The sequence below is a fragment of the Terrapene carolina genome, unplaced genomic scaffold, assembly GCF_002925995.2.
Source record: "Terrapene carolina triunguis isolate 2854851 unplaced genomic scaffold, T_m_triunguis-2.0 Scaffold103, whole genome shotgun sequence".
Taxonomy (NCBI): domain Eukaryota; kingdom Metazoa; phylum Chordata; order Testudines; family Emydidae; genus Terrapene; species Terrapene triunguis.
Window position 1 is genome coordinate 2,991,807 of NW_020664454.1, and position 72,089 is coordinate 3,063,895.

General features: G+C 42.4%; 2 protein-coding genes across 5 annotated transcripts in view; both read left to right on the top strand.

Annotated features, from left to right (window-relative positions):
• The first annotated feature begins 4,434 nt into the window (after nt 1-4,434).
• Nucleotides 4,435-33,106, top strand: LOC113406552 (nucleoporin NDC1-like). 4 transcript variants are annotated; one of them, XM_026651852.2, is made up of 18 exons: nt 4,435-4,497; nt 5,866-5,986; nt 12,020-12,121; nt 12,835-13,009; nt 14,314-14,452; nt 15,928-16,036; nt 16,743-16,794; nt 17,216-17,348; nt 20,607-20,699; nt 22,816-22,897; nt 23,945-24,103; nt 25,847-26,113; nt 26,268-26,386; nt 26,699-26,749; nt 28,367-28,430; nt 30,385-30,485; nt 31,441-31,601; nt 32,736-33,106. In XM_026651852.2, exons 1-18 carry the CDS (start codon nt 4,450-4,452, stop codon nt 32,797-32,799), a joined length of 2,040 nt encoding a protein of 679 aa, XP_026507637.1. In that variant the 5' UTR covers nt 4,435-4,449; the 3' UTR covers nt 32,800-33,106. The 4 variants fall into 4 exon arrangements, with proteins under 4 accessions (XP_026507637.1, XP_026507638.1, XP_026507640.1 ...); XM_026651853.2 differs by having other exon boundaries at nt 25,850-26,113; XM_026651855.2 differs by lacking the exon at nt 4,435-4,497 and adding an exon at nt 4,927-5,243.
• Nucleotides 33,107-48,208: 15,102 nt separating this feature from the next.
• The window catches only part of LOC113406540 (zinc finger protein GLIS1-like), a 270,442-nt gene continuing 246,561 nt past the window's right edge, over nt 48,209-72,089 (top strand). Inside the window, 2 exon segments of the mRNA XM_026651816.1 lie at nt 48,209-48,300; nt 48,302-48,741. Coding sequence (XP_026507601.1) covers nt 48,209-48,300; nt 48,302-48,741 — 532 coding nt within the window.

Here is a 72,089-nt window from a genome sequence, read left to right on the forward strand (position 1 = left end):
AGAGACATCATACGGAATGCCTTGTATGCCTCTGTGAGATTGTGGTAATATTGTCCCTATTTTACAGATGCAGAGATGAGCCAGAATTGTCAAGTGTGTCCTATCTTCAGGTTCCTAATTTAAAACACCTAAGCTCTATTTTTTTTCCTGAATACTTATTTTTATAGCAGTTCATATGTTCAAAACAGTTCTTGACTTCAGTTGCAATTATGAGCATTCAGCACTTAAGTAAATCTGGAACCAGGTAACTCAGGTTAGGGACTCAGATTTTTGAAGGCTTACAGCTTGGCCAAATTTGGGGACTTTCACAGGGACTGCAAAAAGCATATTTCTGGCACCAGCAGGACCACCCTGCCAAATTTCATGTACCTGCTCCAAGGCATTAAAGTGTTTAAACTTAAAGGGGAGGGGGTCCACATACTCAGCATGAGAAACTTGAGTCTAAACAGTTTGGCAAAGTTATAACTAGAGCTAGCTCAGATTTGTTCAGCAAATAGTGAATGTGCCGAAAACTGTAGTTTCTAGGCAATCAAATTTATTTGTGAATTCAGCAATTATTTTTGGCTGAATTTAAAAAAAAAAGAGGTGGAGGATGGAGAAACTTTTGAAAAGTTGAGTAGAAGTGACATTTCTTTCCAAAATGTCAATTCAAGTTAATCTGAATGAAATTTTCCGTTGTTGCTGAGGGAAAAAAAATGAAAACGCAGCTTCAGATTGAAACTTTTTTTTCAGTTCAGCTACCACCCTGAAAAATCCATTATTCACTCAACTCTGTTATAAGCAACTGCCAGCACACATAAATGGATATCAGCAGGCACCCTTGACTATAGGTGATGCTACCAGCTCCACTTATAACAAACTCCAGAGGTTATTTAAAATTAGGGCTGTCGATTAATCGCAGATAACTCACATGATTAACTCAAAAAAATTAATTGCAATTAAAAAAATTAATTGCACTTAAACAATACTAGAATACCATTTATTTAAATATTTTTGGATGTTTTTCTACACTTTCAAATATTGATTTGTTTCAACACAGAATACAAAGTGTACAGTGCTCACTTTATATTATTATTTATTACAAATATTCACTGTAAAAATGATAAAAAATATTATTTTTTCAATTCACCTCATACAGGTGCTGTAGTGCAGTCTCTTTATTGTGAAAGTGTAATTTACAAATGTAGATTTTTTTTTTTACATAACTGAACTCAGAAACAAAACAATGTAAAACTTTAGAGCCTGCAAGTCCACTTAGTCCCACTCGTTCAACCACTCGCTAAGACAAACAAGTTTGTTTACATTTACAGGTGATACTGCTGCCTGCTTCTTATTTACAATGTCACCTGAAAGTGAGAATAGGCATTCGCATGGCACTTTTGTAGCTGGCGTTGCAAGGTATTTACCTGCCAGATCTGCTAAACATTTGTATGCCCCGTCATGCTTCGGCCACCATTCCAGAGGACATGCGTCCATGCTGATGATGCTCATTTTAAAAAAAATGTGTTAATTAAATTTGTGGCTGAACTCCTTGAGGGAGAATTGTATATCTCCTATTCTGTTTTACCCACATTTTGCCATATATTTCATGTTATGGCAGTCTCGGATGATGACCCAGCACATGTTCATTTTAAGAACGCTTTCATAGCAGATTTGACAAAACGCAAAGAAAGTACCAATGTGAGATTTCTAAAAATAGTTAAAGCACTCCACTCAAGGTTTAAGAATCTGAAGTGCTGTGCAAAATCTGAGAGGGACGAGGTGTGGAACGTGCTTTCAGAAGTCTTAAAAGAGTAACACTCCGATGCGGAAATTACAGAACCCGAACCACCAAAAAATAAAATCAACCTTCTGCTGGTGGCATCTGACTCAGATGATGAAAATGAATATGCGTCGGTCCGCTCTGCTTTGGATCGTTATCGAGCAGAACCTGTCAGCATGGACGCATGTCCTCTGGAATGGTGGTTGACGCATGAAGGGACACATGAATCTTTAGTGCATCTGGCATGTAAATATCTTGCAACGCTGGCTACAACAGTGCCATGCAAATGCCTGTTCTCGCTTTCAGGTGACATTGTAAACAGGAAGTGGGCAGCATTATCTCTTGCAAATTGTAACCAAACTTGTTTGTTTGAGTGATTGGCTGAAGTAGGACTGAGTGGACATGTAGGCTCTAAAGTTTTACATTATTTTATTTTTGAATAATTCTACATTTGTAAGTTCAACTTTCATGATAAAGGGATTGCACTACAGTATTTGTATTAGGTGAATTGAAAAATACTATTTTTTTACAGTGCATATATTTGTAATCAAAAATAAATATAAAGTGAGCACTGTACACTTTGTATTCTGTGTTGTAATTGAAATCAATATATTTGAAAATGTAGAAAACATCCAAAAATATTTAAACAAATAGTATTCTATTATTAACAGTGTGATTAGTCAGGATTAGTTTTTTTAAGTGCTGGACAGCCTTATTTAAAATCTAATAATCCTGTATGTATGGTAGGTTTATTATGTTTTGTCAGCAACGGTGTGGGTTAATTGACTAAGGACCCATTAAGGAGATAAGAACCTCTATGTTCTAACATCACCTCCTGTCAATGTGGCCTTTGACAAAGGAAGATTTCTTATTCCTATATATACACATTACAAGAATGTCTGTGTCTTTGTTTTATTTTCCTCATTTATAAAATGAGGCAAGTGGTCCGAGGAAGGATTAATATTAAAGTTGGCAAAGTGTTAAGTATTGTTCTAGATAAATTGCACCACTCCTTGTATAATTCGCATACTGCAGTCTAAACACTTCCTCTTCTAATCAGTAAACGGATACCCTCACAACTTTAACTTAAATGCTGTTGGATTTAAATTTGCAGTATTTTACATGTAAGCTACTGCTAGAATGATAGTAGCTTTCCTCATGTACATGTGCACTGGAATTAGCCATTAAGTACAGAGGAAAAAATGGACTTTCATAAAATCATTCAAAAGTAATAGGTGCAGAATTGTTCAGATTTTTCTTTAAATTTAAAAAAAATGCCTTGCCCATAATCTGTGGTTAGATGTACGATGGGCCATATGGGGCCTTGGCTTTAAGTGTTCCTTTCTCTTTATACTGTTGTTTGGTGCACACTTGAACAGAAAAAGGCTCTGCTTAGGTATTAGACCACAAAAATGCAAGTTGATGTGTGTTAGAAAAAGCAATAGGTATGTAATGTACATTAAATGTTAATATAAGGCACCAGTGCACAACAGAAAAATCTTGTTAGAAGAAGCCCCCCTACTCTATCTTGGTAGAAACAACATACTGATTGCAAGTGTTGTGGTGTCCTCCATTTCCTTTATTAGTTTTGATTTTTAACAAGGTAAAGGGAAAAAAATAAAATGTTTCCAGGTAATGCTCTGCTTCTTCTAAGAAAAGTGTGCGCATAGGGAATTGGGTCCTAAAGTCTGGGCTCTGCTACCATTCCTTAGAATAACTCTGCTGATTTCACTGAAGTTGCTTTAGGTTTATGATAGGCTGAGAGTAAAATCTGTCCCAAACGCCTTGTTCTGGATGTTTGACAAATACATCATGTATGCAACAAGATGTTCATATTATCATGTTTAATGTCCATCTGAAACACGTAAGCGTCAAACCCACCTTGCCTAACAAGAGAGAGGTATTACCTTGGGGCTTAAATAACAGTTAACTACAATTGGCATGTTGACGCCATTGTCCTACTGCTTGTGACAATTATGGGATGCGATCTCATTAGGGGAGTTCATAAGTCAGTTTCTGTGCTCTGTGAAGGTGAGATTTCACTTTTACTGAAGTGTTAGTGTTGTATAGGTGCGGTTTTTTTAAACAGCCGGCCCCCGTGGTTCCTCTTTCAGCTTCCTTCTGTCTTCACAAGTTTTTTTTTTAAAAAACCACAGAAGTGCAATGCCTTCCAGCAGATCTGGTGGTTTAGGGTCAGCCCATTACTCTCTTCATAACGTAGCCTCTTGTGTCCCCGTGAGCTGTGGAAAAGAGCATAGGACACCTGTAAGTGCCTCGCCATACGAGCAGTACGTAGTAACGGCCAGGGGCAGGACTGAGTAATGAGAGAGAGAGAGAGGGGTGTGTGTGTACACACACTGGGTACACAGCGGGACCGGAGTCGGTTTGCTGACCCGCGGTAGCAGGGGGACACTCGGGATCACCTGGGCGCGAGGCACGCCGGGAGACCCGGGACGTGCAGTGCCCGTACTGCGCAGGAGCGGTAGTTGCCCGATTCAGACGCTGTAGTTTCAGCTCCCTTGCCGCCGTCACTTCCGGTTGTGGGGTCCCTGCGGGGGCTGGCCATAGGAGCGCCTGATGGGTGGCTCCAACAGGCAGCGCGATGAACAGCCCCGGTGGAGGAAGCGGGGGCCTGAACGCTGGCGGCTTTGAATGGCGGCGGGAGCGGGACTCACGCTGCAGGGACTATGAGGGCAGGCGGCGGCGGCGGGGAGCAGCAGGCGCTGCTCAGGCAGGTGAGGGCCGCGCCCGGTGCCGTTCTCAGGCCCCTCCCTGTGGCAGTGTGGGGGTCCTAGGCCCCGCTGTCGGGCAGCCGCCGCAGGCCTTGCCCCCGGTGGGGGAGGGGAGAAGGGGCCGTGGGTCCCCTAGGCCGAGCCACGGTCGCCCCGGGCTGTTCTGCGGGGTAGATGTTGGGGGAGCCGGGTGGACCGTGGCCTGGCCTGATCCCGCGCGTCAGGGCCCCTGCTCGGGCTGGTGCCCTGCCCTGGGGGTGTGGAGCCCGCCCTGCGCACCGCGAGGACCTCTGGCAATCGGCGTGTCTAGCCGAAAGCAGCGCAGTGCCCGCAGCCTGTCTGGGCCGGTCGGGGATGCCAGTGCCCTGCTGGGTAATGCGGGCCCCGCAGCCGGCAGAGGGTGCGCAGTGAGTGACAGCCCTTGCGGGGATCCGGACCGTGACTTAACCCCTGAGAGCTAGTGCGCCAAAGGGCGTTAAATGCCTCTATCCTGTTGCGTTTCAATGGCTAATAGACGCCAAACTCTGGTTCTTGGAAATCCCAGCCTGAAAATTAACTTCAGGACATAATCGGGACAATCAAAAGAGATCCTGCTTCGTGAACAATGAATCTTGGGGTCCTCATTCTTTTTTGCCACTTGCCACAAATGCGGACTCTCACGTGGGCAGCAAGTCACAAGCCGTGTTACCAGTTCTTGCCATTTTACTACAAACCTTGCTGGAGTCGACTGATTATGTGAGACTCTCGTGGTATGTTATGCCACGAGTTGCACAGCTGCAGCACTGCAGTTATGCCACTGTAATGTAGGCATTTGTGATAGAAATCGAAGGGATTTTTCTGTTCCTTTACTGTGTCCACCCCCACGAGTGGTGGTAGCTAAATCGATGGAAGAATTAATCTGCGGACCTATCTGCATCTACAGAGGGGGTTAGTTTGATGTAATTATATCGCATGGGCGCAAATGTTTTCACAGCCCTTAGTGACATAGCTAGGTTGACCGAAGTTTTAGGTATAGACCAATGCTCGGTTTTCCTTTTAAAAAAACCAAACCTGTATGTTTCTAACTCTCATGGTTGCAGGGAAAAGCTTGAAAACCGGATGCAATTGCCACTTAAAAGTTAAGAAACCAGAAGTCAACTAAAAAGAACCCCAAATTTATTATCTCTCAAATCTCATGAATTCTAAGTTAATCTCATGGTTTATTGGGACCAGATGCATGCTTTTTGAATGCTTGGTGTGGACAATATTGCACAAGTATCTGACCTTTCTGATTTATTGGGTTATATGGTAGTTTGGCTGGTATTTGGTTTACAGAGGCAGTATTTAAGGTTTGTGCTGTACTGCTACTCATGTTTTCCTTTGTCTTTTTAGGTTTTGGGTTGGAGAGTGGCTGCTAGTATTGCCTGGTCAGTACTACTGCTACCTCTGTGTACGGCAGTCTTCATCAGTATTAGCAGCATTGACTTGTTTCATCCTATACAATGGATTTCAAGTAAGTGTTCTTCCCTACACGTGAAATGTTTAACTTTCTGTGCAATTGTTAAAGCAGTCTATTTCTGCTTGTTACTTATGCTCGGATTAAATAAAAAATAACTATATTGGCAACTGCATTGTGCTGAAAACTGAGTTTTGTGGGGCTTGTGTAGCCTGGGAATCATTTTATTTCAAGACTGAATCAAGTCCTTAATTTTTAAATTCACCACTCTTACTGAACTCTGTTTTCTAACTATTTTGCCCTGTGGAATCCTTTGTAAGTGAAAGTTCATCTCATAAATCGCCCTCCACTGTCTGGTTTTCAAAGTGTTTAATTCTTTGAGTCATATGGAGGTGCTCCATAGACCACTGGTGAACCAGAGTTTTGAGAACCAGAGCTCTAGGGATACTGGTTTACCTGCATTTGAGACCTTTCTAAATTTGTGGAAACTGATATATAAATATGCTTTCCAATATATAACTTGGTGTTTAAATGATAACGGCTGATACTTATCTTTATCAAAGATTCAGGTTTTTTTTAAAGTATCTGAGGAAGATAAATATATGCTACATATTAAATAGATTGCAAAAGGAAAACATACGTTTACAGGAGTGGTGTTGACTGTCTCCAAAAATAGACACCAACTGGAAAGCCTGGTAGTTGTGACATTCAGCCTTTCAGGGAGGTGTCATCTTGTCTTACTCTTCTGAAAAAGGAATAAACAAACAAAAAGTAAAATAAAAAAAAATATATGGAGATATACCTATCTCATAGAACTGGAAGGGACCCTGAAATTAATTACCAAATAACTAATATCGTAAGCCTCTCTATATGACCAAGTTTTGGCATACACCCTTCAGTTAGTATATTGCATGTGTTTGTGCATTCTTGACTCCTTGGGTCAGTGTTACATGTACCCACCAGGAGTGCTTGTGTTGATGCACAGTGCAGTGCTGTATGGGTAGGTATTCCAGTATACAACCTGCCACTGTTCAGTGCACTGTCTTTTGGGTAGTTTTGGCAATGCATGGTGAGGCAGAATGGAGTCTCACAAGAGTGACTGGGAGAAATGGGGTCAAATTCCCATAATACAGTGTTATCCGTCCCATAATATCTCTAGCCGATAATTTTAGCATCTGTTTTCAATTTCCTACGAACCTGCATGGGACTTGTCGCTGTCCGCCATCTCTGACAGAAGCATGGAGCCTGCACAGCTCTGCGCTGTTGTCATGACCATTGCAAGCACAGGATACATGATCCTCCAGTATTTGCAGCGTGGCAAGAAGAGCTGCGGGGAGCATGATGATTTCCATGTGGTCAGTTTGCCTTGAGACACAGCAAGAACCAATTCAAGGTGGTTGTTGGCGTTCACTGAGCAGCTGCGGATGCTGAAGTGCCACTTCTGGGCCCGAGAAATAAGCACTGACTGGTGGGATTGTATTGTAGTGCAGGTTTGGGAGATGAGCAGTGGCTGTAGAACTTTTGGATGCAAAAGGTCACATGCCTGGATCTGTGTGCTGAGCTCTCCCTCGTCATCCAATGCATGGACACCAAACTGAGAACTGCACCGATAGTGGAGAAGCAAGTAATGATCACACTGTCAATTTGCAGTGCTTTGGATTGCTACCAGTCAGTGGGAAGTAATTTTGGAGTAGAAAAATCCACAGTGGGGGGCCATTGTCATGCAAGTGTACAGGGCCATTAATCATCTGCTGTGGAGGACATAGTGGATGGCTTTGCAGCTATGGACTTCCTGAATTGTTGGAGCAATAGACTGCACACATCCCTATTTTGGCCCCAGAGCACCTCAGCTTTTAGTACATCAACAGAAAGGGATCACCAAGGACGCTTCTCTGACATCATTGTTGGCTGGTCAGAGAAGGTGCACAATGTTTGTATCTTTAAGAATGCAGGACAGTTCACAGAGCTATAAACGGGGACCTTCTTTCCTGTCCAGCAGATTACCATTGGCGATGTTGAAATGGCAGTAGACATAGGATCCAGCCTATCCCTTCCTCCCTGACTCATGAAGCCATACACTGGCCACCTTGACAGCACCAAGGAAAGATTCAGCTACAAGCTCAGCACATGCAGAATGAGAGTTGAATGTGCTTTTCGTAGATTGAAAGGGTGCTGGCGTTGTTTCCTCACCAGATTGGATTTCAGTATGAAAAGTATCCCAGTGGTTATAGCTGCCTGTTGTGTCCTGCATGATATTTGTGAAGCATAGGCTGGGGAGGGGTGGGGGAGGGGGAAGATTTCTGCAGGGGTGGAAGGTTGAGGTGGACTGGCTGAGTTTGAACAGCCAGACGCAAGGGCTATTAGATGAGCTCAGTGAGGAGTTATGTAGCATAAGGCGGCTTTGAAAGACCACTTCAGCAGCCAGCCATTGTAATGTGGTATGCTGTGCTCAACCTGTTGCTGCAGTTTTGGGCTCTGTTAGGATTTGTGCTTGCTGCACATATGTGCATATATCACTGACAGTGCAGTTGTTAATGTTGTAGTGCTTGCTGTACATTTTATGATGACAGGTGATTTATGATGATGACTGGCACTGAGCCTATGGGTTGTGAATATACAACAGCACTACTTTCACTGCCAGCAGGCATTACCCACCATATGTTGTAAACTAATAAAGATGAATAATTTTCAAAACAAGAGAGTTATTGTTACAAAAACAGCTACAAACAAAAAATCTGAAGCATTTAAAAGTAAATACATTTTAACTTAAAATAATTTAGAATCTCAATAAATAAACAAGAGCAGGGAACACTGTCAACTGTAGCTACACATACATCAACCATGGCTCTCCCAGGCCAGTGTATATGAAGCTGTGGTTGTCCATGCTTTCCCCCAGTGTGGAGTGGTAGGTGTAGGCATGCAGGCCTTGAGGCCATGTGGAATGGGATGTGTGGGGGGGAGGCGCTGTGCTGCAATTCTCCACTGACTGCAATTGCAGTTGAGCCTGGGATCGTTAAACTTGGAAGTCCAAAAGAGTCAGCAGCATTTGCATTGGCTGATGGAGAAGCTGCATTATGTCCCGGTGCAGCTCCCTGTCCTTTTCCTGCGCCTTTCTCTTGTCTGCCCTTTCCTTCTCCATACTGTCTGCAATGTTCACCCTCCAGGCCCTCTGTTCAAGGTCTGGTGCAGCACTGGCTTGCAGGATCTTGCAGAACATGTCCTCCCACTGGGTTAGTCATTCCAGTGGTGTGGAGACTGTACCTCTCAAGGCCTCAGCAGCTGCATCACCAAGTAAAATACATAGAGGTACCATTGTCCATATAGTAGGAATGGAAAACAAAACGTAGGATTCAGAATTCCCCCCCTTCTTTTGAGTCCCTAGGTGTTTAAGTAAGACGTGCTTATTGGCACTCTTTCTTTGGAGTGCTTGTTCACGCCACCAGCCATGGTGAATATGACCTCCCAGGGGTGAGGGAAATAAGGAAGGAATTGCTCGGTTGCATGAAACTGAGTACAGGGCACTGGCACCATTTTCCACAGGTGGTGGTGGTGGTTTTAGCTGATATCTCAGTCCTAAGGGTAACAAAGGCAGAGAAACACAGTTGCTGTTGGCGTCCTGAAGCTTGCCAGGCCCGTATGGTGCCAGCCTGTTTATGGCAATGATTCTTGCTGAAGTCCTCACCAAATGGCATGGGAAAGTCTTCTACCACAGAGGAAGAAATAAGACTGCGAACCCTAGAAACCTTCAGGAGAGGACTGCAGAATACCTCCATGCAAGTTTCATTGAGAGCTCTCAGGAGATTCAAGGGAAATTCATCTGAATGTAAACAAGGTGCATGGCCACCTTTGTCTCAGTCTAGAGAGGAATGGGAAGCAGTTATCAACTCTACATCTTTGTTGTACCACTACCTTTTGTAGTACTGGTAAATTAATGCAATGGTTTTCAACCTTTTTTTTTCACTTGTGGATCCTTAAAAAAATTTCTAATGAAAGTGTGGACCCCTGTGGAAATCTTAGACATGGACTAACCCCCAGGGTCCACAGACCACAGTTTGAAAACCACTGAATTAATGAAAAGTCAATAGCTATGTCCTGCTAAGTTGGGGAGGCCATCACTGTAATTGGAAACTTTTTTTACATGCTTATCTGAGGTTCCTTCCCCTGCTTCGGGCTCGCCTGTGCTCAACTGCAGGGACTGGTTGGACTGCAGTGGAGTCAAAAACAGGTCCTGACTCATGACACAGCTGGACCTGCCTGGTCACCTGTCTCTTGTATTCCTCATCCACCACCTCCTCTCTGTTCATGGTAGGGGCCTGTGACTCTGGTGCCTTAGAGGTATCCATGGTGGTGTTCAGGATGGTGGTGGAATCTCTGCCAATGATGGCATGCAGCTCTTTGTAAAAGCAGCAGGTCTGTAGCTCCACACCGGATCAATTGTTGGCCTCCTTGGCCTTCTGGTATGTCTGCTCCAGTTCCTTGGCTTTCACAAGGCACTGTTGCTGGTCTTTGTCTTACCCCTTTGCCTGCATCCCCCAAGCAATCTGCTTGTAGATGTTGACGTTTCTACAGCTGGTTCAGAGCTGTACCTAGACATCCTCTTCGCCCCACAGGCCCAGGAGATCAAATGTCTGCTGTCTACTCAAGGTCAGAGCATGTCTGGAATGTGTAGCCGGCATGATTAGCTGGGCATTTGTGCACAACAATGGCGAGCAGACAGAGGTGTGCTCACCAAGCTGGACAACCAGGGAAAAGGCATTTCAGAAATTCTCTGGGATTTTAAAGGGAGGGCTGGGGGAGCTTTCAGTCTATGTGACTCGTGGGCAGTAGAATTCACAATTGTGGCTGAAGTGATCTGTCAGGCATTGTGGGACAGCTGCTGGAGGATTGTTAGGGTCAACAGGTAATGCAGTGTGTACACTGATGGTGTATCGAACCCAGTACATTGACCATGGCTCAGCACCACTCGGGGCTGGTATTATGTCTGCACTTACATTGGTGGGAGAAGGGTTTAAGTGTAGACACGTGTGCAACTAGGTCGATGTGAGGCGGCTTACATCGACTTAACTTTGTGGTATAGACCAGGCCTTCATTTTCATAGTCAGGTTTGTCTAGGTATGGGTGCTATTGCTGAAAAGGGAATTACTTCAACTATATTAGAAATACATGCATGTGTCCAAATTAAATTGCAACATTCTGTATTTTCATAAATGACAAATCCAATTACTAAGATGCACAACATGCTCCATTGAAGTATGGTTGTTTATCCAGAACCACTGTGCAGCTGCACGTTACAAAATACCACCTTCTCAATGAAATAAGAACCTATTGATTGTGATTATGCATTGTGTATCTAGATCAGAGGTGGGCAAACTACGGCCCGCGGGACCATCCTGCCTGGCCCCCAAGCTCCTGGCCCAGGAGACTAGCCCCCGGCCCCTCCCATGTTGTCCCCCCTCCCCAGCAGCCTCCGCTCGCTCACAATGCTCTGGGCGGTGGGGCTGTGAGCTCCTGGGGCAGTGCAGCTGCAGAGCCTGGCCTGACCCGGTGCTCTGTGCTGCACGGTGGCGGCGTGGCCCAGCTCCAGCCGGTTGGCGGCGCCTGCAGCACCGCCAGCCACCGGTGCTCCAGGCAGCGCAGTAAGGGGGCAGGGAGCAGGGGGGGTTGGATAGAGGGCAGGGGAGTTTGGGGTGGTGGGCAGGGGTGTGGATAGGGGTCGGGGGGGGAACAGGGCGTTGAATGGGGGCAATGGTCCCGGGGGGGGCAGTCAGGAAGGAGCGGGGGTTGGATGGGGTGGCAGGGGTTTCGGGGGCAGTCAGGGGATAGGGAGAAGGGGTGGTTGGATGGGGCAGGAGTCCCGGGGGGGCTGTCAGGAAGGGGGGGGGGGGGGAGAGGGGTTGAATGGGGCAGGAGTCCCGCCCAACCCCCCTCCCCTAACTGGTCCTCCATACAATTTCCGAAACCTGATGCAGCCCTCAGGCCAAAAAGTTTACCCGCCCCTGACCTAGATGCTTAATATTAAACATTTGCTAGTATCATAGCTTTATATAGTACTATTGCACCTTATGAACAATGTATTCTCTTTCATTTTAGATTCATTCAACGATTGGTATACTTCCTATGTCATCTTTTGTATCCTTCTTATGTCAGTGGTGATACTGATAATAAGCATCTTCAATGTTGAATTTTATGCAGGTGGGTTATGAAAGTTGCTGTCAACAAGATATTTGACCTTTAGCTAAATGAGAGGACTGTCTTGAAGGATGTTTTTTATACTGTATGTATTGGCTTTATACAGTGTTGTATGTATTGATTGAAAGTGGAATGCCTTAAAGCTTATTTTAATTAGGTATCTAATGGTGGCTGCAGTGTTAAAGGAACTTCATAATAGTCAAATTGACTTGCCCTGGTCAGAAACACTGAATTTAAAAAAAAAAAAAAAAACCCTGATCCTCTTTAAAATAACTATTTTAATTTCTGATTCTTCCATAAAAATTGGATTCTGTATGTAGCCTCAACAATCCACCTGCATTTTGTGAGTCAAATCACCAGCGGTGAATGTAGTAGGGGAGCAGTGTCCCCTGAACAGGCTCCTCGTCCAGTTCAAAATTCTGTACAAGCTTGTTCCAGTGCTATATATTTCCATGTATTCACCAGCCATTTCACTCTGCCCCACTAATGTGACTGCACTTTGGAGTAGGAAGGGGATCTGTTGTTATCCTCGTGCTACTTCATACTCCTGAAACTCTCCTCTGTGCTGCTGAGTTACTTTATTTATATCAGCTTATGGTTGATTATAACTAAAGTGTTCTGTGGTGTCAAAGGTATCATATGCAAATGAAACACAAGCTATGAGAGTTTTATTTAGCAGTAGATGATAATCCATGTTTGTTTGTTTTTATTTGCAGTTGTGCCTTCTATTCCCTGCTCTCGATTAGCACTGTTAGGAAAGATTATTCACCCACGGCAAGTTATCCATTCAGTTGTTCATGCTATAATGGGAATGCTGGTGGCATGGTGTGCTGCAGTTATGACTAAGGGGAAATTCCAGTTCCTTGCTCTACCCTGCACAGCTTCAGAAAGGTGACTTTTTTGTTAATAATGGAACCAAGTATTGTGCAAGTAGTACAGTTTTGTACTAAACTGAGTTCACTGATGGACTCTTCCTAGAGGAAATAACCCTTTAACTTCTAGCAAAAGATGAGCAATTGTGTGTCTGTTCTTAAACTTGCTTTAGTTTGAGTACTGGAAGGAGAAGAGTACTTCAGTGAAGAATGACAAATGATTAGTTTACAAACATTGCTGTGGATTTTTTTTTTTTTTTTAAGTTTGACCAGAAGCCCTGACCATCTAAGTTACTAAGATTATTAACGGAAATGAACTATAGAATCATAGAAATGTAGGAATAGAAGGGATCTCGATCTTCTCGTCAGCCCCCTACGCTGAGGCTGGACCAAAAATACCTAGACGTTTCCTGATGTGGCTTGTCTAACTGGTTCTTAAACCTCCAGTGAGGGGGATTCCACAACCTCCATTGGTATTCTCTTCCAGTGCTTAACTACCCTTACAGTTAGAAAGTTTTTCGTAATATCTAATCCAAGTACTACTCAGACCTCTGTGGTTCAGGTGTCAAATTAACAATCAGTGTTACACAAAAGAGAGACAGTAGTGTGAATTCATTTTCATTTGCTATGGTACTGTATATTTAAACAGCATGATGGGGAAATATTTAGTTTATATACTAAATATTTCCCCATCATGCTGTTTGATTTTATATATATAAAATAGTCATTTTTTGTGTGAATTTATTTTTTATATATATATATATATATGTATGTATGTATGTATGTATGTATGTATGTATGTATGTATGTGTTATTATCAACTACAATTGGTTAATAACATAGTAAAAGTATCCTGATTGGTTAATAACTTAGGTTAATAATTGAATCAGTGTTTTAATATCATGTGTTGCAAAGAGTCGCAGGAGGCACATAAGGAGCTATTTGTGGCTCACAAGCCTCAGTCGATCAGTGATCTAACCTAAATCTCCCTTGCTTCAGGTTCAGTGCTGAAAAGGTCAAATGACCCTTCAGCTGTAAAATGACCTAAGAACCTGTCTCCTGTTCTCAATGGCATCTTCAATAGATCTTGGTCCCCTTCCACCCCATGATGTATAAGTAGGAAGAACAGGTAATAGGACTAACAGCTCAGATAAAACTTGCTCTGGTATACATCCCTCACTGATACTTGGGAATATTTTTCATTTACGCCAATCAGATGAATAAAATCAATGCTCTGCTTAACTAAAGTTAGACGCTAAACTGAAGTCTAGAATAGTAATTTACAGTATTATATGTTATAAATAAACCATTTCTTTACTTTAGCTTAGATGGTGCTGTTCAACACATGTGCCTAAATGAGTATCACCTCTTCCTCCTGCTGTCTGGAGCTCTCATGGGCTACAATTATAGTCTCTTGTACCTTGTTAACAATATGAACTATTTGCCATTTCCAGTCATACAGGTAAGAGACTAAAAATCTTTGTAAAGATAAATATCTAATCAGCTCAAATGACAAAGGGTAAACTTTTCTTTCCTTTTTTGGTCTGCTTCCAGTACCAAAATGTATGTGGGTGCCAGTGGCCAAGCACTTGCATTCTTTTATTAAACCAATCTATTATAAAATTAACAAACAAGGCTTTCAGCTTAAATCCTAGCAAAGGTCCCTCTCCTGATCCCATAAAATCCTAATGTTAAAATAAACCAAAAATCTCTTAATGTTACAACCAAGTAAAATTTACACAGCCCTGAAGCATGGTAAATTCTGGCTCAGGTGGACCACTGTTTGTAGTGAATTCCAGATGTGAGAACGCCCTGCCATTGAGTTTAACTCCAGGAACTCGCAGCAGGAGTGGCCTAGTGTATTCTAAGCCTCATGATGTGGGGGGAAAAACAAGCTTTCAGTGAACAAGTTACTAAACTAATTCAACCATAAAACATAACAGCTTGAATCACGCTCTGAAGCAAAAAACCAGCATCAATCACTACCATTACATGTGTATAGTGCTCCTGGGCTGCTGTATTCTGCACTAGCTGAAGCTACTGGGTGCTTTTGAAGGGTACCTGAAGAGGTAGACTCTTGCTACTGCTATAACTCAGAATCCAGGAGCAGCAATGGATCCCAGTTGATTTCTAGACCAACGCCTGGTCTAAACACAGAGATGTACTGGTTTAACTGAAGGTGTCTTAAACAGATTTAGTTAAACCAGTGCAAAACATTGTGTTGACACTCTTAGTTTAGTTTAAACCTAGCTTAAATCAATTTAGTTTGTCAGTAAACTTACACGTGCTTCCTAAAATAAAATCTGATATAGTTTTAGATGCTTGCAGTTTCATATTGGCAGCTCTCCTTTTCTGAGACTGTTTATCTAAATGAGAAGGTAAATCTCGTCTATTTTCTTGCATACATTTTATTAGTGAGACATTTTTCAGTTTTCAAAGGAAATATGTAATATGATTATGTGCAAGAAGGTTTGAGTATCTACCTCTTTCATGGTTTTGAAGGATTGTCATAAACTTAAAAATCATACTGCTGTCTGAATTTTTCTGCTTTTTAGTATAGAACACACCTGAGGTTCTAATTAAGAGAATAGAGAAGAAACATACTTTCCTCTATTTGCAATTTACTTTGTGCATTTGATAGCAAATTATATGTAGTCAATTTCCCTGTTTCTTCTGTGTGCTCAATTTTCTCTACTAGTGGGTTTTTTCACACAGCAACAGGGGAGAAAAAAGACTGTACAATCACATTTTCTTACTGGTTTCAATTGCAGAAACTACAGCTGGGGGACTCAGGTGTAGGGGTAACACCTGAAACTACTTCTAATTAATCTTTTTAAAAATTGACTAGACCTCAGGTTGACTGCATTTGTTTGAGGACTTTATCATACTTGATTTCTTTTGAATGCAGAATGCTTCAACTAATCTTTCTTTTTTTAGCAATACAAGTACTTACGTTTCAGAAGATCTTTGCCTCTGCTGGTTAAACGTAGTTGTGTGGAATCACTGTACTTGGTTAGAAACGTCTGTGTTGCATATTATTTTTTTGGTAAGAGTTCTGACATTTTTTTTTTCTTGTCCATATATACTAAGAGAATTATTTAACCAATCTATTAATATTTATTATTCAGCCCTACAAATAACTTGTCCAGGGTGCATAGGTTTTTTTTATTAGGTAAGTAAAATAAGCATTTTTCACCATTATGATAAAGTGTAGGTGAATGGCTTACTGGCTCAGCCACACAATCATGGCAATTTTGTATTCTAAGCCTAAAGGATATTGAAGTATTCCTCTTCCACTTGCCATATTTATATTCTATAGGTAATGATGGTACTTTAGAAATGCAGAGTATTCTAGATCACTTTCCACTGAGGATTCCAAAATGTTGTACTGACATTTATCTTTATAACAGCCCTGTGATGTAGATGTGCATTAGCCCTGTTTTGCAGGTGGGTGAAACAAAATAACAGAAGTAATTTGGATAAGACCCCTAGACAAACCATTAATAGACCTAGAAGTAGAATCCACATCTCCTGATTCATAGTCAGGGGCTTTAATCCTAAAAGACATCCATTCTTTCTGTAGTCAGTCTCTGAAAAAATCACCTTTTTCCACTATACACATGTTGCAATTCTTCATCTGTCTGTGTGTAATCTACCGTCATTCTGACATGAAAGTTCTTACTAGCCTTTTTGTATACACTTCATAGTTTTAGAGATCTATTTTACATGTCATTCTGTTTGTTACTACTTAGGTTACATTCCAAGAGCATGGATAGGTACCACAATGAACCTTAATACAGATAGGTAAGTAGTACAAATGACTGCCTTTTAGAATACAAGAAGGGAATATTTTCCCGCACATCATACATGTATTCCGTATATATTCTCCTTTTCCCAATCTTTGTAGTATCTCTTTACTTAGGACTATTCCTTGTTTAAAATGGCAAATGTTGGGAGCTTAACATCACTCTTAGTTGACTGAAAAGTTTTGGATCTTACAGAACCATCAGTGCTGACAAGTTAAAAGAACTAAATGGGTTTTTGATAAAATGTTTGTCCAAGTAACTACATTTCTCGTAGTAAGCTTTAATCCATAAATTGTGTGTGTTGCAGAAGTCAATTATAAGCATTTTCCAATACTAAATGGGGGTGGGGTGGGTGGGGGTGGGTGTGTATATGTATATATAATATTTTTTTTTTTTTTTTTTTTTTTTTTAACCCCCAGTAAACTTCATCCTCTTGACACACTTACTGGGCTTCTGGATCTATCCTTGCTCTACCATACCTGGTTATGTGGTATATTTCTTCTGATTACTTGGCACATTGCATGGTTACTCTTCAAAATCTATGCTACAGAGGTTAGTATTGGGTGACTGCTATAGGGGGATGACAACAGTGTTGTGGGGAAAAATGCTAATGTTCAAAAGCAATATTCACTAATGAATAATTTAAACCAGTGGTTCTCAAACATTACATAGTGGGGACCATGCTTTAATGCAGAGACTAGCTGATGGATATCTCCCATCCCTTTTTTGATTGTTTGAACCATTTTCCTTCCCCTTTCCAATACCATAGCAAGGTTGTGACATCTATAGACAACTACAGTTTAAATGGAAAAACTAATATTTGGAGAATATCTGCAGTAGCTCAACTTGAAATGAGAGAGCATCATGTGCTCAGCCAATGTTTGGTGAACCGTACCTTCTTAGAAACTTCAAACAAAACCCCCAAAGTACATAACACTGTAATGCAGACAATTTTGGTTTAACAGAATACAGGCTGAGCTATTGAAAGAGACTTCAAAGCATCTTGGGAATTAATACATTTTTCTCCTTTTTCACTTAATTGTTAAGCTTCAAATTAATATGGCTAAAAGAGATTTATTTTAATATGACTTGTAATATATTTAAAGCGGAGACCATGATTCAATAAAAGAAACAGTGAAGTCCCAGTGGTAAAGAATTGGAGTCTTATTGTCTAGTTTAGATACTTTTTTGTAAAACAGCAGAGAATAACCCCTCCCCATAACATGACGTTATTTTTATCATAGACTTTGCTGAGCTACAGCTTAGCAGAAAAAAAGGGCTGAGGTTTTAAAACCTAAAGCAATGTTTTCTTAATATGGGGCAGACATCTCAGTTGTTCTTCAGAGTGTCAGCTTTCATTGAGAGTCTCTAGCTGTTATGAAGATGGAGAGAACCTTCAAAATGTGACTAAACTATAACGGATGCAGTGATGGCTACCTGAATTTTCAGAGAGCCTGGAACGATAGCTTTGAGGTTTGAACTGCCCTATTTCAATGGGTGCTAGCTCAAATGCTAATGATTAAATGTCTACGTTAATCATTTTACTAGTCATAAAATCATGTCAGACAAGACAGGAGGTGTCTTATTATGAAAACGTAAAATATGGGTGGGCCTTTGACAGTTTAGGGCAGGGTTGAAATATGTTGCAGTTGGTTTCATGTTCCTAAATGGTAGTGTGGTTTCCAAAAGTTTGGGAAATACTGACCTACAAACAAATTCAGAATGCAAAGAAGTTTTTCTACAAACGTGGGCAGGAAGTTTTAGCAATATCAGAGGAGATATGTACTCCCCTTTACTTTGAGAAGACGGGGAGAATTCGATCTTTATTTTTCAAAATACACCTCTACCCCAATATAACGCTGTCCTCGGGAGCCAAAAAATCTTAGTGCGTTATAGGTGAAACCGTGGTATATCGAACTTGCTTTAATCTGCCAGAGTGCGCAGCCCCGCCCCCCCGGAGCACTGCTTTACCGCGTTATATCTGAATTCATGTTGTATCGGATCGCGTTATATTGGGGTAGAGGTGTATAAGTAACTTTTCTGTGATCAGAAGACGGTGCCAGGGTAATACAAGTAAGGCAAGCATGACAAAAGTTGCAAGCCAGAGCAGTTTATTTTAATACAAACTACTTCAGAGACTCAAATGGGAGGATTAAAGTTTATTAATGAAATACAAAGATTCAAATGGATTTATAGAAGTCCTTCAGGAAAGCCATGGATACGATTACTTCAGCTTTTAGTGCAAAGCAACAGAGGGTCCTGTGGCACCTTTAAGACTAACAGAAGTATTGCAGCATAAGCTTTCATGGGTGAATGCCCACTTCATCAGACGCAAGTGATCGTCTTGCGTCTGATGAAGTGGGCATTCACCCACGAAAGCTTATGCTGCAATACTTCTGTTAGTCTTAAAGGTGCCACAGGACCCTCAGTCTGAATCTGTAAAAAGCAACAAACACGGCTACCCCTCTGATACTTGTCAGCTTTTAGTATAATTTTAGAATAATTAAATTTTCCTATGCACCTTTGTAGAATCCTTAAGACTTCCACATAATGCTTTATTGCTGCCCCGATGAAAGTCTAAAACTGGCATTTTTAGTTTCTCTATTGTTTTAAGTCAACTCTAATTTCCAAATCAAAACTTTCTGAAGAAAGTGTCCAGTTTACTAAAGGCATCAAAACATGCCTCTAGACCTTGAGGTTTCCTTTATAAAATGTTTTTTTGGCTATTCAGCAGAAGAGATCACGGAAAGTTTGTTTACCCATAAAAGGTGATGTGGTGGGGTGTTTTTTTTTTTTTTTTTTTTTTTTTTTTTTAGGTGGTTCAGCTCACCAAAAGTTACTGTACATATAGTTGAATGTGATGTAAGCTGATAGGTCTCTAGAGCAATTCTTATTCTGCTTGAAGTCATTTTATTAGCTGTTTGGCTTTTTAATGTGATAGAACTTAAAGTTTCTATTTAGAAATGGAGGGGAGGGAGAAAAGAAATAGTTTCAAGAATAGTCTGCTTTAAACCTGAAACTGCTAGGGAGTCTATACCCAAACTGTACATCATATCATTTTAACTAAATTTAATGTGACTAGAAGTACATTGATGGATACTTGTAATTAAATTAAATCAGCTTTTTGTTGGGATTTAAACATTTCCCTTCTATATTTGCAGTCTAAATGTTGTAGCATGAGAATCAGAAAGCCAAAAATATGGAAGTATAAAATGTGAGCATCAGAATGACAACTAAATTAGATTAGGTTAAAATTCTTTGTTTTAAATAAGGAGTTATTAATACAGATATAGAAATATTAAATCTGACATTCCCCTTTTAATGACCTTGAATCCTTCAGGACACAGCTAACTATGTCTAACTTTGAGTTTGCTATTTGACAGATAGAGTTTAGGTTGATATGCCCTTCTGGTAATGGGATGTGCATCACTTCATGTTATGTCTATGGCTTTTTCGTAAGACATAGTAAAAAATGGGATGGTGTCCCTAATGTTTATTCACAAGGGTTACTTGGAGGGTATTAAGATAAAGTGAGGGACTGTAGCTTAAAGATAAATAAAGTGAGTGACTTGTCTGGTTCTTGTCCGTTTAAAAGTAGGTATAGAAGTCCATTTGTGCTACTGCATTAAAAACCACTGGCTCGTTTAACAGGATGTCGAAGCTTTTGGGTATATATTTTTGTACCTTGTCAGGTTGGCAAGTGACAAAAAATTAACTTGACTGTGGTCTCTCATTAATGGTTTGTTTCAATGTTTGTTCTGCATAATATAACTAGTGATGAACAAATTTAGTTATTTTCTCTAATTTCAGGCACATCATTTTCCTGTTCAACCAACTTTCGCTGAGGAAACAGATCAATGCCTGCCTAAAATCTTAAACAGCAACCCTCCCCTTATTATAAAGGTATCTGAACTGCCACGTTGATATTACATGTGTATTCACTAAGCCCTGGTCTATGCTACAGAGTTAGGTTGATGTAAGCTGCCTTGCATTGACCTAACTCTGTAAGTATCTACACTAAAATGTCGCTCCTGCTGATGTAACTCACCCACTACGCCAACTTAACTCCACCTCCACGAGAGGCATAGTGCTTAGTTCGACGCAGTGTCAGCGTAAACATTGTATTGCTTACATCGACTGTTGCTAGCTTTCAGAAGCCGTTCCACAATGCCCCACACTGACAGTTCAATCAGTGCACACGCTCCTTGTGAAGATGCGCACTACCGACGCAACAAGCGTCGTGTGGACACGTAAAAGTGATTGAATTACTGCAGTGGCTGTACATCGACATAACTTAGGGTATGTCTATATTACAAAATTATATTGCCCTAAGACTCCCTGACTGTAGATAATGGGAGACTTGCGTATAATAGTTTTGACTGCAGCAAATGTTCCTTAAAAAAATCAGCCTAATTCAGAACAGTCAGAAACATTGTGCAGTGCTTAAACTTCTGTCTTTAAATTTCATAGTGATACCTTATGTTTGTTTGCTGTACGGGATCAGTGTTTAAACTGAAGGAAGATTAATTTAGGTAGAAAGAAGCAGTTTCTGGTTTTTTATATCACTTAGTCAATTGTGTTTGTACACTACTGTACACTTCTGTTATAACAGAGCATATATGAAATTCCATTCACTTTGTGTTAACTGTTTTTCAAGCTTGTATCTTTGTCAGGTGAATAGGCACTGCTTAGAATTATATGTACTAGACTAAATAGATGCACATATTTGTGCACTCAACACTTCTGATGCTGCTGCATCTCTCCTATTGTTTGTCCTTCTGTTCCCTATCTTCAAGACCCAAAATTTCCTTGGGTTTCTGTCCTCTGTAAAAATATATATATCTTTAAAGACAATAACACAAAAATTAACATTATTCACAAACTGTGAATTTGACAATGATAAATGTAGAACTTTGTGTTCTGGAGTGACAAATGTAGTACTTGAACCAATTTACTAAATGTTGCTCTTATTTTGAGGTGTGAAGTCTTAAATTGGTGTCTTACAAATGATCTGGCTGAGAATATTTCCTTGCACAGGCAAGTGCTGTAGTTAACGATTCCAGAGACTTATAGCTTATCTAACACTACTGCTGAGATGCATTACAATTCCCAGTGTTTCCAGTTCTATTTCCTTTTGGAAAAGGGCTTGCCGAAGAGAAGTGACCATCAACAGAATTAAAGATGTGCAAACCCTAGTTTGTAATGATTCCTGAAATCGTAATCTCAGCTTTATTAAAAGCGTAACTTATAACTGCATTTTGTTTATATCTGCAGGATTTGAGAAATTACAGCAGTGATACTCAGACTCAGGAGACTGTGTGATATAATTATTAATCAATCGGGATGCTTATATAGTATGACTATAGAGTACTATAGTAAATGAAACAATGAGTTCACACTACTGAGGCTCTTTTGGGTAATGTTGATTGCTAATTTGGCTCATGAATCACTGAGGTCTGAGTATCATTGATGTTTTGGGACATCTATTTGGGCCTTGATAAATTTTCAGAAAAGTACTGTTAGAAGTCTGACAGAATTTTTAAATAGTGCGACTAACTTGTTATCTAGCCCTGGCAGGCAATGAGAGAACTTGCCTTAAAATTATGCTTTCGTTTCAATGTAAATTCCATGATTTCTGTCTCGTCTTTAACCATTAGAGCCAGAAATTGGCACTTTATGCCATTTTATTTGTCATTGAGTAGTCTAAAGTCTGCAAAGTTTTCTACAAAGTTCTGATTCGCTCAATCGCCTCCATATGAAATGAATCTTTTTCCAGTGGTCTAAGTGAGGGAATCATTCTCCCAGTGTTCAGCCTGATTAAATTTTTTCCGTCATATGGCTGAATTTTGCCCACAGTTATGGTATCTGTGCACAAATCCCATTGACTTCATTAGGGATAGCATTTGTAGGAAGAATTCTGTGCTGAAATCCCAAAACAAAACCAGTAGATTTTGACTGAAGTGCGTATAAGTGGTCAACTTGTTTTTATAACTTATTAAAACATGTTCCTCCTTTGTAGTTCTTGGCCTTACAGGACTTGATGTTACTTTCCCAGTATTCTCCTGTGCGACGACAAGAGGTCTTCAGCCTCAGTCAGCCAGGTATTTGTAAAATTCATTCTTCATGGCTATAAACTTTTAAGAACTGTTCTAATAGTAAGATTTTATTTTTTAAAAAATCTAATGCTTTGAAGCATGCTTCATAAACCACAGGGACTCATACATAAAAAGACCCTGGCATCAGTTTGGCATCATTTGGAGAAGCCTTGATAGTGTTGTCTCCTCTACTAAATACTGGTGCCTGCTGTGTGTTTGTTTTTTAAATGACAACTGTGAGGAAACATAGGTCCTAGAGTATCAAAAGCAGAGTGGTATTGACATCATAGATCATAAGTTTTAAACTAAATAATAGAATAACACATGTGTATAAAAGCCTAGTGTGAGGATGAGAGTGAGATGGAACCAAGCATAAAAAATGAATCAACCCTGCAGCTGTGAAAGCAAACGGTGGCTGTGATAAAAAATAAAGTGTATGAGACTCCTAACATATGCTGTAGGAGCTCAATAAAAACTGTCTTGAGTCCATTGGGGACCTTTTGTTGCACCTCATCAGGCATTCTGGTGTTATGGACTAGCTTCAAATCTGTTTATTACCATAACTGACATCACTTTTTTTGGTCTTCTTAAGTCTCAAACCTACTAAGCAACTAATGGGCCCAAATTCAGCCCTCCAATCTGCCCATGCGACTCTCATTGAGATTACTGGGAGCAGTGAGTGTGGCTTGAAGGTTAGAATTTGGCCAAGTCTGTCACGTATCTGGTGACTAAAAACTCTCATGGTGAAAATGCAGCATGGCTTTCCTAGGAATTTAATGTTTCAGATAATTCTCTAAGCTTGTACTAAAAGTAAAAGCAGAACATAAACACAACCATCAGAACAGGCTTGGTGGTACCTGTGTCTTGAGTAGAGAGTAGGGTGACCAGACAGCAAATGTGAAAAATTGGGACGGGAGTGGGGGGTAATAGGAGCCTATATAAGAAAAAGACCCAAAAATCAGGACTGTCCCTGTAAAATCGGGACATCTGGTCACCCTAGTAGAGAGAGAACATCTGTTGTACCGTCAAATAGTTTTTCTATGTCCCTGGTAGGTGGGCATCCTCACAATTGGACAGCAATATCAAAGGAGTGCTTGAATCTTTTGAGTGACTTGACACAGAAGCTGATCATGCAGCAGGAAGCTGCAGCTACAAATGGGAGAGTGAAACAGCCATCTACAGGAGAATTGGGAAGATCTTTGAGCTCTTCAGGTATCTTTTTATGAGAGAAGATTCACAATAGCTGTTGTGGTGGGCTTTACATCTGCATACCCCCAAAAGACATGCTGTATTGCAAGGGGTAGTGTACTAATACTAGTATAAATTGATATGGAGAACCAAGTGGGTAGTCGTACTGTTCTTAAGTATTAAGGGAACACTGTTAGCTTAAAAATTGTTTTGTAACCTACTTTTGTTAAAAGTAACACCAAAGAGAATTAAAACAGAAAACTTGGAGAGAGAGAACCTTTTCCAGTTTACTTAGTGCATTTAACAGCACTCTTGTTGTCTTTTTTTTAATTCCATATTTGTGTGGCTTAAGGAAGTCAAGCTGTTACTACTTTTTTTACTAAGTGGTGGGACCTGTTGTAGAGAGGGCTAAAATCTTGCTATAACCCATTTTCTGACTCTGGTGCTGCCTGTAGTTTACTGTTGCTAGTTTAAGGTGGTAGAATTAGTCTCATTCTAATGCTGTAGGACAGAGGTGGGCAAACTACGGCTCGCGGGACCCTCCTGCCTGGCCCCGGAGCTCCAGCCCCAGGAAGCTCGCCCCCGGTCCCTTCCCCGCTGTTCCCCCTTCCCCGCAGCCTCAGCTCACCGCGCCGCCAGCACAATGCTCTGGGTGGCCGGGCAGCTCAGCTACAGAGCCTGACCTGACCCGGTGCTCTGTGCTGCCCGGTGGCGTGACTGGCTCCAGCCAGGTGGCACTGCTGTAGTGCCACCGGTGCTCTAGGCAGCATGGTAAGGGGGCAGGGAGCAGGTGGGGTAGATAGAGGGCAGGGGAGTTTGGGGTGGTGGTCAGGGGGCGGGGGTGTGGATGGGGTGGGGGCGGTCAGAGGCTGAGGAATGGGGGGGGGACGTTGAATGGGTGCAGGGGTCCCAGGGGACAGTCAGGATGGAGAGGGGGGGGGTTGGATGCGGCAACAGGGGGCGGTCAGGGAGAAGGGGTGGTTGGATAGGGCAGGGGTCCTTGGGGGGGTTGGGAGGGACATTCAGGAATGAGGGGAGGGGTTGGATGGGGCGGCAGGGGGGCAGTCGGGTGGAGGTTCCGGGGGTGGTCAGGGGACAGGGAGCAGCAGGGGGGGGAGGGGGCGTAGATGGGGCAGGGGTCCGGGGGGGGGCCCGTCAGGGGGCAAGAAGCAGGGGAAGAGGGGTGCCAGGCCATGCCTGGCTGTTTGGGGAGCCACAGCTTCCCCTAACTTTCCTCCATACAATTTCCGAAACCCGATGCAGCCCTCAGGCCAAAAAGTTTGCTTGCCCCTGCTGTGGGAGTTTGAGGGATGTTTGTTATGATTCAGCTAGTGTTGGTGTAGGAATGTGCAAATAACACTTAAGGAGAGGCTAGGATACACATAGACATCCTGTTTACCAAATTGTCTTGGAATAAGAACTGGAAGCACAAATATTGTACGGAAAACGTCAATCTGTATTGGTGTGTATAGATAGTAGTGTTTATTACCAACCCCCCCCCCACCAAAACCATGAACTACCCCCTTAGCTTTTGCAATTCTTAAATCCATAGATGAGATTGAAAATAGACTAAAAAATAAGGGTTCTGAATGTAATAGTGGTAATAGACTTCCAATGGAAACAGTGTATCTTGCATTAAGAACTCTCACCAGAAATTGTGTGCTGAAATAGCTATGGGAATAGTAACCTTAGGGGAGACCCTAGTAGAAAAATGGGTTGACACATGTCAGCCTGTATGTCTCCATGCAATGTGTTCTTTATCACCAGAAGCAGCTGTTACGGAAGAAATGGCCTTCCAACCACAGAGGTCTAATGTCGTTTCTAGAGCCCACATGCCTTCCCTGGTTAAATCATCCCTCTTGCCTTTAAAGGCATTGTCTACATCTGATCTTGGAAGCTCTTTTGGTTCACCTTTCAGTTCTCCTGCTCTAAATCGCAAGGCTGGGATTCTGGATTTAAACTCTCCTTGGCATGGATCAGTCCAAAGTCCTCATGTTATGAGAAGAGGACCAAAGCTGTGGACATCAAGTTCAGGTGGGGCTCTTCGGTTTCAATCCCCTCTCATCCTCCTCTTTAGGTATAATTGGAATATTGTCTTGACTGTACAAATCCTTATCTTTGGAGTTAAACGATTGCTCTATGGGGAGGGTAGCTATTTTTCTCTAACTCGGTTGGATTTCTCTTGTAGATCTGCAAATGAATGGCTCTCATCAAGCGACCTTCCCTGTGATCTCTGTTGCAAGAGTTGGTAATGAAGCAATACAGCCAAGCTTTATTTATACGTGGCTCCAGAACAAGCAAGAGCAGGTGGAGTAAAAATTGCAGTACAAACCAGTTAAAACCACCTTCTGTTTTTGTATGTAGCATGCAAGGTTGGTAAATTTTTTTTTTTTTTTTTTTTTTAGGGTAATTTTTTTTTTTTTTTTTTCCCTTTTTTTTAGATTAGCTTTCCTTTTTTTTTTTTTTTTTTTTTAAACAACCCTAATTCTTCAAAACACTCTTCTCCATATAGAAAGTTTAGGGACTATAAGGTTGTGGAAGGGTTAAATTGAATATCAGAAATGTTGCCCGTATATATATTTTTCTTAATCTTCAGGGTTTTTTTGCTCTCTTACTCAGGTTAGGAGTTTCTTGTCAAAACGAGTGCTGATAATGTATTTCTTCAGCAAGGTAAGGATGAATGTGTGTTTTGTGACAGCATTTGGTTGGGTACACCAGAAACACATGGGCAGAAGTGGGTTCTAATCCTGTATTAAGTGAACCCTCTAAATTTGGTAGTAACCTTTCTAGAACATCTTTTATTCCAGGGTCTTACTGCATTTTACGTACTGTTGTACTGAAGCCTCCAATATTAGAATCATGTATAGAAATGTAACTGTTCTTTACCACAGGTAAACTGAGGTGCATAAATTGCAATTTCCACATAGCATCAGGGCCAAGATTAGAATTTAGGAATCCTGACTTCATATCACTACACTAACTGCTAGAGAACAGTCTCTAGTGTTATACCAGTTAAAACCAGACTTCTCAGGGGGTTAGTTCTTGTGATGTGGACAAACCACGGGAACGTTCCATAAATCTTTTTGGCAGAGGGGGTCAACCTACTGGAAACTTTTTTTTAAAATCTTAATATTGGCACAAAAAGATTAAATAAAATAAATAGGTAGAGCTCAGCATTTTTTAAATTGTGTAGATTTAGTTTGACAGGCCCCAAATCAGCAATCCTCACATACATGATCCAATAACGTGATAGAATTATTGAAAGGATTTCCCTTGGTTCTGATTTTAATCTTTCGTAGACTTAAATGAGTGTTATCACTGGGCCAGGTCATGTCCCCCCATGTCTCTGCGTAGAGGGGACCCTCTGCATGCAGAGCTCCTCCTCTGCCTAGTATCAAGGGAGGGGTTCAGCTGCCTCATGGCAATTTTTATGCCTCCCAGTCCTGGCCCCACAGAGACCTTTGTGAAGTCTGAGGTAGAGAGTGGGCCATATTGGGCCAGTCAGTGGAGCTATGGCGTGTACATTGTCCCTCAAGCACAGTGCTTAATTTGTGCCAGGTCAGAGCCCCGGCACCTCTGGGCTTGGCAGGTCAGAGCCCCGGCACCTCAGGGCTCGCTGTGTCTGTTATGAAAGTAAAAAAATGGCTTCAGCCCCGGCATTTTTCGTTACAAATTAAGCACTGTTCAAGCCCCATTGAATTTAGAACAGATTATATAGCCCTATTTTTTGTAAAGCCCCCACTCATGGTTTTCGTGGGCAACTGCAATCAGGAATCTGGGGTACCACTCGGGGGGCAGAGCTAGTGTGCATGTTCAGAGCTTTTAAATGGCCCTGGCCTCCCATGCATCTCCTGAGATCTGCTTGTTTTATAGGTGGGTCCTGCAGCCTTTTCTGCCAGGGTGGGAGGTGGTACATAAATACAAGTAGCTTGCCACATCCTGGGGTAGGTCTGCCCAGCATTTTAAAGTATGCTTATTTTGTGCAGGCAAACAGATCCCATGGCGGACATTAGCTGCAATGGAGATGAGTGTGCTATAACTATTTAGAGCAGGCAAGTCCCAGTTAAATGGTTCAGTCCCTACAGCACCTATAGTAGATGCCAATAAAACTCAGTAGCAAATCTTTTCCGGCGGGGACTACACTGTACAACTGTGTATACTGGGCATGCATTTATAGTCTTGTTAAATAATGTGTGGGATCGTATTTGAAATAAACAACTGTGATGTCTGGTTGACTGGAAAAAAAAAAACCCATGACTTTTCTGAAATCTTATGCTTTCTCCTTAGCATCCAGAGGCCTCGATCCAGGCTGTCTTTTCTGATGCCCAAATGCACATTTGGGCATTAGAAGGTAAGCAACTTCCATTTGAATTTGTGTTTGTTATTCTCTGTTTGTGGTACAACAGCAGTGGACATCATGAAAGAGCTCCAATTCCAGACTTGCTGTATCCATTACTATGTAAATGGATTTAAATAAAGACCTTCTCTTGTAAGTATAACCCACACTCACACCATGTGGCTGTTTTGCCCACCTTGAGTGGCTGGACTATAAGATCTGAATCTGCTACTGGCTTTGAGCTAGCAGACTTGGATCTCTTAGCTCAAGCAGTAGATGTTCATGGGTTTAGATCCAAAAATCCTGGGTTTAATCCCCACTGCTGATACCCACCTTAATTTTCAATTAAGGCGCTCACTGTCAGTACTTTTACCTGTTCAGCACAGAAGCCAGCAATATACTGGTTCCCTGTTGGATAATCTCAGAGCAGTGTGAGATTATACTGTAATACTAAACAATAACGTAATCTTAAGAACACAAGCATCCTCTATACAAACACCGGAAGACCGTTCCCGCCCCAAGAAATTACATTCTGAGTTAAAAGAACAGGAGTACTTGTGGCACCTTAGAGACTAACAAATTTATTTGAGCATAAGCTTTCGTGGGCTACAGCCCACTTCATCAGATGCACAGAATGGAACATATAGTAAGAAATATATATACATACAGAGAACATGAAAAGGTGGAAGTAGCCATACCAACTGTAAGAGGCTAATTAATTAAAATGAGGTATTATCAGCAGAAGAAAAAAAACTTTTTTGTAGTGATAATCAAGATGGCCCATTTTAGACAGTTGACAAGAAGGTGTGAGGATACTTAACATGGGGAAATAGATTGAATATGTGTAATGACCCAGCCACTCCCAGTCTCCCAAGTTAATGGTATCTAGTTTGCATATTAATTCAAGCTCAGCAGTTTCTTGTTGGAGTCTGTTTTTGAAACTTTTCTGTTGCAAAATTGCCACCTTTAAGTCGGTTTCTGAGTGACCAGAGAGGTTGAAGTGTTCTACTGGTTTTTGAATGTTATGATTCCTGATGCAAGACAAACAATAGGTGGAAGTAACAGGTGGAGGGAGGTGGAGGGTAACCGATGAAAATACATGGTTGCATCAGATAGCTATTTGCCCAGTTTGGAGAGCTTTTTAAAAAGAGATACATGAGCAATAGATATTATAGCAATAATTCCTGCTGGCAATCTGCCTAGTCATGACCTACATAATTGACTGATTATATTATGTTAGTACCTAGAAACCCTGTTGTGCTAGGCCAGGCACTGTACAGCAAAATAAAGACTGCAGTCCCTGTGCTAGTAAACTGACAATTTACACAAGACAGAATTCAAAGACAAAAGGGGCGATGTGAGTTGCAGGGAGATAAGAACTATAAATTAAACCTAGTTTGGCAGAAAAACAGATGTGACAGCTTGCCATTTACCTGCCAGTGCCAGATGGAAGTGACTTATGGGTATCATGGCAGAGGTATGTTTTGAGAAGGGATTTAAAAGAATAAAGTGGAAGTTTTACCAATATGTGGAGGAAGTATTACCCGTGCAAAATGGGCAGTGTGGGTTAACTAACTATTAATGGTTCCTAACTGGATAACGCTTGGTTAGAGCTATGGAACTAGTTCTGGTGATCTCTAAGTGTAAGACTTGCAAGGTGATGGGGAAGGCAGCAAAGGTAGATGGGCAGCTAAGGCAACAAATCTGGGGATAGTTTATACCATGGAGCAAGTTAGAGCAGCCTCAGGACTGCTGTAACCTGCACCTGGCTGCACTGTACTTCAAGGGATCTCCCCCATGCTAGTGGAATCTTCAGGTTGCAGATGCTGTAAACTGCAGTGGGGGCCAGGATCCGGCCCATTAAATCCCTAGAATTGCAGCATATTTGTTCAATTTCTGGAGGCTAAATTAAGATTAGTTAGGTCTTAGTTATATTAGACTTAATATTAACCTCTTTCTTTGCTTGGAGGTCTATCCCGTTTGGTTGCGGCCTCATTTACTGAAGACCGATTTGGAGTTGTCCAAACTACACTGCCAGCTATTCTGAATACCTTACTGACTCTCCAGGAGGTGAGGATCCTTGACATCTCCTTAGTGCAAAACTAGTTCAAGGGGGAAGTTTTCCTGTTCATTTTCCTGTGTCTCACTGTGGCACTGCTGACTAACTATAAAATGAAACTATTATGTCACCACTTAAAATGGCTTATCGTAATCTTCAGTTAAGCTAAACAAAGCACCAGAGTCCTTTTTTAGACTGAATAAATACCTCATTAGATCTTTCTTAACTGACATTACACTTCGAAAGTTTTTTAAATAAATGATACAAAACGCTCAATTATAAACATTGTCTCATGGAAGTAAAAAATATTATGGTGTCAACATAAGTGTTTAGGATTTAAGCTTCAACTTGGTCACATACATCCCTCACGTGTAACGTACAGCATTTCAATTACAGAGCCAACAAATTTCAGGAGATCAAACCTGTGTCATGGTTCTCAGCAAATATTAGAGCATTACTTTAAAAGCAATTATCATATCACTATATGATGTATTTGGGAGTGTGTTAATCACACAGATGTGTCTCCAAGGTAATGTTATGTGCCATTTATTATAATCACTGTTCTGTCTTAATGGCAGATTCTCAGAATTTTAGAGGTAATTAAAATCCTTCAGCATAAGGCATTCCAAAAACATGCAATGGAAATGCTTCCTTATTTCTAAAAGATTAGTCATGGCAAAGTTGGGAATTGTTCCTTCTACTGCAGTGTTTGTACTATGTTCAGCATTTAAAGAATCCATAAATGGAGAATCTCCGTTTACAAAGTCTGTTCCTGTATTTCCATTGGCCAAGATGCAGAAGGAATGCTGGGTCAAGCTGTCTCCAATCTTTTTTTACTTGTCAGTGGTGAAACTTCTGAATTTGCTGTTAGTCTCTTCGCTTTACTTGGCACAACCGCCTGTGCTATTAGAGTCCGTTTGAAATGGATTCAACGGAACAGTTCTTCTCATTCACTTGTCAATCCAGGTTGTAGATAAGCATTTCAAGCTGCCTCATGCTTCTAGCAAACCTCCCAGGATTTCGGGAAGTCTGATGGATACCTCCTACAAAACGCTACGATTTGCGCTTAGAGCATCCCTGAAAACTGCGATATACCGGATCACTACTACTTTTGGAGAACATCTAAAGTAAGGCCTTTTGTATTGGCAGCTACCCGCTTAGTTCTGTTTAAGTGAATGTAATGACAAAGGCCATGTCTACATTAGCACTTATGTCGAAAAAACTTTTGTCACTCGGGGTGGTTTTTTCACATCCCTGAGCAACAAAAGTTTTGCCGGCATAAGCACTCGTGTGCACAGTGCTATGTTGGCAGGAGATGCTTTCCCACCGCTATAGCTTTCGCTGCTCATTGAGCTGGTTTTATTATGTCAACAGGAGAGCTCTCTCCGGTTAGCATAACATGGCTACACCAGAGCTCTTACAGCGGCACAGCTGTATCAGTACAGCTGTGCTGCTGTAAGCTTGTAAGTGTAGACATGGCCCAAGTGTATCTATGGAAAGCGAAGTCCCATGAATAGGACCTTTACAGGACATCAAGTAACAATTTTCAGTTGTTGAAAACACAAGGGGAATTTTCCCAATTTCCCCCTACTAATGGCAATCAATATGTATTATTCACAGCGATAATCATCTGTAGAGTCCTAGTAGCCCCCAAACATGGGGCTTTGACTGTCAGGCTCTGGCGGGCTGTGCTGTTCTTGTAAAAGCAATAGGCAGCCTCATTCCTAATTTGTGGACATGCAGGTTGATGGAAGTTACATGAACTATGAGATCATCATTCTTCTGTTGGCATTTGGCCACTGTGCTATTAACTTTGAAAGTAACAGTAACACATGAGCAACAACTACTTTATAAGGGATTTTTTCCTTTGCAGACTTCAGATAGATATATTTAAAATAGATTGTTTACATTGGGAGAAGATGTGCATGAATTTGTTAAATACTAAAGGAGCTTATAAGTGAATTACTGTTTAGGATCTTGTTTAAAAGAACAAATACCTTTCAGTAATTAAAACTATTCAATACTTTCATACATGAGAGCAGGTTTAAGAAGAAGTATCCAACTCCAAATCTGAATTCCCTTGTCTTTGCCCTTACTATTTGAATGTAGGTTTTTATTATATAAAACAGCTGGTTTTCTAGATTTCTAATGGACTCCCAACTATTGATTTCAACTTGTGCTTAAAATGTTTTGACCTATGAGGTTTGCTCTACAGTTGATGTAACATTAATGTAAAATTTTATGCTTGTATTTTGTTCTAGTGCAGTTCACGTGTCTGCAGAGCATAAGAAAAGACTTCACCAGTTCTTGGAGTTCAAAGAATAGTTAAGTAAATTAAATCGGTTACGTTGCTGATACTGCTTCAGATGGACAGTACATGTTTAGCATTCTTGAACTGGAAGAAAGTGGGTCTTCCTATCTTGTTTGGTGGCCTTTTCAAAAAGTGTATTTTAAATGTAAATCATGGAGTGCAACTCTTAGCAGAATTACAAAAAACTTCTGTTTGGATCACTTTACTTGATCTTTTGTATAATAAAGCTCTTTTTTAAAAAATTTCTTAGTTTAAATATTCTTGGCAATTGAAGAAACCTCAGTTGTTGTTTTATGAGATTAGTATCTGCTTTTGAGGAGAACAGGGTTAATTTGTCACTTGTTTTGCCTGGCAGTTGATATTAAAGAATGGGGGGCAGATTTGCAAAGGCGCTTAGGCACTTAAAGATGCACATAGGTGCCTAGTGTAAGTGTTACAAGGGGCCTATGTGCATCTTTAGGCACCTGAATACCTTTGTAGATCTGGTCCTTGCATTCTTTAGTGCAGGGAGTTTGTGCTTTGTGATTCAAAAGTATGTATGTTATGCTACAGGATAAAAGGGGCAATATTTCTGTCTGATGGCAAAATATCTGCAAAACAAAATGGTGAGCAGAAAGCCATATCTAAAGAACACAAGCAAGTACTGTTTACTTTGTAAACTATATAGTTTGAGAAACTAGCAACGTGGATTTTAGTTTCAAGAGGGTTTGCAGAATTGTTACTGATGAGTGGTTTTTAAATTAAATTGATCTACATAAAGACATGTAGAAAACATTAAAGTTAGTAAAGCTTTCCTAGTAGCAATTCTAAGGCTCAACTTAAAAAGTTTGAATTGACAACCTTTTTGTTAGAATGGTAAGCAAGAAATATGAAGATGTATTTTGGTGGTAGCATTTCATCCTTACATTTCAATATCTGCCTCACATGGGAAACAAATGTTGGTAACTTCCGAGCATCAGTTAAATGTAAGCAAGCCTGTCATCACATTTGAAGGGACCACACTACCTCTTAAAGATAAAGTAACTGCACACAAGTGTATTAATGTATTTAACAGTGCAGGCACCACACCACAAATATATGTAATAAGAGATTCTGAGATGCAGCTACAATATTTTCAGCAAAAAAGCAAACTGAACACTTACAAATGGATTCAGGGTGGTGGTGGTGGATATAGATTCAAGTCTTGTTTCCATTGGTTTAACTCCATTCCCTTCAGCGGACGTACCCGTCTTACACCAGTGTAACCAAGATTAGAACATGGCCCTAACACTAACTCATATTTGCAAAGGAATTTGGATAGGACAGGTCTTGCTCATGTAACTGGCTTTTAATAGTTCAATTGGTGTGAGGAACAAGTGACTTGATGACAGAGAGCAAGTACTACATTCTGCAGTGACCCGTTAGGGTTTTATGTTGAAAAAATAAACAAACTTGAGACATGTATGGTGCTCTAATTAGTAAAACTCTCAGGAATTCATCATATTGCTGTAGTACCTACATGTCAGGGTTCTCAGCTTTGATATTGAGGTATATTATCCACTTTAGATCCAAATATATCTTGGCGTTTACTATAAACTGATAACCTCAATTTAAGGACTTGATGTTTAAATCCCACATAATTTAAGGTTTTCACTGAATTTAAGGTCTGCCTGGCATTTGGGTAGGATTTTCGTTCTTGCCTGTTTGGCTTTTTTGTAATTTGACGTACTCATTTTTCATTATTACACAGTGCACCTGGGCCAAAATATGGTCTGGTAACTGAATGAGTTACATCTCAGAACTGACTTGTTCAAATGGTTTCGTTAAAAGTTTCAAACACTTAAAAAATCTGCACCTTTTTTCTTAGGCTACGTCTTCACTACCCGCCGATCCGGCGGGTAGCAATCGGTTTATCGGGGATCGACTTACCGCGTCTCGTGAGGACGCGGTAAAATCGATCCCTGATCGCTCTGCCGTCGACTCCGGAAATCCACCTCGACAAGAGGCGGCAGCGGAGTCGGCGGCAGCGCGGCAGCGATCGGCTTTCCCCCGTCCTCACCGCCAGGTAAGCCGACCTAAAATACGCAACTTCAGCTACGGTATTCACGTAGCTGAAGTTGCGTATCTTAGGTCGGAACCCCGCTGTAGTGTAGACCTAGCCTTAGCAATACAGTAGGAAGGTGCACATGAGGAAGCACTCCTGTGTACTATAAGTTGTAACTAACTGTATTATGGCTAATACCAGGAGTCTTAAAATGCAGACTTCTGTCTGAAACTAAATGTTTGAGGTTGGTCCCCCTTGTTTTGCAATGGAGATATACACATCTTCCCCCCCAACTACTGCTGAGTAGAATTCACTGAACCCTGTGTGCACTAGCTGGAGAGGTACTTTGCAAGGCAAGAACTGATTACTGTGTGATTTCTTTAAAAAGCTACAGCTCTCTGCTCAAAAGGATGGCTATTAAAAGTCACAGAAGAGTCCATGTCTCTCTCTTCATAGTTTTACCTCTGGTGGCATTGCCCTTAAGCACATTTTTGATAGGGTTATGAGCATGAGAAACGGTTAAATACAGCATTAGTTCTGTTTATTTAGCTTTATCTCTTTAAATGGTATAAAATCCATATGCCTACTCTGTAACAAACTGAAGAGGTGACTACTATACAGCCCAAATGGACATGGGGGAGAACAATTTTGCTTTAATGTGTTTTACTGCCTGATAATTACTACTTTCCTCAAGGCCTAATAGATCAACCTTTACAGCCTTTTTATATACAATTGCCTCTAAATAAAAATACCCTTTCTTTGCAACCTGTGTTTGAAATGAAATTGGGATTCTTTGTCCTTTCCATCACTGCAGCCTCAGTCTGGAGAAGAAATTGCAAAACGTTTCTACAATTGGTCTCTAAATTATTTCAATTCATATAAGGCAAACTGCATGCAGCAAGTGGCTAGACCAGCTTTGCTGAGCTGTTGCAGTTTACTGTGTTGTCTGTTGAAAGTGAAAGTAAATCCAACCAAGTGGGGTTGGTTGTGGTGAGAATTTTATGAACCAGTCACCTTTCTAAAAAGGTTAACTGTAGCCGAATATCTGAAATGAGCTGGGTGCAGCTTTAACTAGATTCTGTTGAAGTGCACAGTTTTCTTTTAAAATAAAGGTTTCTCGGGTCTGTATGACTATTATATGTAATCATTGAAATGGGATTGTAAAATTAACGTTGCTATTTACAAACCTATGCACCCCCTTTTACTTTCCAAGTTAAACTTTGAAAAGGATATGAATGAACAAAGTATCAATAGGGGATTAGTAGGCAAAGGTAGCTACACTTTGAGATTTAACTGGTTGGTCTGAGCACTTTTCTCTCTGGAAAACTGGTGCATGATTTCTCAACCTCTGCTCAAAGCCTGAAATGAAGCGGTCTCAGCCTTCAGAGTAGTGTTCTTGGACAGAGACTGCATTGAGCAAGGCACAATGTTTGTAACATACAAATTGCTTTTTGTGGAGCAGCCAGCTCCCAGCCGCTGAGAGGCATGCTTGGCTTCTAGGTCAGTGCCTCCTTCCATGATTAGCCCCTCAGACACAAACAGCTGCAGAGGCTATCAGCTGTTTTTCCCCTCCTGCCCTCTATTTTTCTCTACTTTTGATGTTTGTCTGTTTTAACTTTTCAAAGTCTCAACCTCTGACCAATGAATTTGTTGTTTCTTCTCCAGTTTATCAACAATTGTAAACTTCCCTAACGTAATGGGCAAAAGTGGGCTGAGCAAAAGCGATGGGTCATACAACTAATATAAGATGCAGCATAAAGCTCCCACAAGGTGTCAAATGTCATGCATCATATCTATTGTTTGCACAGTCTAATGGTTCTTAAGCACCATCCACTGGCTAATGTATTTGATACATGGTGGTAATTCAGGGGAGAATTTGGTAGGATTTGGGGAGTTTATATAGCACCTTTCAAGCTGAAGGAAGTCAAAGGATGATACAAATTATATCTAAGGATCACTTTCCACTGTAATTCAGCCATGCAAAGAATATCCAATGCTAAGCTAGCACAGTGTAATTTTGTGGGGGTGTTTTGGAGAAGGTTAGCTTAATTTAATGGTCTGTGTACTTGGTGAACAGGACAGCAGATAACTCTTTTCAAATCTTTCTGTTTGCCAGCAGAGGTCACTGCTCCAAACATATTTAGGAAAATAGCTAGATTGCAGGCTGATCTGCTTTTTAGTGGTGCCAGGGAAGGACATACTGAAAACTATCATGCCAAGCTTTATTTAAGGCCCCCATGCTGCAATGAGAATTGTGTAGGTGCATTCTTACAGCTGTGTAGATCCCCATAGACTTCAGTAGGGCTTGGCATAGGTGCAGGAGCATGTATACAAGAAATTAGAGACCAGTCCGTCTAACTTTGATACCTGGAAAGATACTGGAACAAATTTATTAAATCATCCGTTTGTAAGAACCTAGAGAATAATAGGGTTATAAGAAATAGCCAGCATGGTTTTGTCAAAAGTAAATCTGGCCAAGCCAGCCTAATGTCCTATATGACAGGATTATTGGCCAGATCGATCACATCTACAGCTTTCTCCCTATCGGTCTTGATTTTAGTAAGGCTTTTGACATTCTCATAGGCAAACTAGGGATAGGTGGTCTAGGTGAAATTACTATAAAATGCATGCACAATTGGTTGAAAAACTGTACTCAAAGAGTAGTTATCAATGGCTTGCTGTCAAACTGGGGGGATGTTTCTAAAGTGGGCCCATAGGGGCCTGTCCTGAGTCTGATACTATTTTAATATTAATGACTTGGATACTGGAGTCGCGAGTACACTTATAAAATTTGCAGATGACACCAAGCTGGAAGATTTTGCTAACCCTTTGGAAGACAGGGTTAGTGTTCCAAGTGATCCTGACGAACTTCAGAATTGGTCTGAATTAAACAAGATGAAATTCAATAAAGACAAGTGCAATGTACTTCACTTAGGAAGGAAAAATCAAATACACAATGAGGAATAACTGCTGAAAAGGATCACAGGCCTTGAGTGGATCACAAATTTGAATACCAGCCAACAAAGTGGTGCGGTTGCAAAAAATGCTAATATTTGTGGTTGTATTAGCAGGAGTGTTGTGTGTAAGACACAGGAGGTAATTCTCCTGCTTTCATAAGCACTTCTGAAGCCTCAGCTGGTGTGTCCGATTCTGGGCATCCCACTTTAAGAAAGATATGGACAAGCTGGAGAGAGTCCAGAGGAAAGTAACAAAAATGATAAGTTTAGAAAACCTGACCTATGAAGAAACCCAGTTTTTAAAATCTATGTTTAGTCTTGGGAAAAGACGATTGAGGGGGAATCTGATAAGCCTTCATATATGTTAAAGACTGTCATAAAGAGGACTTTGATCACTTGTTCTCTATGTCCAATGAAGGTAGGATAAGAAGTAATCAGCTTTATGTGCCACAAAGGAGGTTTAGGTTAGATATAAGGAAAAATTTTCTAATAGGATAGTAAGTACTGGAATAGGTTTCTAAGGGAGGTTGTCACTTTAAGAACAGGTTGGACAGACACCTGTCAGGGATGGTCGAGATTTACTTTGTCCTGCCTCAGCACAGTAAGCTGGACTAGATGACCTCGTGAGGTCACTTCCAACCCTACGTTTCTGTGATTCTAGGATCTCATTGCAGGATTGGGACCTGATTCCATATCTTTACATGCACATAAGTGAACAAACTTGAAACCTGTTTGCCACACCACTTTTATATTAACAAGGTCGTTACAGGAAGAACTGGCACTGCTGCCTACGGTTAAGGTTACCTAACACTTTCCAGTATAGGACCCTATTTTCAGGTGGTTGGGTGCACTGTGTAGTTGTGGGGGATTGTGAGTTACAGATTATTGTAATAAGCCATAAATCCAGTGTCTCTATTCAGTCCATGAGTTTTAGTGTCTAGCAAAGTTATGAAAAGTGCCCAGGCTTGTCTTTTGAAAGTATTGTGCAGGTTTCCTTTAAGGGCCCTGACGGATAGGTCAGATAAAGAGTGAGTGAAGGTCATAGGGTAAAAATTGGGTAACCAGAAGGGGACACCAAGCAGAAAGCCCCCAACAATGTCCACTACTCCTCAAAGACGTTTAGGGAGTCAGTGGACACTGCCCCAGGGCAGTCTGCTCAGAGGCATGATTGGACAAGGGAACAGAAATAGGCCCCACAGTTGCACAACATCTGTCCAACATCTTCCTCCTGGTATGATAGGTGGCCATCTTGGCCAGTGCTAGGAGGTGGTTGATGGGGAGGTCCCAGGACTTGATGGACCAATGGATGGGGTGTGCCCAGATCAGGAGGTGCAGGGAAAAGTGCAGCCAGAACCTCAGTAAGAGGTTCTGGAGGAGCCGGAAGAGGAGCTGCAACCTGACGCACTCTACATAGATGTGTGCCAGGGTCTCCCTTTTTCCACAAAAGGGGCAGGTGTCGGGAGTTTGTGAACCGCGTCGGGTACATGGCCATCCTTGCAGTTCCATCAAGGAGCTGCCAACTAATGTCCCCAATGGGCCATGGAACCTGGGTGCATTGGAAGGTGTGGAGTGAATGAGGTAGGGAACTGCAGAAAGAGAGAAGATGGATTTGTGGTTCAGGCAGTTGAATGCTGCCCTGGAGAACTGGATTCTATCCCTGTCTCTGCTGCAGAGTTTCTGTGTGATTCTGGGCAGGTCACATAAACCAAACTTTTCACAGGTGGCCACTGTGTTTGCCTCGCTTTATGGGTGCACAGTTTCAAACCTGGTGTCTGATTTGCAGAAGTGCTGGGTGCTCACAACTGCACCTGAAGTCAATGGGGGCTGGGCTTTGAACATATTAAGTGCTATACAGTACTAAGGCTATGTCTACATTGTGCACCTTACAACGGTACAGCCATGGCGTTGTAATGCGCACAGCGTAGCCACTCTGTCACCCGGAGAGCGCTCTCCTGACGACAAAATAAAACCACCCCCCAACAAGGGGCGGGAGAGTGTCTCCCACCAATGAAGCACCATCCACACTGGTGCTTTTCGTTGTTAGAACTTTTGTCATTCGGGGGGGCGGAGGTTCACATCCCCGAGCGACAAGTTTTAACAAAAGAGCAGTTTAGAAAACTCAGGTGCAATGTCTCAAGTTTTGCCCCCTAAATTTAGCGGACACTTTGACAATTTCTGCTTTAATCTCTGTGCCTCAGGTCCCCATCTGTAAAATGGGGATATTGCTACCTCGTAGGGGGTATTGTGAATATAGATTAACTCACGTTTGTGAAGCACTCTGATGGTATGGTGATGAGCGCCATAGAAACGCCCAGGGGATTAACAATTCTGCATTTACTGCATGCCATCACAACCCTGCACTGAATATGCTCAGTGTGTGGCCCTCATGCCAATGAGGAGAATACAAAATATTAGAGTCAACCATTCGGTGAGCATCATTCATCCTGTGCACTGAATGAGCAGATGTCGTGTGGACAAATATGCTATTGTTTTAATTATAATGCATACACACGGGGTTGAATTAATGCAACCTTAATTTTAGCATTTCCTAACTTTTGAGGGTTTAACTATCTGCAGCTTAAATTTTCTTTTGAAGTAGGTGGTTGGTTTTGTTTTGCTTTTTGTATGCATGATGGATCTACTGTGTGAGATGAATCTATAACTGCTTCAGAAATAACTAACATAGTTTTTGCATCTAAAGTACAGTAACCCTAACTGAGTGTGTCAGGTAGAATAGTCCTATTTATCTGGAATCCTGTACAGTTATCTGCCAAATTTCCAATAAAAAGGACCGAAGGAATTGCACTGAGCCTTTGATCCTTGAATCACTGGCCACCTATTACGTTTTTGGCATCTAAAGTGGATTGGAGATTTTTCTTTTGTTTTTCCCAGTCCAGGGTATACTAGCTACTAGTTCTATTTGAAAAGAGACTAACTTTTGAAAGATAAAAATCACACTGATCTGGGGGCCTTTTCTTTTAACTACAAGATTATTAAATCTGTAAATTATGAAGGAATGGCTGAACACACTACTAGTTAATGAGTGGTCAGTTTGACCTTGCTGTCTTAATTTAAAAGGTCATTTAAAAACCATTATAAGAAAGGACTCATGGTTTTTGTGCTGCCTTAAAGGGACATTATCAGACTTTTAAAATGAACCCATCTCCACAGATATCCCCTTCGGTTAAGAATTTGTTTGGCTTTGTTTTTTATACTATCTGTGTTGCAGTAAATTTAAAATAAAAACAAGCCTGGATTTTTGCATGACATTGTAAATTCATTTGTGTGTGTGAATTAACAGCACATTTGAAAACTGGGTTATTTATAACAGGGGTTTTCATCTCTCCCGCAAGGAATGTTTTTTATTCTAAATAGAATCCTGATGGTAACATCTACTCACTGTAACAACTGTTAAAGCAGGGGAGTTCTAAGGCATTGCAATCTCAAGCATATCCCTTTAAAAAATTTCAAACCCCCCCCCCATTCCCCCGTTTTCCCTTACATAAGCAAAAGCAGGACTTTCCATATGGAAGCCAGTGAATAAATCAGATCTGTGTGTTCGCTCTTCAGAGTCCATTTTAAAGGTGACTTTGTTTTAGTTCTTTTTCCTCCAGAGAAAACCTACATAGTGAAACAGAGACCTCAGAGCGTGGCTCACATCTAAATAGAGTATCTTGTGGAGATCCCCTGTTCTGTTTGCCTCAGACAACATCCCTGTGGCTACCACAGCAGTCGATTACTAGTGAAGGTGGTAACATAGGGAGAGTATTTTGGAGACAGTATTTTATCCATTGACTCCCGTGGACTCCTGTGGATTTCAGGGCTCAGACCCTAAGAGGGCTGTACATTTGGGGGGAGGAGGGGGGAATTAATTGCATTGTCCCCTTTTCATCTTCATTTAATGACCTTCCTCATCCATTTTTGTTGTTGTTCCCTGTTCCTCTGCCCCTCGTTACTGTCTGGTTCTTTCCCCCTGCAGATGCTTTCTTGTTCCCTTCTCCCATACTCCGATCTCAGGGAGCAGCTCCAGTTCCCTGCTCCTAGAGGAGCAGCTTGAATCAGAGACTGTTGTATCCCACCCTCCATTTTTACAGTGGCCAGTACAGGTGTTGCAGCTCTTCATTGCAAAGAAGAACCCGGGTGCCTGTAGAAGCACCTGGAAACAGAGGAGGGACCAGTTAGCCACAGACCATCAGTAACATAACAGCTCCGGTAACCAAACTTGTTCAACCATCAATCTTTCTTCCCACCAACAGGAAAGTTTGTGTGTTTGTGTGTGTGTTTGTTTGTTATCTATGCTTTTCTATGACCCTGGTCTACAGTGAAACCACGATCAGCTAGCTGCCGGTATATCACTGTTGTTGCTAGCATAGCTTCCCTGATCAATGGGGCCAGGGCTTTGTTTTTGGTCTCAGAACCAAGTTACATCACCGCCGTATTAAGAGCATGCAGACTTCTGAAATGCATAATATTGAGAGGATTTAATTGTTTAGTCTTGATCTAATCTGAATAGGAGCAAGGTTACTCCCTTAGGGCTGGATTGTGAGTATACACACAGCCCTGAGCAAGGGGTCGTGCCTATATTGCACCAACCCAGAAATAGCTTCAGCAAGCTTTCTGACAAATATCCCCCTGCATCACTGTTCCTTCTGTTTCTTTTTGTTGCTGGCAGGTGCTAGTTTACTATTATAACGGTCAGTTACTACCCCCCAGTAGCTGAAAGCCTGTGCTGTGGCACCAATGCTCAGGTGGTGGGTTACTTAAGCCATCTCCCTAATACACTCAATTAAACTGTTGCATGCAAATTAGCTGCAGAGTAAGGGTAGTGATTGGTTTAATTACCTCTGATCACAAAGGTCGAGGATTCTTGGCATGACATAGATACATGCCTTACTGTAGCAGTATTCCATACAGATGTGACTTGTAAAGTCAAAATGGCTAAGAACTTAGAAATTGGACAGTAACAGACCACAAAACCCAGTGCTCATTCAACCTGGTGATATTCTAACAAAAAGAGCTCTCATCCATGCTTGTAGCAGCTTCCAGCATGTGTCAGTGATGTTTTAGGCTTCAGAGTCACAGAATGACAATCCTGCCATCCTATTAGAGAGAGTCCAACCTGGGTCAGCTACTCTGCCGGGGGAGGGGGGGGGGGGACAAGGTTCTGTTTATTCCCCATCCACACCCTCCCCCTTGGTCTAGGAAGGGAGTAAACAGGCACATAGGAGTAGGGCTATGTGCCTGGACCTAAGAACCAGGTCACCCACACAGGGAGGTAAGGGAGGTCCAAATCACAATCTTGCTCCCACCAGCTTAATTGAAGAGTTTTGGAAAGTAAAACTAAAATTCTACCCCAGACAGGGCTGTCCATACACAGAACTTTAGTGGGGGTTGGGGCAAACTCTGAAACTGAGGACCCCCCTCCATCCAGAAAAATTACCACTGAGGTGAGGTCCCAGCAGGGGAAGGGGAATAGAGCAAGCCTGCCCTGCGCTCACACCACAGTGGTGGCTCCTATCCAGGATGATGGGCCTGACTGTCTACTCTGGGGTCACAGTGCCACTCAGGGTTGGCCTGGCCACCCCTCCATCATGAGCAAATTTGAGCATGTGGCATTGCGACCTGCCGTGCAGTGCCACAGGTTTGTGCCAGGTTGCAGCACCAGTCAGTTTGGGAGCCCTCTCAAACAAGGGGCTCGGAGCAAACTACCTCTTTCCCCCACTTCTGGGCAGTTTCTGACTACAAGCCAGCATTGCCTGTACTCTCAGGGAAAGGACATCCTTCCTGTCTCTGCCATTCCAGGGACAGTAATGGTGACTCCATCAGAGGTGGAGAGGAGGCAGTGAGGACAGGCCTGAGCCTGCAACCTTCATACATGAGTAGCCAGGGCAGAGTTCAGTGTGACTTAGCATCCAGACATGTGAACCCAAATGGCTGGTGGAAAAATCATCACTGAAATAACGTAACAGAGTGATTGGTGAGAGGACCTAATGATTAACTTTCCTGAGGTGTATGGAGATGGGATTTGATGATCCAGATCCGGGACAGAGTGACAGTGTTGGGGTGAGAAAGCATTCGCAACACAAGCCCTGCATCCAGCAAAGTCATGGCGAACTAGTGCAGAAAAGAGTCTTACCCCTAGTAAATGCACTTGCCTGCCTTTGCACTCTAGTCCTAAAATATATTGTAATATGCTTTTTGGAAACAGCCAGTGGAGGATACTTACACACTGTCTATTGCATGCAGGTGAACTGGAGTTCTCTGCACAGACCCTGATTACTTTATGCAGTGTGAGAGAGCAGGTGTGAACTGGCCTTTCTCATGGCAGCCATCTGTGTTTGCACTTTGGGTCTGACTCTCCTCTCACTCATGCTGGCCTCAGTGAAATTACTCTTGACTGACACCAGTGAGAGATCAGAATCAGGCCCAGTGTCCCCAGGTTAGAGATCCCATCCTTATTTTTAAGGTGTCAGGCATTTCCTGCAGTGGCCTCTAGGTGTGGGACTTGCTTCTCCCTTGAATCCAGCCAAGTCCATATCCCGCCTCTGGTAGAAAGAAGTGTCCTTTTAGACCAGGGGTAGGCAACCTATGGCATGTGTGCCGAAGGCGGCACGTGAGCTGATTTTCAGTGGCACTCTCGCTGCGTGGGTCCTGGCCACCGGTCCGTAGGGCTCTGCATTTTAATTTAATTTTAAATGAAGCTTCTTAAACATTTTTAAAACCTTATTTACTTTACATACAATAGTTTAGTTATATATTATAGACTTATAGAATGAGACCTTCTAAAAACGTTAAAATGTATTACTGGCACGCGAAACCTTAAATTAGAGTGAATAAATGAAGACTCGGCACACCACTTCTGAAAGGTTGCCGACCCCTGTTTTAGACTGACATGTTGGCCTCTGACTTCTCTCTTCCCCCCTCTTTTTGCACTACGTTCCCTCAGTCACATTCACTGTTTTACTCTAGGGCACAGCTCCAGGAGAGCTGTGGGTCGAGGTGAGGGGTGCTGTAATTGAGAATTATATTAAGTATGTGGCGGCCTCTGCTGGTATTTATTTCACACTTTGCATAAGCCAGTTCACTCCGTTGACTTTAGTGATGTTGCATCTGCTTACACCAGGGCTGAATTTGGCCCAGTGACTTGAAATTTCATCACTGAACTGTCGAGAGAAAACAGTCTGACTACAAGAACAAATGTGCTTAAATCACACAACCGCTGGATGTAAGTGGCCTAAAGCAGGAAATTCACGATGAGATCAGTAGCAGCCTAAGTGTTAAATTTCCTTCTTTTCTTAGTTTAAAAAGATTCTTAACATCTAAAAAGAAAAATCAACATGAAAAGTTATAAAACATGTCTGATATTACCTGTGTTCCAGGAACAACAGAGAAACAAGGTGGGTGAGGTAATATCTTTTATTGGACCAATTTTGGTTGGTGAGAAAACTCCCAGGAAAAATACATGGTTGGTCTGGACCTCAGCTGTGTGAAGTGGTGTAGCTATACCAGTTTATACCACCTGAGGACCTGACCCTGTGTATTTAAGCTTAATGTAAACATTAGGCCTTTCCTTTTCTAAGATCCAATATGATTCCCCTAGTTACATTGTAGTATGACATATTATTTCCCCCTATGAATTTTAATGCCACTTCACAAATCATTATGGTTTAGTGTGTTAATAATTTAAGATGCAAATTTAGTACATTATTATTCATTTCCAATAGCACCTATAATTTGCTAGACATTTTCCAAATGGAAAAGAAGGAACTGCTGCTGTCCCCATTAAGCTACAGCCAGAGAGACCGAGCAGGGGAAGGAATACAACCAATTAGTAGTGGGCAAGATGGTAATTGGCCACATCATGGGAGCATAAAGTTAACACAGGTTTGGTTGGTTGTTTTTAACCCTCATAACATCACTCCTGGACTGGGTCACAATTCGAGGTTTGTGCCCCGTAGCTGATTTTTCAATCTCTTGTCTTACTTGAGTTTTTTATTTAACCCTCCTCTCCCCCCGCCGCCCTCCCTGCTATTTGTGTCATGGGCTACACATCTGCCAAATTCTGTATCTGTTAACAGAAGCTTCAGGCGAGTCTCATCTTACGTAGGGGTTCCGTTTCGTGGTTAGCGCGTAAAGCAAAAACCGCGTATAGTCAAAATTACATTGAGCTGAATGGCGGGCGACATCGCCTGCACTACAGGTACAGTATTAAAATAGTTATTTTTCTCTTTTTTGTTTTTGCCAACTGCGTAAAGCTGAAATCGCGCATGTTAAATGCGTGTAAGATGCGACAGACCTGTATTGAATGACACCAGTACAAAAGGAACCCTCACCTGATTTTGTTTTTCATATTTAAAAGTGGCTGAAGTGGGGTTAGACTAGATGACCTCCTGCGGTCTCTTCTAATCCTAATCTATGATTCTAAGGGATGTATATGATGTAAATCACATTCTGCCAAGTGAGCTACAATAGATAGGGTAAGTGCCATCAAAGGACACCCCGGCCTTTGTGCTCCTCATAACGGGGAAAGAGGGACTCTAATAGTAGGTGCATCATTGTCCCTGATCCTTAAATTGGTGGAGCGGTCCTAAATCGTGTGGGTGTATCCTCCAGGTTTGACCTGCAGGCAAATGAAAACTCCCTCTTTCCGACCAGATTTCATTCTGCCTCACCCTAGGCACCCTGGCTGTCAGCAGCCCCTGACACAACACAGTGTGTAAAGCAGGGCCAAGTTTCAACCCTGCACTCAGTTTGGGCTGTGAGGTGTTTTGACCTGTTGCAGGTATGCTAGCATTGCCTCATGACAGTGCATCCTAGCGCTGTGTGCATACATGCATCTCTACACCTCTCTATAGATGGAACAGGCTGATACCGTGTATAAAGGGAGGTGCAAGTATAGATAAAACTGCAAAGGCCATGTGAAGACATGGCCAGATTGTACCTAGCTCTGAAAGACAGCGAGGAGGCCTGCTTCTCTGACACTCAGCACCGGTATAGCCTGTCCTGCCACTAAGGACCTTTGACTTGGTGGCTGAGTAGCTGAACCTGCTATATAGCTGTAGGTACAGAATACCAACGTGTCTATCCCTGGAATAGATGGGTGCACGTGAGACTGTGTGGCCATTGGTGTGCATGTATGTAAAGGTGCACATATGCACTTGTACATCAGTGTGTGCCAGTATGGGTGTGGGGTGTGCAGTGTGCGCCCCTACGGGTGTGGGGTGTGCCGGGGTGGGTAGTGTGTGCCAGTATGGGTGTGTGTGGTGTGCATGGGTGTGTGGTGTGTATGGTGTGCAGGGATGTATGGTGGGTGTGGTGTGCTGGGGTGGGTAGTGTGTGCCAGTATGGGGGTGTGTGGTGTGTATGGTGTGCAGGGGTGTGTGGTGTGCAGGGCTGCCCCTGCACACCTGCGATGCGGGGGCACGTGTGTACCTGTCCAGAGGGGCGCGCGACACGTGCCAGTACCTGCGCCTGCCGCCCCGACACGCGGGGCCGGCGAAGGGCTCACGCCGGCTCTCCAGCCTGTCAAGCCCCGACGCGGGGGGGCGGCCCAGCCCTCCCTCTCCCCGCCCTGACTGGCTCGGGGGCCGGGCTTGCTCCGGCGCTGCGGCAGGGCAATGGCCCGGGCTGCCGCCCGTCAGACAGCCGGCCCCGGAGGGGCGGGGGCTCGGGCTCGGCGGGGAGCGGAGCGGAGCGGCGGGACGGTGCTAGCGGCGCGGTGGCGGCGGCAGCCGGGAGGAGGGAGCCCGCCCGCATCCCCAGGCCAGGTAGGAGAGCGCGGGGCTGGGCGGTGTCTGGCGCACGCTGCCCGGGCAGCCGCTGTCCAGCGCCCTCTGCCTCTGCAGCTCGTGCCGCCCGGGCTGGGCTGGGGGAGCCGGGCGGGTGCCACCCCCGCCGCGGCTCGGGTTCGCCTTTCCCCTGGCGGCCGCTGCCTGGCCGCGGAGCTGAGCCCTCGCGAGCCGCAGCGACCCACAGGCAGCGGATTAGCACGTCGTGAAAGTCGAGAGTTCAGAGTCACGCTACATAAACAACCTCCTCGGGGTTATTTGCATGAAAACCACAGCTCTTGGTGTCTGGGCGGTTGCTGTTTGAATGGTTGAACTGAACGGAATCAGCCTGAATAAATCATTCAGAGTTTTTCTTTTCTTTCCCCTGAAATGACTGAAAGGACCAGCAGTGTCACTGGGGAAAAAACAACCAGCCAAACAAACCTATGAGCAGTTTTAAAAGCTAAACTCCCCGCTCTCTCCCAAACAGCCCCAGAGCCGTGAAAAGTGCCTTTCCATCCCTGTATTTATGATTCTGTATGGGGAGAAAGTGCTGGCTTACCTTCCTTTGACAATAATACAGGATTTGTTTGACTAAACACCAGGAAACATCTCACTGAGATTGTATTCATTAACCCTTTAGGGTTTCCAGGTTTGCAGTAGCCTCTTCTTTTAAATGACCCACTGGCTAGAATATATGAAGGTACCTGATGTTAGACCACAAGTTTATAGGGTGTTTTTACCTGTTGTTTCCACTGCTTTAAGAGTTAGAAGGTCAGCTTCCATGCCATTTGACATTCCTTGTGCTGTTTTATGTAGGAGATAAGCAAGGACCCTTCCAGCAGAGGGACACAAATATGCACTATGAGGTTGCAGAGTTTCAGAAACCCAGTACCAGTGCAGCCTTCTTTGAAGCGATTGATAAATGCCAAGTAGTGCCTATGAAGGAACTGCCACAAGTGACTTGTTCCAACACTGGTAAAGCTTTTTTGAATTCTCAGATGTCCTTTAAAATAACTGTCAACAACAGCAGCGACAATACAGAACCGCAGCAAAGTCCACATGAAATGTCAGTGCCGCTGTTAGATCTCATCCCCAAAAGACCAAGCATATTTGAGAGGCTTCCAATCCTTCAGCGGACACAGGAGTTCCGATGTCCTAAAAGCTCCAAAGAGTATTTCCAGCAGCAGAAACATCAAAGCGTGAAGGGTGAGTTATAAAATGCATGAACCGAACAAACAAACAAACAAAACCCAACACAAATTGATCAATATCAACCTTTTTCTTTCTGGTCTTCAGGATATTTTCTGAAATGTTTCTATAACACTGCAAATTTTTTTTTCTTTCCACCTTTTAAATGCAAGATAATGTAAACCAGACTTTGTCTGCAGATGGACTGCATAGAGTTCTTGATACGTTTCAAGAAAATCTTGAGACCAGCATCCTCTTTAATTTCCTTGAGCAGCCTCTCCTCAGTTTTGGAAAACACACAGGGGATGGTCATTTAAGCTGGGTCTGCTCACTTGGATGAACTGGGCTAGGTCGTCTTATTTCACACTGTTCTTGTGGCTTAAGGTAAATGCTTAGTTGTATTAAATGGTTTCACTGTAATTGTTTGAATTTGTATGTTAGACATTGAGAAGGTGTGATTAACATGTATGTAAGCAGTGAGTTCTCAGATCCAGGATTCCTGATGTCTGAGAGGGATTGTATAAAATCAAATTATTTTTTTAGTTTAGAAATGCATCTTTTCATCCATCATTCTTAAAGAAGTTAATAACTAATGGCATTATATTTGGTTGGAAGTTGGTTATTTAAACCTGTCCACCTTCTGCTATTTGATTGTGTTATCTTATCAAGGTTCAATTTTAAAATATTCCACTCTCTAGATAATCCCTAGAGATACATATCTGGTTTCTGAGAGAATACAAGCATCTCATCCATGTTATAATACCACATACCCGGACAGATGTGCATAGATTATTATAGAAAAGACTGCCTTTGCTCTAATGTTCACAAGGTGATTTCTCTTTGTATAAAAACCTATGGAAATGTCCTCTATCTAGCTGATGTAAGATACTTCCCACTAGGAATTGCATCCATTTCTTTCCTTTCTATTGAAAAGTAAAGTAGACTGTTCACACATGGACTAGAAATGTTGTCTTTTGTGAGCTTTTACGTAGGGTAATGGGGCTAGCCACTATATTATTGTTCTGATTATAAATAACCTTTATGTTCTCTAGAGCTTCAGCATTCCCCTTCTGATTAAAGATTTTCCCAAGTTCAGCAAGGGTGAAATTTGTGTCTACTGCACACAGCCCAAATACATGGGATTTGCAACTTCGTTTGGGGATGGGGGGAGTGCACACACGGGGGAGTGCACAGAGCTCTAGCACAGCTATGCTGAAGTTCCCACTACAGGCTGTGGAAGGGACTGCATCCTGCCAGTTCCCCCCCCCCCCTCGAATCCCCCCCGCCACCAGGCACACCTTTGCTGCTTTCTCAGATTGCCTAAAAGCCCACCCATTTGTTGTCCCACAGCAAGCTGGTGTGGAACTCACTTCTGAGGGGCTCTCAGTCCCCATATGGTTTCCCTACAACCCCCTATCCCCGCTTTGGAATAACAGAAGTTCCACTGTGAGTTGGCGTCCCTGCAGCAGAAAGAAGTGGGTCTGGGGAGAGGGACACACACTCATCTTAACTGATCACACTATCTTCCCTTTCCTCTCCAGTCATCACTGGAGTTTATTCCTGTTTGTAAAGCTTCCAGTTTCTCCATTTAGGGCCCAAGCCTACAGATGCTTAAGCATGTAAGTAACCTGTACTACCCACGTGAGCAAAATTATCCACATTTGGGATTGGGGTCTTTGCCATGTTCACCTGGTGCATAATGCTGGCATATTGGATTTTTCCAGGCTGAGTGGTTCAGCTATGCTGTTGGTTAAGACTTTTTAGCATAGACCAGAAGCTGGGGATAGGGGAAATGAAATGTTGTTGCGATAGATTCTCATTGTTCTGAAGTGTCCCTGACTCCAGTGAGCCTTAGTAGAGTATCTGTTTCTTCTGACAAACTACAGTGTGCATTCATTCATCTCAGTCAAATGGAAACTGAAGCAACAGATTATAAATAGTCTTCATGTTATCTAAAGCTGCAGCATTGTCCTTCTGATTCAAGGTGCGCAGCTTGTGAAGTGACAGCAACTGCACACACAGTTGTGAATTTTTCAAGTTCTCTTGCTGTGAGCCTCACTCTCTTCCAGTAATAATATTGACATTTCTAAAGCACCCACCGGACACTCCATAAGCAGGGAGATTGCGGTGCTGCTACACCAACAATTGCCTGCTAATAACAAGAGCCACCTTATAAAATTAGATAGTAGAATAATCAAATAATATACTAAATTGCAATTAAAAAAAAAGCCAAATGATGGCAATCTGTAAGCATCCAGACTTTGCCAATAGCCCTGCAAATAGGCTAAAGGTTATAGGAAAAGACAGGTGTATGTGGACATAATGTAAGAAATAACCAAGAAATCAGAAGGGGGGCGGGGGGGACTTCAAATGTACCCTGCAAAGGTTTTCAAGGGAGGAACTGGTGACAGCTTGATTTCAGACCATCACACAGTGGGTCTTCTGCACTTCAGTACTGCATGTGGAATAACTCCCTCTTCAGTCTGGGTTAGATTACAGAGTACGCCTCCTGGTTTAGGTTTATCCCTTTTTGAAGGGTGGGAGCAGGGGGGAAGGACCCTCTTAACGTGAGCGTAAACCATTTTTATAGTTGTCTGTAAACATTTTGCCAAATGTGGCTTTAATTTTTTTTGTTTAAAAAAAAAGATACTGCCCCATTAACAAAAAGCACAGCTTTGAGGCAATTGCAATGAGAAGGAGCAGCCTGCTGTTGCAATGTGCTCTATGTCATTCCTCTGCTGTTGCGTGGTATTAAGTGTTGATGCTGCAAACACTTCCCAAACCTGAACAAGTAGTCTAATTGAACTCAGAGCAACTGGTCATGTGAGTAAAGTTACTCAGGTGTGTAAGTGTTTGCAGCCTGGGGCTGTCTATATTTCAGCAAAAATGCGGACTTTAAAAAAAAAAAAAAGAGCTTAAAATTTGTCCCTTTCTGGCAATGATTTTTATTTTAAATGTGACATTTTGCCCAACCTCTCATTCGGTGTGATTGGCTGTACTACATGCTGAGCCCTCCTTGTTTTACCTCTGATCTCAGTGGATTGCAAGCTGTAGTATTTGCACCCAAACATTGTTCCCTTAGAGGCACTTGTGGTCCACTGGGCATAGAATAACTGTAATAAAAGGTATGACTTACTTTACAATATTTTCCCGGGGTTATGTGGTTTTGCTGTATTTCATTTACTTTAATGCTATAATATGTGATTTGCAGGGTAGCACGGGGCAAAATAATAACCAGTTACACAAAAAATACTTGAGGTTCGGGTAGGGAAGGAAAATTGCGACAAAGTACATCAAAATCCTGTCCAATATGTCTTTAAAAAAAACAGTTAAAGCAGTTTTGATCATTACAATGAAATGCTCTTTTTTGCAGATTCATGTGATACATTGGATTCATGAGTCATCTGTGTTAACTCATGTCCTGTCCTTTGTGCCGTTAGGGAAAATACTCCCAACTGCACAAACCTTTTCAGGAGCCACTTCAGACAGTTACTTACATTAAGAGACAATAAAGTAGTTTAGTCTTCAGTATTTGGTCACTTCCTTGATGAGGGTCATAATTATATGATTATTTACGCAGAGCCACAATTAACATAATGCTCTATACAAGCAAACTTGCACGTAAAAAAGAAAACAAGGGACCAGTACTTGTGATACCTTACTCGTGTAAGTAATCTGATGACTACCGTGGGGCTATCTTTCCTGGATAATTAAAGATTTGCAGGACTGGGACAAAAGGCATAAGGTGGTGCAATATAACTAACCCAGTTATTATACAATATATTAGATATACTGATTGTTCTTATTGGGCCTGATCCTGTAACCCTCCCTCAGATGAATGATCATCATTTACCCAAATAGTCCCATTGAAGAGAATGAGATTACTTGCACGATTAAGAATTACTCATCTGAGTTTGGTGGGTTGCAGTTTTGGTCCCATTTTGAATGACAATCTCCATATTTACTCAATTTCATATATAGTACACAGGGGTGTCCTTTATCACCTCATTCTGGTTCCCATACAAACCCAGCCCACTTCACATTTTGGGAGCATCGTAGTTTTGAATAATCTCTTACAATTAAATCTTATAGATGTTCTCTTTTTTGTTTTGTTTTGGTGTTTTTTATGTGAATAATGCATAATATAACATAACTCTCCTATTTTTTATTTTATTTTATTTTATTTTTTCCCCTCCTTCCTGGAAAAAAGGGGAGAAACTGCAGCTGAAATCACATTTGCTTTAGGTCATTTTAGTAAATCTTATTTTTTTTCTCAAATTAGCTAAAACTGTTATATGTTCCCAAAAGAGAAAATAAGTTTTCAGTTATTTTCTGCAGAAGGAAATTCCTTTGTGGTTTGTGTCTTGAGATTGGAAGTCACTGAATCGAATGTGCCCCTTTCATAGATTTCTAAATGCTATTGCACCGTTTTAAAAAAAAAAAGGTGGATCTAATTGCATCCAGTATTTAGGATTGCATTTTTTATCTAGGGATGCTTAATGAAACACAGAATAATTGGCAAATAAAAAACAAAAGAACTAACTACCAATATGTTACAAAAAGGCATACAGCATCTATAATGTAAAAGCATAGAGCTTTCTGGTTTAGAAATTAAATGAGCTGTTAGAAAGATGATAGTAGTAGATATCATTTTGCAATTATATATGATAATGAGATGTAATTATTTCAATCAGAAAAAAATGAACCTGATAATTAAAATGATACATTTTATAACCTCTTGTGTTCTACTTGAAGGATGGATTTAAATGATTACTTTACTTTATTATGGCTTTAAAATTTTATATTGACACATGGAATGAAAACTAGATTTACAATGTATTCTGTTAAATAGGGTGAGAGGGAAATTATTGTATTTTATTGTAAACTAAAAGACAGTTAATTTAGGACTTCAATTCTGCAAGTACGAGTTACTTTACTCTTGTGAGTCATCCTATTGACCTAATACTCAAACTGTTCTAAATTACTCAATTCTTAAATAGATCTAAATGGCTGTTCCCATTTTAGGGTCCAATCCTGCAAACATCTGCACACGAGGTGTGTGCTGAATGGTTTTTAGTAGATTTAAAACCATGTTATAGAACTGTTGAAAAATGATGTTTGTAAAACTGCTGAACTTGGAAAGAAATATGCATGTAGATGTCTTTTTTGCAAGAACGCACAAGCTGATTTTATGCGTATTCAGTCATAAGGGGGCTCTGAATAAACTCTGACAGTTATTCCATAGGCTGTGAGAATACTTAAAACTATTAAATGTACCCCTCTTTGACAAATTCAAATGGGAAATAAAGTGTAAATGTTAAGAATGCAGGTAAATAACCATTGGAACAATTTACCCAGGGTTATGGTGAATTCTCTATCACTTAAAATTTTTAAATCAAGATTGGATGTTTTTGTAGAAGTTATGCAGTAGGAATTAGTTTGGGAATGCTATGGCCTGTGTTATACAGGAGGTCAGGCTAGATGATCACAAAGGTGCCTTCTGGCCTTGGAAACTATGAATAGTACTTTTCTTCTACAGAAAGATTTACTTCCTTAACAATGAGCAAAGATGTGCAGTAGGTTGCTATTTAATTGTATAGGGTGAAATCCTGGCTCCATTGAAGTCAATGGAAGGTTAGCTATTGATTTTGATGGGGGTCAGTATTTCAGCCATAATAGTATTGTAGATATACCCTATGCTGTCAAGCGTGCTGAACAAGTATCAGCCCTTACATTAAATATGTCGGTAAACTTGGAAGTGAAATAATCAGGGGAATGTGTCTGTGGCAGATTTAGGATATTGTAGGTTAACTTCCATGTTTGATCAATATTACGATTACAAAATAAATATTGTAGAAATGTGAATATACCTCTGTTTTAGAGCTTTTTTGAAACACGCTTAAAGATGCTGACTGGGCAATTAGAGAGGGATTATGGATGCAAACTGCTGCATTTCATACTCCAGGTTTCTATCAGTACATGTCAACAGACCAGAGAAGTCACGCAATCCAGCAATCGTTTCACAGTGTACGGTAACTCCTTTTAATATAGGGCTGGTTTGTTTACTTTATTTGTCAGCCTCAAAACTTTATTTCCCAGCACACTGATGCAACTTATAAATACAAAAAAAAAAAAAAAAAAAAAAGCTTGGATCAAAAGCAGGGGTGGTGTTTGCTAATTCTCATACAGTGTAATCTTACCCTAGAAATCTGAAAACAAGAGCAAAGATGTGTTTCTGAATATGACACAGCTGTTACCTCGTATCCCGAAAATCCTGAACATTGGAATGAAGTGGACAAAATGACTGGTTGAAGCACTAAAATGGCAGGAATAATTTTCAATGTGGCATGTTAAAATCAAAGACCATTTCATCTAAATTCAATTCCAATTCTACCTTTCAGTTTCAACTTTGAAGAATAGTTGCCAAGAATTTTTTTTTTCTCCACTGTACTTTAAGACATTCAGTATGTGAAACCCCAGAGGGTATCTCCTGCTTTCTGTTTGCAGAATCCATGCTTCACTGGTAACCTGGCACAAGGATTTTTTTTCTTTACTATGGTTAATTTAGGTTTATGAAATGATTATTCATCACTGATGATTATTGGGAAAAGTGAGTTGCCAGAGCTGCTATAGGAAATAGACCCACATTCTGACTTTTAGCTTTTCAAATTCTGCCTTTTAGAAGTTGGGAATTGCAAGAACTTACATATTCAGATCGTCAAAAGTGATGATCTAGTTGTCTGTCTCTCCTTTAGATCTTTGCATTTGTGTAAATATAATAATGTGAAGTATGTTTGGCCTTTTGTTTCACAGTGCTTGAATATTTTTTTGGTGCTTTACACAGTTAACTAATAAAAAGCATTGTAATAGAATAAAACTCATCGGCTTTGTCTTAAGGGTGAGCTAATGCAAAGCATTTCAAATAGCATTGGACTCTTGTATTCAAGATTTTTCTGGTGAAGGAGGAGGAACGATTTGTGGGTATGAGAATACATCAGTCTTTCTGGAATAAGGAGAAAGTAAATATATTTTTTTGTGTGGTGGTTTGCGTTTTTTGTGCACATTTAACCAGAGGAAAAAATGGTTCTAAGTAGACATAATCAAATACTGTAAAACACTTTTTAATACAGATCTCAATTGTTATTTTAAGCTTTTAAGGGGCTGGAGATTTAGTTTATTTTGGAACATTGCTGAACTGTATGAAATGTGTCTCTGGGGGACCAGGTATTTTAATACCTAGTAGAAGTTTGCATAACAGTAGATGATGTATTTAGCCTGCCTTCCAATGCTGTAAATAAATTACACATGCTGCTTTAGACAGAGAGCATCCAATGTGTAAATCAAAGGCTAATTTTTTTAAAATTAAGTAATATTTCGTAACTGAGATTTTTTTTTTAAAAGATAAAAGTTAGATTATATACGACAATACTCAAGCCAAGTAACTTCCCAGCACGACATGGAAGGCCTAAGGTTATTTTAAATATGTGCCAGTGATTCATTGCTTTTTGATAATTTGATGTGGTTAAGTAGCTTAAATACTGAAGTCAACAACCCCTGAGGCAAAGAAAGATAGAATTCTAAGTGTATTATCTTAAAAATGAAATTTGATAGCTTCCACTTTTTAAGCCTATCCAACTCTCAGTGCAGTAAAAGGAAAATAGCAGTAAATGTATTAATTTAATTATGTACTTTTTCTTATTTGCGTGTATAACATAACATGCACTTTAGATAAGAAACAAAATAGTTTGAAACAAAAGAAACAAAATGCTGTTAAATACTTCATGCTTAACACAACCCCAATTCCTTTATAATAAGTTTAAATATTAATTCTGTGGAATGTCAGATGCCTAAAGCTAGACATTAGTGATCTGCAGTTTCAAATATCTAGGAGTGGGTTTATGAAACAGGATATTTAACTGGGAGAGATGACTAGCACATTTCAGAGTTATCGGGACACAGACAACAGCGCAGGATGTTTTTTTTTTTTTTTTTTAAAAGTCATAAAATGAAGAAAATTGTTCTAGGTGCACAGGGCTTGAAGAGCTTAGATTTAATTATTAATGTGGAAGAATAGCAGTGATTTCTTATGCATTTAATTTCTAGATCTGCTTGTTTTGATTTCTTCTCCTGCCCCTCTCCAGAGCAGCTGGCTTTGATTTAACCTGAATCCCACACTGAGGGCAAATGATCAGTCACTCACTTACAATTACTGTATGTAGAGCTCTTCGCTGGAACATCTCCGAAGTGGAGTACTACATGAAAAAGAGCATCAAATGGGACTGGAATAATGTTTGAGGAAGGCAGCGCTCTGGTTCAAAAGGCCTCAGTTCACCACAAAACAGATCTCTCCACTTACCCTTCTTTGTGCAAATCCTACTCTTTCCCCATCTGTATCTGGCAAGGTGGGGTGGGGCACGGGGAATGTTTTCTGTGGATAAAAAAGAAATTGCCATTTTATTTCCTAGTGTTTTCCTGAAAGGATTTCCAGCATGGGATTTTCATAAACACTCAGGCCTGGTCTACACTACAGAGTTAGGTCAATGTAAACTTACATTGACCTAACTCTGTAAGCGTCTACACTAAAATGTAGCTCTCACCGGTGTAACTCACTCACTAAACTGATTTAATAACTCTACCTCCGCAAGAGGCTTAGCGCTTAGGTCCATGTAGTTAGGTTGACACAGTATCAGTGCAGACACTTCATTGCTTACATCGACTGTTACTGGCTTTCAGAAGCCGTCCCTCAATGCCTCACACTGACAGTTAAATTGGTGCAAGCACTCCTGGTGAGGATGCACACTGCCAACACAAGGAGCGTAGTGTGGGCATGCAAAAGCGATTTAGTTACAGCGGCGGCTGTACATCAACGTAATGCAGCACAGTATGGGGAGAGGCAGCACAGTATGGGGAGAAGGTGACCAGCCCTCTGTGGAGAAAGAAGTGGTTTGGGACTATTTAGAAAAACTGAACGAGCACAAGTCCATGGGGCCGGATGTGCTGCATCCGAGGGTGCTAAAGGAGTTGGCGGATGTGATTGCAGAGCCTTTGGCCATTATCTTTGAAAACTCATGGCGATCGGGGGAGGTCCCGGATGACTGGAAAAAGGCTAATGTAGTGCCCATCTTTAAAAAAGGGAAGAAGGAGGATCCAGGGAACTACAGGCCAGTCACCCTCACCTCAGTCCCTGGAAAAATCATGAAGCAGGTCCTCAAGGAATCAATTCTGAAGCACTTAGAGGAGAGGAAAATGATCAGGAACAGTCAGCATGGATTCACCAAGGGCAAGTCATGCCTGACTAACCTAATTGCCTTCTATGAGGAGATAACTGGGTCTGTGGATGAGGGGAAAGCAGTGGATGTGTTATTCCTTGACTTTAGCAAAGCTTTTGATACGGTCTCCCACAGTATTCTTGCTGCCAAGTTAAAGAAGTATGGGCTGGATGAATGGACTATAAGGTGGATAGAAAGCTGGCTAGATCGCCGGGCTCAACGGGTAGTGATCAATGGCTCCATGTCTAGTTGGCAGCCGGTTTCAAGCGGAGTGCCCCAAGGGTCAGTCCTGGGGTCGGTTTTGTTCAATATCTTCATTAATGATCTGGAGGATGGCGTGGACTGCACTTGCAGCAAGTTTGCAGATGACACTAAACTGGGAGGAGTGGTAGATATGCTGGAGGATAGGGATAGGATACAGAGGGACCTAGACAAATTAGAGGATTGGGCCAAAAGAAACCTGATGAGGTTCAACAAGGACAAGTGCAGAGTCCTGCACTTAGGACGGAAGAATCCCATTCACTGTTACAGACTAGGGACTGAGTGGCTAGGCAGCAGTTCTGCAGAAAAGGACCTAGGGGTTACGGTGGACGAGAATCTGGATATGAGTCAACAGTGTGCCCTTGTTGCCAAGAAGGCTAACGGCATTTTGGACTGTATAAGTAGGGGCATTGCCAGCAGATTGAGGGACGTGATCGTTCCCCTCTATTCGACATTGGTGAGGTCTCACCTGGAGTACTGTGTCCAGTTTTGGGCCCCACACTACAAGAAGGATGTGGAAAAATTGGAAAGAGTCCAGCGGAGGGCAACAAAAATGATTAGGGGGCTGGAGTACATGAGTTATGAGGAGAGGCTGAGGGAACTGGGATTATTTAGTCTGCAGAAGAGAAGAATGAAGGGGGATTTGATAGCTGCTTTCAACTACCTGAAAGGGGGTTCCAAAGAGGATGGATCTAGACAGTTCTCAGTGGTACCAGATGACAGAACAAGGAGTAATAGTCTCAAGATGCAGTGGGGGAGGTTTAGATTGGATATTAGGAAAAACTTTTTCACTAGGAGGGTGGTGAAGCACTGGAATGGGTTACCTTGGGAGGTGGTGGAATCTCCTTCCTTAGAGGTTTTTAAGGTCAGGCTTGACAAAGCCCTGGCTGGGATGATTTAGTTGGGATTAGGTCCTGCTTTGAGCAGAGGGTTGGACTAGATGACCTCCTGAGGTCCCTTCCAACCCTGATATTCTATGATTCTGTGAACTTAGGTCGACTTAATTTTGTAGCGTAGACTTGCCCTCCGTGTTGGCCTAACTGTTCCCACTGAAATCAAAGGCAATTTTACCATTGACTTCAATAGGAGCAGAGTTGGGCCAGCTCTGAGTGCTTTTGAAAATTCCTCCCATATTCTCTTGAGAAACAGAGAACATAATATACGGCCCGGTCCTGCTCCTACGTCCACTTTAGTGGCAGCAGAAGCAGGCCTGTATTGGGACTCTGGGGTAAGGCAATCAGCAACTCCATGTTAAGCATTTTATTTCTTGGCTGGGCCTCACATGGTCCTCTCAGGCCTTTACCTCTGTGGATTGCATGCTGCTAGAAGAGTCTATGCACAATAAATTCAATCTGCAGTCAATACGTGGACCTAGTGAGACTCAGAGCTGGGGAAGAGTCAGTGAAGGGGGAGATGGGACAAGGGTCATGTCAGATGAAGTCAACGAGGCCAGAGTAAATAGATACCATAGTAGAGGAGGATTAAGGGGGCCTGGGTTCTATCCCAGCCTCTGTCACTGAGTTGCTGGGGGACCTTGGGCAAGTCTATGTACACCCATCCCAGTTTCTCCATCCATAAGATGGGGATAATGGCACTTGCTCTCCTTTGTAGAGTGGTGTGAGATCTAGATGAAAAATGCTAAGTGAGTGCAAAGGGTTACCTACTATCATTATCCAAAATGTTTCCAGGAAGGTGAGAGCTCCTGGTCAGACACCCCGCTTGTGCTTCCTGGTACCATCCATCCAGCTCACTGCAGGAAGGAAACTGAGGGGTAAAGGACATTCCTCACGTCTAGTTCAATGCCCAGTAGTTCAAGTTGTTAGAAATGGAGTTATAAAGAATTATTTCAAAGTGGATTTAAAATGGCTGGAACTGGCCAGTGGAGTATTCTTCTTGTGCAGGGGAATTCTGCCCTCAGAGAAAGTTGGCAGCGTTGACTCCACTCCACCATCCCCTGTGTCCTCTCCCCCTTCTCCTAAAGGGTCAGGGGAGATCCACCACACCTCAGCTCCGCTGGTGTAAGGTCCCCGAAGGACCATATGCATGTGGTGTAATTCAGAGCATGCCTCTGCAGCTCTAACGTGCACTGAAGCTGGACAGTTTGGGATGAGAGAGCTGCTATCAGCTCCCTGATGACCCCATCACTTAATCTGAGCAAGGTTTGAATGCAGCTGAGAATCTGTTCTACTTGTTTCCTAAAGAAAACACAGCACTAATCATCTCTTTATCTAGATTCTTATACAATCTTGATTGCTGTAGTGTCAGTCTTCAGACTTGATCTACATTTAGTCAACAACTCAGAGGGACTGATTCCATTTTTCCTGATTTTGGTGTAAATCTGGAGTAATTCCATTGATTTTCAGTGCAGTTACTCCAGATTTACATCAGAAGTCAGTGAAATTACAGTCGTGTAAATGATCAAGCCCAGAGGATCTAATCTGCAAAAGTTCTTTTTGTAAGTATAGAATGAAATTAGCAAATGATTGAACTGAGCAAATGATTTGCAGCATATAATTTATCTGAGAATATTACCTTTTATTTTCCTTCTGCAAACTGTCAACAAGCAGCTCGTGGTTTTGTCTTAAAAGTGAGTTACTTGAAAATAATTGCTGAATGATTTCCTGGCCTATGGAGCTGTTGTAGAGCAAATTCTGAAATTCAGGTTATGTTGGTTGGTTTTGATTGAACACATTAATCACATGATTCTTCCTCTCTTTAGTGCATGCTATCACGGAGCTCTTAGACTGAGGTTACTTGTGTGAGATTGCTAGTTCAGAAATCATTCTTTCTGGATATTTACTTAAAACGTGCTGTTTCCACAAATATTTTTACTAGTGTCTATTTTCGCTAGATGAGTCAGAGAAAGCAAACATAAAGGGGCACAAACCTGGAAAGCCGATGCAACGCTATTCATGAACAGTGTTTTGAAATATTAACTCAGCTCTAAAATAAGACTAAAGATGTAGCCACAAGCATTGTAATCCCAGCACTCCGAAGGCTCAGCGATGCCTCTCTGCAGATTAAGAGCCTTACTTTGGGAAAGTCAAGCTAAGAAAGTCTTGGGAATGTATTAGAACAGGATTTTGCAGACATTTGCATATAAGGAAATGTGACCTGCTGCTTCACTGTAACCCAGCATGACTTTCTCAGGATGGGAGTAAGGTGCTTTAGGGATCTTTACTTCCTGGAGGTGGGGAGTTTTAATTTTTATAGCGGAGTTCTGTACCAACTGCTGGGGGACCCACAAACCAAGAACACGAGTAGTTCAGCCATCACTGGAAGCGATAAAGGTGATTTTATATATGGTGTAGAGGCTTCACAGTAGGCAGATTGTGCCGAGATGTCAGGGAGACAGCTTCACAGTCTAAATAATACGAGACTCAAGAGAAAACTTGCCATGAAAAATAACTCCCAGTTTATAATCAGCTTCGATTCAGGGAAAACTGAATCATGGTACCAACTACCAGTGCTTACTTTGTGCCTGGGCTGAGCCGGCTCTAGGCTTGGCACTGCATAGCCCCAGCACCTCGGGCTTGCCACGTCCATCATGAATGTAAAAAATTGCTTGAGCCCCAGCACCTCTTTCCTAACAAATTAAGCACTGCCAACTACCATCAAAGAAAACAACAAGAGAGGTTAGATGAGACCTCCAAATGCAGTCTTAGCTTGTTGGGTAAACTAGTTGTACTTTAAATTTAGATACTAGAAGGACTGTCATGTGATCCACCAAAGTGTTTCAGGCTCTGCAGCTCAAAGAAATACTATGTACATTGAGTAGCCACAAATTCTTCTGATGCACTATCCCTCTGCTGCTATCAATCTAGGCTTCCTATGCACCCATCACCGTGGAGCATGACAATGGATTTTCTATGCTGGTGTTGGGTATTTTAGTAAATGAGCCAGATTTCCAGTGCCTTCTATCTTCTCCCTGCTGGCTCCCCCTAAAGAAACTCTTTCCCCTTTGCCTTCTTCCTGCCATTCCCTTTCTCTGGTCTGCTACCTCATCGTATTATGAGGGGGCCCTCAAAACCCTTCAGTATCCCAGTCTCCTACTATCTGACTCGCTTAACAAATGTCAGCGGCACCTCTTTCTCCCTCTTAAATGCAGTGTGTGCACAAGGACATTGGAGGACATGACCATATCTGTTTGTCAAGAAAACTCTGAGAAGGTCCACAATAGAAAATAGACAGACAAAAGTGACAGGAAAGTAGGAGTGGGAGAGCCAGCGATGAACAGCTGGGCATGGGGATTATTGATCTTATGTACAAAACAGTTGGGAGCTGTTTTATGGCGTTCTGAAGACAAGCCTTTGTTAACCCAGGATTGCCTCTTGAGGATAGAAAATGCCAGCCATTGTTCTGAAGAAGGCAACAGCCTCACTGATATTTAATTAGGCTAGGATTGGAATTATTATTCTTTCTCAGAGCATTCCGTCTTCCAAATATTAAGAAAAACTGGCAGCACAGAAGCCCTCTAGCACCACTGCCCTGTGTGACTTATTCATGTCTCTGAGCTCCTAGATGAAACACAGACAGCCCCTGGTGATGGTAAATCACACAGAAGCTTTGCATCAACGAAACCACTGAAGAAGGTTTTTCAGCAGAATAGTCAAGATTTAACAAGGCAGCTATTTGCCAATGTGTAGAAGAATCGAAAGGATGATGTGAGCAGCACTTAAACCGCAATAAGAAGGAAGGAATCTAAAAACAGATCAAGCAATGTATGATTTAGAAAAGGAAATGAATGTGTGCATGGGTGCAGGCAGTATAGAAAGCAGTTCATGAGTGATGAAACCAAGTGTGAATTGCTTTAGTAATATGCTACATCGAGAGAATTAGGGTGATTCAGAAAAGGTGGATGGTAGAAGCTATATGCATTCAGCAATGTCACCAACACTCTCTTTTGGGACCTGATGTTGTCCGGAGACCACCATCAGCTAGTCCCACCAGAAGGTGCATACACCGCTGCTGCAGTAGAGCTTCGGCAAACACAGCACCTCAGAATTCCCCATCCTGTCTCTCTCAAGGAGAAGCAGCACTGCTATCTAAGGCCATTTCTTGCAACTTTTCATGAGGCTTCCCCTGTGTGGCAAAGTACCTCCTTCTCCTCGGCAGGCTCACTCCTTTTTAGCCTTGGAGACCCAGGCCTGGGCAAAGCAAAACCCTGTAGGTAGCACAGGGGCTGGCTATTCCTTCCCTCAGTCAGCTCCCTGTGTTTGTTTGTCTTCCCCTCTGGGGACAGAGTGCGGCCTTCCTTGCTGGAAGGGTTCAGAGCCTTGCTGCTCCTAACTTACTGGCAGCTTCCCTGGTTCTCTCACTCTCTCCCCCACCCCCACGCCGGGGAGGGTTTAAAAAGGTCCCAAGCAGTTGGAGACAGCTGAACCTAATTAGTTCCCTAGTAACCCCTTGCCCAGCTGAACCTTATTTCCCCATGGTTCTCTCTCCTCAGTGGCTTGGGAGAGGCCTTTTTAACCCCCTGGGACTGATTACTACCCCTTTTTGTAGCTGTTTGTCCTGGGTTTGCCACACCTGGTATAGGAGACTGTGCCATGGCCATTCCTATATCAACTTCCCTGGGACTGCCCAAACACCAGCACTCTGCAACAGCTCTTTGTTTACTTTCTACAAGCTCTTATAACTTCCCACCACATCTCACAGCTCTTTTCTTGCCGTCTTGTTGTTCGGGGCCTTTTCCCACAGCCACTGTGCCAGAGGCTCTTTTCTGAGGTGAGTTACAGCTCTTCCATGTCTCACAGCTGTCTCCATTACAGTGAGCCATACCCTGTATTCCGTATTCAGGCAAAACTTCAGTGAAATTCTGTCAGCAAAGAGTTAATGGATGGAAATGGAATCCGTGCCAATCAACATTGTGCCATGCAGAATAGGTCTAATCATACAGAACTAATATAGTTTTTTAACAAGATCACAGGAGTGGTAGATAAGGATAACTGTGCTGATATGTTATATTTGGACATCTGTAAGGTATTTGGCTTAGTGCCACATGACTTTCTGGCATTATACAAAATCAATATGGCACATATTGAGTGGATTAAAAGCTGGCTAATGAATAAATATCAAGACCTAGATGTTAATGGGGAATTATCAAGCAGCTGTGGTGTTTCTTGTGGGATTCTGCAGTGATCAGTTCTTGGCCCAACGCCATTCAGTATTTTTATCAATGACATGGAAGAAAGTAGAAAATCATAGCTGATAAAGTTTGCATGTGACCCCACAGTTAGTGGGATGGTAAATAATAATGAGAAAAGACCACTGATACAATGTGATCTGGATCACTTGGTTAGCTGGGAGCAGTCAAACAATGTGCATGGTCTTTAATTAGGAGGGAGAATGCGGGCCATACTTGTTGGATGGGAGACTGTGTTCTGGAAAGCAGCGACTCCGAAAAGGACTCAAGGATCATTGTAGATAACCAGCTGACCATGAGTTCCCAGTATGATGCTGTGGAGGAAAGGAGTACCGTGATACTTGGATGTATTAATGGGAATAAGGAGATGATGATAGTTCTGTTTGCAGCACTGCTGAGACTTCTGCTGGAATACTGTGTCCGGGTCTGGTGTTGGAGAAGGTTCTGAGGAGAGCTACAAGAACAATTTGTGGTCAAAGAAACCTGCCTTACAATGAGAGATTCAAGGAGCTAATTTGTAGAGAAGGTTAAGAGGCAGTTTAATCACTGTCTGGAAGTGTGTATCCAGGAAGAAGATATCTGATACCTGAGGGCTTTCATTTATCAAAGGCATAACTAGATCCAATAGCTGGAAAATGAAGCCCGCAAAGTCCAAACTGGAAACGAGACACATTTTTACTGTAAAGGAACTAACCACTGGCACAGATTACCAAAGGATGTGGTAAATTCTCCATCATTTACAGACTTTAAATAAAGATTGGATGTCTTTCTGAAAGATGTGATCTAGTTCAACCATAAATTATTGTGTTCAGTGCAGGAATCGCTAGGTGAAATGCTGTGTTAGGCAGGAGGCCAGACTAGGTGGTCATAATGTTCCCTTCTGGATTATCTAGGACAGGGGTCGGCAACATTCGGCACGCAGCTCGCCAGGGTAAGCACCCTAGCGGGCCGGGCCAGTTTATTTACCTGCTGACGTGGCAGGTTTGGCCGATCGCTGCCCCCACTGGCCGCGGTTCGCCGTCCTGGGCCAATGGGGGCGGTGGGAAGCCGCAGCCAGCACATCCCTCGGCCTGCGCCGCTTCCCTCCGCCCCCATTGGCCCGGGATGGCGAACCGCGGCAAGTGGGGGCCGCGATCGGCCGAACCTGCCGCGTCAGCAGGTAAATAAACTGGCTCGGCTTGCTAGGGTGCTTACCCTGGCGAGCTGCGTGCCGAAAGTTGCCGACCCCGATCTAGGATGTAAGTGTTGCAGGATTTGACCAATTAAGATGCCCCAGCTTCAGTAACGCAGCTAGCGGTTAGGGGGTCTATTACAGGAGTGGGTGGGCGAGGTTTGTGGCCTGCAGTGTGCAGGAGGTCAGACTAGATGATCACGATGGTCCCTTCTTACCTTAAAGTCTATGAGTCTATGACTCTGGAGTTGAACTGACTTCTCGGGTTTCAGAGAACTAGATAAAGTGTTCTCCCAGAACTGGATGAACTGTTCTAAAGAAACTCATAGTTACTTTCATTTTGCAGAGCAAGCAGTCTTGTAAGAGGGATCATCTCATGGGTCCTTCCCCTCTGCTTTCTCTGGCCAAACTCACTTCTGAAGTCAAAGGGGCTCTGCACATATTCAGGACTTTGCCCTTGTGAATCCGGTTGCAGATTCAGGGTCTAATTTTAGACATGAGTTGATGAGTGATGGTGACAAAGTGTAAGGATGGGCTCGGGAAGGTGGGGTTTCAGCACTAACATCACACCGTTGCTCAGTATAGGAATGTGTGCATCTTGACGATTCTGTTAGAATAATTACAAATTAATTACTATTTTGCTACATGAATGTTTCTAACAATTACTTGTAACCTGCCCTCCAAGGCGCCTTCTTTTATGGGTGACTAAGCCTCCGTGCTGGTTTCTTGCTGGGCCTCTCTCTTATGCAGACGCCACCAGGAATCCCTACCAGCATCAGATTTTGTGCAATAGTTTTGTGATGTGGCCCACTGTCCACCAGAGACTGAGCTGAGACCAATTAAAACCTCATGCTGGTGTTGAAGCATGGACATATTGGAGAAAGACACAGTTTTATCCTCTCATTGCCCCCCTTACCAGAATATCGATACTTTTCATCTGTCTCTTCCCTTTCTTTGCTTTCAGAAACTAACACACAAGCCCTTCTTCCCAGCCCAGAGATGGTGACATACTAACACAGTTATTACAGCAAACGTGGCCCTTTCTCTGGTATGATGTTTTCTTTCTGTGGGGAGACTGAAATACTAACTCACAAATAATATCTTTAGAAGTCTTATTAGTCACACATTTTTAAGACATTCCAAAATCATACCACACTCCTTCTGAGCTTGTCTGTTGCTACCAATGATTCAAAGTTTGAAAACTCTCCTTTAGGTTTGATTTACATTTTGGTCCTAGGCACTTGTTATTCCTGGCACATGCAAATTCAGTTTCATTAAAGAAAAATCTGTTTTACAGCCATGCGGCTCAGATCTGCTGCGCTTCTAATAATTGATGGCTGGTTTCCTTATTTCCTGCATTGTAGAAAAATAAGGACCTTGTTAGGCCCAAATAAGCCTGTATAAAGTCACAGTGTGAAACAGTGGATTGAGGGTGTGCGGAACAGCCGTGGGCAGACTTTACAACATCAAGCCGCAGTCGATGAAGGCAGCCAAGGGAACTGACTGACACAAATTCAACTCAAATTTGGGTGAGCTCTTTAGCTCCCTGGTCTTAGATTTATATCAGTGACACCTTTTCTTCCTGCCGGTGCCTAGGCCAGGCACAGATCTGTTTCTGTCCATGTACTTAGCTGCTCTGAGTGCTCTGCGGTGTGGCCGTTGTGGCGCCCCCCCCCCTTGCTGTTATGCTACCGAACGTTTATATTTACTGAGTCTGCTTTCTTGCTCCAACAGGCCAAGTGTACGCTTGGAATAAAGGGCCTGCCATTGGGAGTGCTATAGACTGAGAGTAAATACTTTCAGAATATCTACAAGTGGACAAGTTAATATCAATCTGAACTGTCATCACAGGGTTTTTTGGGTGGTATCAGTGATTTATATTTTTGTGCTGGGCAAATGGCTGGCCTTTGATGCCTGCCAAATGAGTCTTTGAGATGTGCAACTCGGTTTGCAAACTGGGGTCTGCCTTTCATGTCAGAATCTGTGCTTGTATTTTTATAAGGTCGCCAGTGAAATCTGATAATACCCACATTCATTGAAAACAATCCATCATTTTCAGTGAGTTGTAATGATGTTCAGGTAGGTCGCATCAGAAGGGGCAGCCCATCAGATGCCCACGGCCCCATCATCAGCACCACTCAACAGGCCTTCTGATGTAGGTAATTCTGGGTTAGAGAGCTACTAGGTTCAAAAAATAATTAAAACAGCAGCATCATAAAGAAGGTTGGTTCTGAATATTTTGCCCATTTGGCCAGAACCTTCGTTGAACTGCATTTCTTTTAGACAAAGTAACTGAGTGAATTTAAAGACTTGATTCTCAGCAGTGCTAAGCAGTTGAAGTCAGCGGGAACTACAGCGCCTCGGAAAGTCAGGCCTTTAAATTCTCTCAACTGAATCCTTTGGCATTTAATGGTACGTAGTTCAGGCTTTTTCTGATCCTCCTTTTATGGCACACAATGCACGTCAACCTGTGGAACTTCTTCACACAATGCACAGTCAACCTGTGGAACTCTTTGCCAGAGGATGTGAAGGTCAAGACTATAACAGGGTTCAAAAAAGAACTAGATAAATTCATGGAAGCTAGGTCCATCAGTGGCTATTAGCCAGGATGGACAGGGATGGTGTCCCTAGCTTCTGTTTGCCAGAAGCTGGAAATGAGTGACAGGGGATGGATCACTTGATGATTACCTGTTCTGTTCATTCCCTCTGGGGCACTTGGCACTGGCCACTGTCGGAAAACAGAATACTGGGCTAGATGGACCTTTGGTCTGACCCAGTATGGCCGTTCTTATGGCATTGTGTGTGTGCGTGTTGCAATGTTATTTAATTCCTTCCACCCTGAGCTGCAGCATACAATGAAACTCCTTTCCAGGCAGACTGTTGCCTTGAACACTACGCCAGGTCATAATCCTGCCCCACCAAGGAGTCAGGACCTCTCGGAGTAAAGTTAGGACTGGGGTGGGGGAGCTGCCCAAAGAAAATGCACCACGTTTATTAATTCTACAGTTTCAAGGCCTAAAACTCTCACACAGGGACTTCCCTAGAGGGGGAACAAAAATGACCTACTCTCTCTGAAAATCCAGCAAAACTGGGAGGTTTTGTCAGTTTCCCTAGCTTTCCCACAGCTTTAGTAGCAGAGCTCCATTGGCTCCATTCCAGCTGATAGCAGCAGAGTCAGCATAGGATGCAGTAGATAGAGGGTCTAGGGGTCTTAGAAATACTATAGCTCTATAGTCATGCAGTAGTGATGAGTGGGCCAGAAAAGCATCTTAAACTCTTGAAGCTAGAAAGTGAAGTGTGATATTTACAGGGTCTAGCTGCAGCTGTGATTACCAATCACAGTTGTTAGAAGTGATTTCCCCCTCCATACAGCAGGACTATGGTGCTGGTCTTTAGCGAGGTTTGGTCTGTGGCGTCTGAGCATGGAGCTAGGAACTCTGGAATTCTCCCTGAAATGGACCCTCTGCATGGCATTGGTCAGCTAGTGACCTCTTGACTACAGTTTTCTCACTATATAAAATGTGGGTAATAATACCTGCCTTGTGGGGGGATGAAGTGAAGTATAGCATCTAAGCATTATTGTGGAAGACATTAGGCTGTGGAAATTGAGTTAATCTGCCTCACTGAGCGACCCCGATGCTAGCATAGTGACAGTGGGGGGATCTCCAGGTCAGGAGAGCCTATGGCACTGTTGCTTCCTTTTGGCATTGTTGGCCCCAGAGGCGGGCCCAGCACTGAAGATGCATGATACCCTAGGGAGGAGTTTTGTAAAGCATGTGGCAGTAGTGAGGGAGGGGACACTCGCTGAGGGACACTGGGTAGCTCTTCTTCCCCCCACCCCGGGAGTGTCCGGCACTCATTGGCCAGCTGTGGGGGGAAGGGGGGGTGGGGTACTGATTGATCATCAGTCCCTAGCTCCCTGGATTTAACCTGCAGTGGGGGCCATGTGGAGACCTTCAGGTCCGTTCCAGCATCCCTACTCTACCCACCCAAACTAGGGATGGGAACCCAGCCTGACAGATGCTGCGGGTCTAGCCGATAGCCTGTTTGGGGGCCAGGAAGGAATTTTTTCTTCCATGGGCCAATTGGCGGAAGACCAGGGCGTTTTTTTTTTTTTTTGCCTTCCTCGCAGCACCTTCAAGCCACAATGGGTTAAGTAGGAATATGCAGCCCTTGTAGGAACACGCTCACAAGGGGATGAGTGAAAAGAGAGCGCTACACCCATAGGCACATGGGGACATCATGGGTGCATGTGGCACACCCTTGCCCAAGTTGGTGGCTGGAGCCGTAGGGTGGAATTGGTGTGATTGGGGTGGGGAGAGGGAGTGTTGGGAACCTTCGGGTGGGGAAAGGGGAGTAGGAATTGGAGAAATTGGCACCCCCTAGACACCATGCACTTCTGCCAGGAATATGCAAGACCTCACTATCTATACAAGGAGGTGAAATAGGATATAGAGGAAATATCAGAGAAATATTTGTTTAAGGGGGAAAAGTAAAAGCATTTTATTTTCTTTGCAAAACTTAACCCATTCGAAGTGGTTTCCCCCCCGCCATCCGCTTCAATATTTATTAATCAGAATAACACCTTGTATTTCTACAGCATCTCTGTCAATGTGAAGAATCCTAAAGCACTTTATATACTATAGGTTTGATGCTTCAACACCTGTCCAGAGATGCTGAGCAGTTCTCAACTGCTGGTGACGTCAGTGGGAGCTGGGGACCTTGCAGGATTGAGCCCCGGGTGCCAAACTCTGAAAGGCAGATGGTGCCAGAGGGCATCGGCAGCATGCGGCCCAGCGAGGTGGGAGAGGGTATCCTCAGTCAGTACAAACTCCTGATCTTATCTTTGAAAAGTAGACAGGATTTTGAGAGCCTGATGCTAAGCCTCTAAAATCACTGTCTGTCTTTCCATTTACTTCAGTGGGCTTGGGATCAAGCCTTTAGTTTTCGTGGGCCCTGAACCAAGACCCCAGATCCAAACACTCCTGAACTCTGGAGAAGTTTGACTCTGGAATGAACTTCGTAGTTTGATTTGCTGTAGCTTTTGAGGTCTTGCCCCCAAAATCCTGCACAATAAACAGCAAAGCACACAGCTTATATACGTGGGAAGGAGGAGGGGCTGGGCTGGCTTGCTGAAATTCAGAGCTGTGCTGGCAGAGTCTCCATATGCCAACCTAGGATGACCAGACAGCAAATGTGAAAAATCAGGATGGGGGTGGGGAGATAATAGAAGACTATATAAGAAAAAGACCCAAAAATCGGGACTGTCCCTATAAAATCAGGATATCTGGTCACCCTATGCCAACCTGATGCTCAGATTCACTAACCTATTTAGTGGCAGTGCTGGATACTAAAATGCAGAGACCTCTTGCCTGGTATTGGGACTTGTTAGCAGTCAGCAGCAGCAATTCCAGCCAGTTCACAAGTCAAGGTGGTTAATTCCCCCCCCCCCCTTTTAATAACCGAACATAACGGCTTCTTTGGGTTATGAGGGGTTTTATAGCAGAGCTCCATGGTGGAGGAAACTGGTTTTCATTGTGCAGTTCCTGATATCAGTTTCAACCCAGGAACTGTGATGTTATTTAACAGGTGCCTTAAAGGCATAGTGCTTATTTAATCACCATCTACATATCTATATTATGTAAATTGGAATTGCTTAGGTACGCAATTAATTGTGAACATTTTAAACATTTTTGAAGGCATAAGACAATACCTAAGTTCCCATTTTAAGACTATCCAGGTCAAAGGACACACATGTTTTTATTTTCTTATTTGAGGTATAATGTGTTCAAGGCAGATTTATGGCACAACCTTTGTTTATTGACTTGTACTTTTCCACATGAAACTAATGGAACATGACAGATGATATTTATGAGGCATGTGTTTCTGATTAAATCATGTTGGACATTACAACCTGATAAAAGAGCAAATTTTAGAGGGCAGATTAATAGAAAAGGAGGCAGCATTGATTGGGAAGTTTGCACAGAAAAAGACACAATGGTCTTAGACTAAATATTTATAGGCAAAATATGTGGTTATAAAACTCTAGAAGCTGAATAGAAAAGGGCTAATAAGCTTTTGCTGTGTGAAAAGTTTGATTTTGTTTTTCCTCACTTTCCTTGCAATAGGCCATGGCATGCCGTTGGTTTTCAAGCAGAGCTCCTCAATGGGAAATTCTGCTAAAAACTGGTGGCCTGGTATGGTCTGATAGTTTGACAAGTGTCTATTGCTTTGAATGTGTTCTGTATCATTCAAGATACCCAGCTACCTAGTCCATGCAAGCAGTATTTTAAGCAGCAAAGGACAGTAAAGGAAACATTCTAAATTCTTTGTACAATGGTGCAGCTTGATGTATTCCCACCGCACTGGGCAGGGCTTTGCGCAGGATTCCCCCATTAGCATTAATGGGAATCACCCGGTGTAATGTCGTGCATCAGGATTGTAATGTGCCCCATAGCATTTCCTGCACAGGTCAATTAAAGGATTTTGGAAATATAAGAAGTAGAAAGAGCGTTGAGTT

Bases quoted from the DNA above. Each gene is read 5' to 3' on its own strand.
- LOC113406552 (XM_026651852.2), top strand. From the start codon at position 4,450: ATGAGGGCAGGCGGCGGCGGCGGGGAGCAGCAGGCGCTGCTCAGGCAG. The intron at 30,486-31,440 runs GTGAGGATCCTT...TTGTCAATCCAG, and splicing joins CCTTACTGACTCTCCAGGAG to GTTGTAGATAAGCATTTCAA. The intron at 31,602-32,735 runs GTAAGGCCTTTT...ATTTTGTTCTAG, and splicing joins ACTTTTGGAGAACATCTAAA to TGCAGTTCACGTGTCTGCAG.